This window comes from Culicoides brevitarsis, chromosome 1, assembly GCF_036172545.1.
Source record: "Culicoides brevitarsis isolate CSIRO-B50_1 chromosome 1, AGI_CSIRO_Cbre_v1, whole genome shotgun sequence".
Classification (NCBI taxonomy): Eukaryota; Metazoa; Arthropoda; class Insecta; order Diptera; family Ceratopogonidae; genus Culicoides; species Culicoides brevitarsis.
The window spans coordinates 33092499-33153446 of record NC_087085.1 but is presented as its reverse complement, the minus strand read 5'-3'; the positions used below and the strand labels follow the sequence as shown (position 1 = coordinate 33153446).

The window sequence follows — 60948 nt, the reverse complement described above, 5'->3', positions numbered from 1 at the left end:
CATGAAAAGTTTTTTTTTCAACATTTTTGTAGTTATTAATGTCATTTTTCATGCGACTGACGCCAAAATTAAAATCAAGGCGACGATAGTAGGCATTGTCATTCGGGACAGAGTTCAAGTAAGACGTCATTTTCCCTCATTTACACCACACAAACATTTATTTCGTCAATAAAAAATAACAGGCGGAAAGCAAAAAATTAATTTGTTAAAAATTCACGGTTCAAATTTTCCATTTTATTCGTTAGTTTGATGGCTCGCTGACACAAAAACAAACTAAAATTGTTGCAAAAATTTCGCTAAATTGATATTAAAAACACACATAGAGAGAAATCAATCACGTCACTTTATTTTTGCTTCGACGTACGAAAAAAAAAACAAAATTTTCGTTACAAATGAGTTCATGGTTTTCAGAGTTGTATCTAAACAAGAACCGCAAAAGTTTGAGTAACGATTTGGATTTAAATGGAAACTCATTTCTTAATCAAAACAATAACATCGTCAACAACAATACGGTGAAGAGCATGAAAAATTACTCAAACATCAAGGCGAGTAATCGGAACAACAGGCAAAAAAAGGCAAATAACAAAAATGTCGATAGCAAGGACAGCAGCGGAGGCGATCAGGAAAGTGAAAGTAGCGAGACGGAGGCGAGTAGTGAAGAGTCAGAGGATGAAGAGGAAGACGATGAGGAGACGGGAAGTGATTCTACTCAAAGTTCGAGTTCAAGCGACGAGAGTGACGAGGAAAATTTAAGAAAAAGCAAGAAACCAACCAATAAGTTTAAGGAATGTTGTCAGACTGGATTGTTAAAAGTCAATAATAATACGTATTCGGTGATATTTAATAGTAAAAGTGAAGATAATTGTAAGAGTTATTCGATTCCGAAGACGAAAGGATTACCTTATATCAAGTAAGTAAAATTTTCTTTTTATTATTTTTCGGAAATTTAATGTTTTTGAGATCGATGTTAAAAATTTTTATGAAAATTCAAGAAAAAACCGGATTTTAATTCCCAAATACGAATTTTATTTTAATTTTTTTTAAGTAAAATTGTCAAAAATTGAAATTTATAAAAGTTTTATACAAATTTGAATTTTTTTAGTTTTGTGACAAAAATTTCCGATTTTTACTATTTTTCCTAATTTTATTTTCTATAGAGTTAAGTTAAAATTTTTTATTTAAAAAAAATAATTAAATTTTTTTATTAAAAAAAAAAACAATTAATTTTTTTTATTTTACATATTTAAAATCCAAATAAAATTTTATATTATATTCCAAAAATTTTCTTTCCTTAAGATTTTAAAAATTTATTAAATTTTAATATAAATTTTTATGAAAATTTTTTGATCAACTTTAAAATAATTTTTTATTTTTTTTCATAATTTTATAAAATTTTTAGAATAAGTATATCATTAAATTTTTTGCTCAAACTTAAAAAAGTTCAATCATCACAAATTGAAGAAAATAAAAATTTTCGTTTTTTACATTTTTCATGATTTTGAAATTTTATTAAAAAATTTTCAAAAATATTTTTAAGATTTTTGCAAAACATTCAAGCATCATAAATTTAAAAAAAAAATTTTTTCAAAATTTTAATTATTTATAGAAACAAAAAGCGCAAAGACGGTCAAGAAAAGCATTTTAAAAAGAAGAAAAAGTATCCTTTGTCGATTTGTGTCCTTAATAGTCGTTACGAAATAATTGGAAAAGTTGCCAAGCAATTAGGTTACAAACTAGTCAAAGAACTCGACTTATGGAACGTTTGTTGGACCGATTCCATTCCGCCAGTTGAGTTTTGTCGAGAAATGCGTCGTTTCCAAAAAATCAATCACTTCCCCGGGATGTATGAAATTTCGAGGAAAGACATGTTGGCGCGAAACATGAATCGTATGCTGAAACTTTTCCCAACGGACTATCAAATTTTCCCAAAAACGTGGTGTTTTCCCGCTGAGTGAGTAAAATTTTTATTTTTTTGAGTAAAAATCTTATTTTTTTTTTGAAAAACAGTTTTGGAGACGCCATGAGTTACTCTCGTCGCTTCAAAAACAAGACTTTTATCCTGAAACCGGATCACAGTTCACAAGGCAAGGGAATTTGGTTGACGAAAAACTTAAAGGAAGTCGATCCGGGCGAACGACTAATCTGCCAGCTGTACCTTTGCAAGCCCCTTTTGATCGACAACTTCAAATTTGACTTGCGCGTGTACACGTTAATCACATCGCTCGAGCCGTTACGCATTTTTATCTACAACGAGGGACTTGCACGCTTTGCCACAACGAAATACAGGGAACCGAATGCCGTTAACACGTCAAACGTTTTTATGCATCTCACAAATTACTCCGTGAATCGGCACAGCAGGATGTTTTCGCACGACTACGAGGCAGGAAGTAAGCGAAAATTCACACAACTCAACAAAATCCTTGCGAACGAAGGACACGACATCGAAGCGTTGTGGGCGAACGTGGATGACGTCATCGTCAAGACAATAATTAGTGCATGGCCGATGCTAAAACATAATTATAACGCGAGTTTTCCGAATCATGACGTCGTGCAAGCATGTTTCGAACTACTAGGCATCGACATTTTGATCGATCACAAGCTAAAACCGTTCATTTTGGAAGTCAACCATTCGCCCAGCTTCCAAACGAACCAAGAAATCGATCGAGAAGTCAAAGAAGCGTTGATTCGAGACACACTTTTGCTGCTAAATATCGATAATGACGTGAAAAAACGGGTAATTGACGAGGACAAAAAACGTGTGAGAACGAGACTTTTACAGAAAATCCGCGAACACAAGGATGTGCAAGGCGATAATGCTCATAAAATATCAAAAGAGTAAGAAAATTTATTTTTTTCTCCTTTTTCACATAAATTTTTATTTAAATTTCTTGCAGAAGCAGCACAAATGAACCGAACGAAGATGGTTGCAAGGCGTGGGCGATGCAAATTGAGTGGGAAGAAACAAATCTCGCTGGATTTCGACGCGTAATGCCGCCGCCTGGCGATCCAAATCGTTACGCAAAGTTCTTTTGCGCGCAAAATCAGGTGTCAGTGTATTCGGAAACGGCTGCCAGCAAACGTAGGGAAGAGTGTGCGAAGAAACAACGCCTTGAAATCGAGGAAAAACGCAAAATTCTGCGGAATCAACACTGCAAGGGTGAAGGAGACGATCATACTGTCGGTCGAAACAGGAAGAAATTGTCGCTGAAACAATCACAAATGGCAAAAAGTGATGGATTTGCTGTAGAAAACATCCCAGAAACTGAAGAAAAGGAAAGAATTTCGCTTTTATCTCAACGGGAGTTTCTCATAAGAAGCTGTGGATTAATTCAAATGGTAAAAAAAATTTCTTATCAATCAAAGGAAATTGTAAAAAAATATTTTTTTTGTAGATTTATGTCAGTTTTCATCGAAATCAGTTACTAAGTGAGTCAGATCGCCGCAAATATCGTGATACATTTTCCAAACTCACTGCCCTCGAGACAACAATGCAAAATTTACCGTTGCTGCCATTGTATAAAATGCAAAAGAAAATCCAAATGAAGAACGTGCTCATCGACGATCCATCGAATGTCGCGGTACACGAAACGCAAGGCTGGCCAATACGACATCAAGCGCTTCCCTGCCTCAATGTCGAGCAATCCACATATAAAAACAATCGGACAGCGATGGCGCGTTACCTCACAAATTCCATGAAAAAATCCAGTATTGAGGCGCGACAATTTATCGGCGAAAAAATCAAAATTAATAATTTCGAGAATGCCTACAGATAGAAATAGAGCAATATTTATGCGATTTTTATTTTTATTAGAGTCTGGTTTAGAAATTCTACTCGTGAAAATCAATAAAATTTATTTTTTATTCAAAAATCGATAAAAGGTCTCGTCGTAAATCGATAATTTTTTTTTATCAGCGCACAATAAAACAACTATCGGAAGACGAAAGCGAAAGAAGAAGAACAAGGTGAGGCTCCGATCAACTAGTTATGTAAATAAATAACAACAAACAATGCATAAGCATGACCTTTTAACATTCAATAACGGCAAAAACAACAACAAAAAAGACAATTTCGCACCATAAAACATTCTTTATTCCTCAATTTCGTCTTCGTTAATGCTCCGTTGTTTGTCGTAACAGACATGATTGAGGCCTGACACACTTTCACGTCTATTATGCCCATCCGACATATATCCTGAATGTGAAAAGCTAAACGAAGAAAGTAAGTTTCTCGTCATGTGAGCAGCTCGTCATGTGTTTTGAGTATCGATAAAACGAAGCAACTGCCAAGGATCAACAAGTTGAATTCGATTATTTTTTGTGTTTATGTTGAATGTAAATAATTGGCGAAATTGGAGTTTTTAGTGAAATATGGAGCAGTAAAATTGATCTATGGGACATGAAAATGTGAAAAAAAATATTGACTTGTTTGCTTTTATGTGAAGTTTTTGTTGATTTTTTACTTTCCTTCAAAGTGCAACATAAAAAACTTGAAAGAGCTCATGAAACAAATTATACCTAACACCAAAGTAATTTTAAATTATTGAAAAAAAATTTAAATTATTTTTAAAAAAATTAAAATTATTTAAAAAAAAAATAAAAATTATTAAAAAAAAAATTAAATTATTTAAAAAAAAAATTAAATAATTTTTAAAAAAATTAAAATTTAAAAAAAAAATTAAATTATTTTTTTTTAATTTTTAATCAAAATGAAGTTGAACGATTTGAGATTTTTGTTACAAATATATTTTTAAGATTTTTTTTACTCAAAATGCATTAATTTGTCTCAAAACTTCTTAAATATATATATTTTTTACAAAAAATTATAACTTTTATCAAATATTTTTTATTAAAATTGTTTTGTAATTTTTTCTATTAAACTAAAGTATTAAATTTTTAATTCAAAAAGCTTTTTGTTCATTTAACGATTCAAATTTGTCGAAAATTTTAGAATTTTCTTGTAACATTTTTAAATTGCTTCAATATTTTCTAGAAGACTTTTATTTAAATTTTTTTGCGAAATTTTAATTTTTTTTTGAACAGGTTTTTGCCTAAAAATTGAAATATTTGGCTTTAAATTGCTAAAAATTTTAAATTATTAAATTTAAATTTTTAAAAATATTTTAAATTCATTCATTTTAAATTTATAACCTAAAGTTTAGAATTTTTAATTAATTAATTTAACATTTAAATTTTGAGTTTTTTTCTTCAAATTTGGAAAAAATTCGAATTTATTTCTTGTAAAAACTTAAAAATTTTAAAAATAATTTAAAATTCTTCACTAAAATATAAATTTGATAAAAAATTAATTTTAAAAAAATTATGTAGGTATAAAAAATATTTGTCAAATACTTCATTCCGAGCCCTAAGTTATTCACTGTAAATGTATTGAACATTCTTCTACGATTTGTGTTGTGGTTGTGCTATCAATACACTCGCTTTTGTTTAGTTATTTTCGTTCTTTGTTTTGATACTGACGTAAATTTTTGCTTGTTAAAGTTTTCATAGTGTCTCCCTCAAATTTTTATTTTATTTTTAATTTTTATTGCTAATTGATAAGAAATTTAATCTCTTTAAAAAAGACACCGTTCTCTCTATGAAATTCGTTAAAAGCTAAAATTATGTACAAAAGCTAACAAACCAAAAATTAAAAGGTAAGAAGCCATTTTATGGCAGAAATTCTGAAAAATTCGAAAAAATCGAATTTTATCACGAAATAAAGGCTAAAAATTTCGTAAGGAAATGTTTATGAGTCAACTCAAGTAAACCCCCGAAACAATAACAAATCCAATACATTCAAAAATTTTTTCAAATTTTTTGTTTGCTTGTGGTTGTAAAAGTTGATTCATGCACGTTACCCGCCTCTATGATTTTTTTCAATGCAAAATTGACTTGTATTGGTATAAATTACAGTACTCGTTGATAAAAGAAGTCAGTTTTAGCCTTTTTGCCTTTTAACGAAGGTCGGGAGTCTCTGAGATTTTTATCTTGTTTGACCTACTTCTAATCTTCGTTAAGTCAAGAGATATCACCCGAAAAATTTTAATTTCACGCATTATTAAAAAAAAACTGATAAGAAACTTTCTGTGATTTCGTTTCAAGATAAGGAACGTCAACAAACGTCTAAACTTAGTATGGAATTCGCTCCTGATCGCAACAGAGGTTTCATTCACGCACTCCAAATGGACAAAGACAACACAAAAATCCTCGCAATGCTCACGCTGGGCGGCGGAAGTTTGATTTTCGGCTTGCTGCCTGCCTTTTTTTCGCGCCAAAGTCGTCGCCGGCAACCGTTGATGGTCTCGAATTTGCTGTGTTTCGGTGCTGGCGTCCTTTTGTCGACGTCTCTCATTCACATGTTGCCCGAAGTACGTGAAAAACTGCCGAATTATCCGGAGCTGATCTTCTGCGGAGGCTTTTTCATGGTTTACGTTGCGGATGAACTCATGCATTGTCTTTGTGGCGAAGCAATAAGACACATTCACAATGATCCGCCTCGCGTACAGCAGCATCACGGGCATTCACATTCACATGGAACGGCACCTGGCTACGGATCGCTGTCGGAAACGCAAAGTTTGTTAGAGTAAGTTTTGATTTTTAAATATTTTTTATGAAAAATTAATAAAAATTTATTTTTTTTAGTGACAGCTCCGACAATCGTCAAGCAGATACAATCCGCCAAATCGAAGATCGCGCGGATGCCGAAGCAAATGCCCGAATTTGTCACACAAATCACTCCGAACCGTGCGAACAAAGTCTCGCGGGGCACGCAGGACTTCTTTTAGCGCTTAGTTTGCATTCCATTCTCGAAGGCATCGCTGTTGGCGTTCAAGACACTTCCGCAAAAGTTCTTTTGCTGCTCGGCGCAGTTGCTTGTCACAAATTTGTCGTGGGTTTTTGTCTCGGAGTCGAACTTTCATCGACGCCCGGCTCCCGTTTCCGCAATCATTTACTTGCAATCCTCATTTTTTCCTTCGGATCCATTCTCGGTATCGGAATTGGCATGGCAATCGTTGATCTCAAGACGATTTATGACACGTCGGCGTTGCAAGTTTTGCAAGCAGTGGCGGGAGGGACTTTACTTTATGTGACAGTGTGCGAAGTGTTGCCGCGCGAAAAGGCGAGATGGCATTTGAGTAATAAAAAGTTTGCGGGAATGGGTCAATGTCTCTCTGTGATGGCGGGATTCGGGACAATGACGTTGCTCAGTATTTATATGAGTAAGTATTTGGCCTTGAAGAAAATCTGGAGAATTGATACTTGAAAATTTCTCATTTTAGAAGAAGAATAAACTTGAAAATCATCGAATGACTGAAAAAATGGTGAAATTTATCAAAGAATCTGACCAATTAAGAGAATTTAGAAATAATTAGTGATAGAAATTAATTTTTCGAATAAAGTTGACGAAGTATTATGATACCAAAATATTTTTTTTTCATTAATTTTTTTATATTGATTCTTCGAAATAATAAAAATTTAGTTAAAAATGGTTCAATTTTCATTGAAAGTGCTTTATTTTTTATTTGATATCATAAAAAAACATAATTTTGTGTGAAATTTAATTAATTGAGGTTTTTGATCAATATTTAATGCATATCAGTCAAAAAAGTTTATTTAATTATTTCAACAAATATTATTTTTCGCGCAACCCGTGGAAAAACATTTTTAAAATAATTTAATTTTGGTGTGATTCAATTTTTTAAAACCAAGGAAAATGTTTTAATGAACAAAAAATTGAATAATTCAGGTATGAAAAATATTTTTTAAAGGAAATTTTTAACTAACTTCAATAAACTTTTTAATTTGAAAATCCATACAGACCTCAAAAGGCTTCTAGAAACCAAAAATTACATTTTTAAAATTGATTTTTTAACTAAAATTCAAAATTAAATTAAAAAAAAAATATTTTTAAAAAATTTAAAAAAATAAAAAATATATTTATTTAAAAATTTTTTTAATTAAATTTTAAATAAAAATTCACAAAAAATAAAATTTGAGTAAAAATTTTCAAATAAATTATTTAATTTGACCAATTTTTGTTTTTTTTCCTACTCTAAAATCCGTTATCGAAGCACGTTTTTCATGTAAATTCACAAAGATATCATAAAAACAAACAAATCAAGTGATAATAACCAACATTAATTCTTGAATATGTGACAAGATCTTTCAATTACCATCACATCTCGCTAGACCGGTAATTTCTGTTATTCATAATTTTTTTTTCTTTTGTAATTATTCCACGATGATGACTTAATTTTACCGCTAAACATGAAATTTATGCAAAAACCAAACTTGAATAAATTTCTCCATCCGTAATTCCGCATGAAATCCCCACCAACTCCCCCGTGCAGCTTGTAAAAAAGTTACATTTCTTTAACCAACATTGTCTTTGATCAGTTTTTGATCGACCGTTGAATGAGAAAGTTGCAAGTAAAGCCAAACAAATCATTACCTAAGAGCCGAAAACAAACAAAAATAGAAAATTATTAAATAACTGATTATCGAAAAAAAAACAAATATTTATTATTGAGACACTAAAAAAGTCATGAAAACGCACGTGTGACTTATGTGAGAAATTATTAAAAAAAAATATTGAAAAAAAAAATCAAGAGCAAAAGAAAGTGAAATAGCGTTGATAACGTTGATTTATTTGTAATTAATTGAGTTGTTTGTTTATAAATAATATATTTTTCATTAAAAAAATAAATAAAACTAAAAAGTAAAGTGAAAAACACGAAATGACCTTTTATGGACTTCTAAGAGCATCTCGCTGTGACAAGCGAGTATTTATGTTAGTTACAGCAGCATTTTGTGTGATAAGACTATTGACAGGCGTAGAAGCGATTGGAAATAGTTCGATAGATGATGATTACACGCCGTGGTCTAGTTTGTTAGAGGAAGCGACATTGAGGTAAATTTTGATCTTTTTTCTCAGAAACTTTTTTTTTTTGAGGTTGACATGACAAAATGTTGAAATTCGGTATTTTCCGAAATTGTTAAAGTGAAGGTGTTGCATAATTTTTTGTGAATCAACATTTTTTTTTACTATGAGGGAAATTCCGATGGTCACATTTGAATAAAACAAATAAACTTACATGAATGTTATTGTTTCTTGCAAGAGATGTTGAGTACAAGATTTAACACTTAACGTGTCAAAAGGGTTCAAATTTTATCAGTTTTAATAATTTGTTTAAAATAAATTCTTAAAAAAAATATTTATCAAAATAAACAAAAATTTGTACAAATTTTATTAAATAAAAAATGTTAAAAAAATTTTCATATTTTTTTTTGCTACATAAAATAATAATAAATTTAATATTTTTTTTTATTTTTTTTTATAAATAAAAATATTTTAAATTTTTGAAATTTAAACTTAAAAAAAATAAGCACCTAAATTTATTTAATTTCTTTTTATTTAAAATAAATTATATTTTTATTTTCAATTTATTTAATTTAATTTATTTTTAAAATAAAATGTTTTTTTTCAATTTTTTTTAACAATTTTTTAATTTATTAAATGAAATTATTTTTTATTTAAAATAAATAAAAATTATTCAAAATAAATTAAAATAATTAAAAATTAAATTAACTTACAATTTTTTTTCGTCTGAAATGTATTTTTTTTTAATTGTTTTTTTTTATAAAATATTGTAAATTAATTTAATAAATTTTAAAATAATATTTTTTTTAAAGTCCCATTGATCCATCAAGTGTTAATTTTCAATAAATTTCTTCGTAAAAAATTCTATTAATAAAAAAAAAACGGTAAAAGAAAGCAAAAGTTGTTGACTTCATCACGTGAATTGCAAAAAATGAAACAAGTTTGAACTTCATTGCAATTAAAATGCACTTTTCTCACCAATTACGACTGTCTTAACGTTTTTTCTCATTACTACTTCGTTAAAAATTAAGTGAATGGGACAATTAACTGCAGAAACGCTTCAAAACGACATTTATTGGGCTCCGTTGAAACTTTTATTGATTTTAACCAAAACTTCAAATTCATCTTCGAAAGAAAGTTCCATTTTTTTCTGCATAAAAAACGTATCAATCACTTTTTTCATCAACAAAAGGCGTTCGAGCGAAAAAAAAATCTGTTACTGCCAGACAAAATTTAATATTTTAATAACAATATTTAACAATGACGTCTGTATTTGTTATTCAGTCGTCGTCGTTTATCTGCATCGAGTATAAAATACAAGTGAAAGTGACAAAAATTGTTGTAAAGTTAAGTAGCAAGACAAATATATTACCGTTCATCGTCATCGCGCGTCGTCGCCTATTGTCTCGTTTCATGCAAATTTTTGTTTTTCATCTCATTTCACGGTGAAGGTCAGTTACTTCCGTTTACCTAATTGACTGTTTTTTTCTTCTCACAGGCAATCGACATCACGCAACGGAAGAATTTTGCTCCCTGCCACAAATTATGTGCAACACAACACTTTCAGTCCGTCGCAATATTATGCCGAGTCGCCGAACCAAAATCAATTTATTCCCGCGAACAATTATTACTTCTCGAATCGCTTGGATAACGTCGAAACGATCGAATATGATGCAAAACCTCAAAAATCACCAACAACAACTTCGACAACAACGAATAAGCCAAGTACGCATCCGCCTCCCGTGAATCCGCAACCATACCAAAACTACCAACCGATTCGTCAGAACAACTATCAGCAAAATTTGGTGCCTTCACAGCGCGAAATCTCGGAAACGGATTTATTTTTGCTGTCAGCCATCGAGAAATTAACCTACAAAGTTGATTATATGGAAAAACGGTTGAAAAAAACGGAACAGCTGTTATATTACATCATGGAAGGCAATCAAGCAAGCGATCGAATTGAAGAAAAGCCACGTAAGTGACAAAATTATCATTTTTTTCAAATTTTTAATGAATTTCTTACCTTTTATAGCTTGTCCTCACAATTTCACTCTGATCGGCGACACTTGTTACTTCATCGGCATCGATCGCGGCTTAAATTGGAAGTCTGCAGCAGCAATGTGCAAATCTCTCGGAGGACAACTTGCCGAACTCGATCCAATTTCGCGCCAAAAAGACGTCGTCTTCCGTCTTTTGAACGATTTCGCCTTTCGCGGCAAAGACTTTTGGGTTGGCGGTCTCAATCCGGGACTCTTATGGATCTGGATCAATTCTGGCAAGCCCGTGAATCCAAATATGAAGCTCGAAAAGATGTTGCCGCAACGAAAAGCGAGAATTATCGTGAATGACAAGCATGAAATTGTGCCAAGTACGGAATCAGCACCGATTGGAGGCTCTTTGTACTCCATAGATCGCAAAGATGAACCATTTTCGGAGGAAAATTCAACTGAAGAGTCTGTAGAATCAGAAGGAAAGGTCATTAACGGCGTTTACAGCAAGGGACCAACAACGGTTAATCCGAAAATTATCAATAAACCTCCGACAACGACAACAAATCGCCCGAATTTGCAACAAAACTTCAAGGATGACCAAATCAAAGGCAATGGAAGATGCTTGAGACTTTCTTATAATCCAGCGGCACACACCTACGAATACACAGGCGTTGATTGCGTTCAACGATCGAACTATTTGTGCGAACTCAAGGACCGCACATCGGAAAATGAGATCAGTCGGATCGCAAAATCCCTCAAATTCCATTAAAATTTAATTTATTTCTGATTTTTTTAATAAATTATTTCATTATTTAATAGATTTCGAGATTTGGCTTTTCCGGTTCGTCAATTTCTGCGGAAACTTCAACTTCAGTTAAGGCAGAAGGATCATAAAATTCGTTTTTTGGTCCTCGAATCAGATCTCTGAAGAATTGGAACGACTTGAACAATCCGTAAGCTGTGAGAAAAAAGGTAAAATACACTAAATAAAAGTCTCTTGGGCCTCCTTTCAAGTGAATCGGCAATCCATCCTTTTTCTGAAAGTGGATTTGTTTGCGTTTCAAAGGCGTCATTGGACCGGGCTCGTATTCAAAAGTCTTTTCTGCTGGAGGAGATGATTTTTCAACAACTGGTTCGAACTCTTCGCCGGGACATTTTGGCTCGCGTGCCTTGAACAGGAACTTTAACGAGGAATTCTTGAACTGTCTAATGCTCGAAAGATACGAAATTCGTCGAAAAGCCATTTTTTCCACAGAAAAATCTTTGTTTGTCAAAAATTCTCGACTACTTGGATGACATACCGTAATTACCAGTTGTTCAAACAAACCTATTTTTGCGATACACGAGCTCCATCTTTATTTTAGATCTTATTTTTAGCTTTCTAAAACAAACTCCACACGCAGGTAAAGTCAACAATGGAATATTTTTAGCAGTTGTTCAAACAATTTCGCCAAAAATCGACTAAAAATAGAAATTTTTATCGTAAATTAAATTAAAATTAAGTAAAAATAAAACGCAATTCAATTTATTTTACGTCAATCTTATGATCATGTCGTTTATTCAGTTGTTATTCTCTCACACGTTTTTTTTTCTTTGCTATTTTTGTGTTTTTTGATCCATCTGAGTGTCAAAATTGTTTCATTTTTTTGTATTTATATTTTAAGATTTTTCTTATCAATATTTTTGTTTTTTTTTTCGAAACACTATAGTAGAATAGATATACAATTAATAGACGTACGAATAATATAATAATGATAATTGATTAACTTAATGCAATTAATATTTAATAACAATTATTATCATAACCGGTCATCTGTGCGACGCATTGAATATTTATATAATAATATTAGTAACATATATCTCTAAAATTAACATAAAAACAGAATTTGTAACATTTTATATTATTTTTTATTTTAATTATTTTTGTAGGCGTTTATAAATATTTTTTTTAACACATAATATTTTCATAATTTTTATCTAATTTTTTTATAACAAAAAATTTATTTTTTTTACTAATTTAATTTAATTATTTTTTTTTTAATTTAACTAAATTTAATCTTGTACTAAAAATAATTTTTTGTTTTTGTTTGTATTATAATTAATTTGTATTATATTTGTTTGAATTAATTCTATGACTATTTTTCTTATTTAAATAATTTTTTGAAAAATTTTAATATGTACTATAACATACAGAGCGTTTCAACTATAAAAATATATTTTTTTTTTTTTGAAAAAATAATTATTATTTTAAAAAATTATTATTTTTTAAAATATATTTTGGCCTAATTTTGAATTTCTTTTAAAATTAAATTATTATTAAAAAATTTAAATATTTTTTTTGTATTTAAATTGAAAAAAAATATTAAACGCTCTGAAGTTATTTTTACAGCTCATTTAATTTCATCTATTTTTTTTTGTTTTCTAAGATCATTTTCAAAAATTGTCTTAATATTATCATTATTTATTCTAAGACTTATCAAAAGATTTCATGGCCTCGTGATTTCTTTATTTTTTTTTTTAATAAAAAATGAAGGCTTTCTGAATTTTTTTTTTCATCTATTTAAAATCTATAAAATCTTTTGTGTAGAAAATGATTTTTTTTATTTTTGCAAAAATTTTAGAAGTTTTTTTTTTGGTCTCGAAATTCAATTTGAAAAACCTTAAAGGCGATAGGGAAGAAAGATTTTTTATCCTTATTATTTTTTTATAAATAAAAAGGATTTGACTATAAAATTGACTAATTATTATTTTTTTTTACTCCAAATATTTTTTTTTAATTTAATTTTATACAATTAACAATAATTTTGCATGTCACAAATATATTTATCATCATTTTTTTTCTAAACAATTAATTTGCACTTTTTGTTTGTTTTAAATTTAATTCGTTTTGCCTAATTTCATTTACTTTTTTTAACGTTTCTATTAATAGACATTTATTTATTTTATCAATTTGTTTTTTTTTTGTAAAAAAACATTTTTTTTTCTACACAAGGAACAGGTACAGATTTTTGTTTACGGGGTGATAAGTGAATGAAGAGTATATAGCGGGGCTTTCACAATCATTTTCTATGTTTCATGTTAATTATCGGTATAAATATCCAGAGATTGTGTTGATAATGGTTTGCTAATTAATTTGACTGAAATTTATTTTTAGCAAGACGCGACAAATTTTGAAAAAAAAAAATTAAGAAAAATCATCAATCGCGTGTGTGTGATGTGAAGTATGGAGACGTCTGGCATGTCACTCATGTGCATTCTCTCGAGAGATTTTGTCAAGGTTACTGCAGCTCAGGCTAATACCCCGACGTGTTTTTGTTGTAACATTGTTAACATCGATGCACAAAATGTGAAAACAAACACATTTATTACACATTTTACATTCATCGGCACATTTTCAGATTACATACCGACATAGGGAAAAGTATAGAATAAACACAGATAACTTTTTACATCAGCATTTAACGACTTGCACACGCTTAGTTTTTTTTTTCTAAATGCATTTTGCCGTACGGAACGACAACGATTGCACAATTTGTGCTACAATGTAATCGACGGAATGGCAGTTTTTGCCGGTGTGTGTGTTTGCATTGCCGGCACCTACGAGCAAATGAGCAAGAGAGTGAGATTACATATTTCTTGCCACGTGTGTAACCCTGAACTTGAGTTTGAACGAGAACGGTAAGCGTCACAACTCGAGTGGCACGAAGGCGTTCTTCGACGTTTATGGAAATTTCTTCAAAATGGAGAATTTTATTCCGATGGTCACTTCAAGCGATGATGACTCAATGCAAACACGAACGACAGACATTGTCGAAAAGCGCATTTTACGATCTAATGCACTTTAATTTTCCGTTTAATGACGAGAATGACACTTGTCTGCGTCGTTGTTGTTGTTGACACGTACAAACGAGTGCTTCATGTAATTTATGGAAGAGCAATAAATTTCTAGATGTGACATAAAAATACAATAAAATAACACTTTTGTAAGTTGCAGATTACTTACATCAACGAGCACGATGAAAATAACAGACATAATGCTTAGATATAGATTAAAATCTGATTTCTTGTGAAAGATTAAGGTTAGTAGTTTCATGTAAATATTTTGACATGCTGATGAGATTTGAACTTTTCTTAAAGAAAATTGTTATTTTGAACTTTTTGAGAATAATTTTTAACATGAAATTTAATTTTAATTAATTGACCAAATAATTTTTATAAAATTTTAAATAAAATTTGTAAAATTTAAGTATTAAAACTCTATTAAAAAAATTAAAAAAAAAATAATTAAATAAATAATTTGAAAAATAATTTAATAATATTATTTTGTAAATAAATAATCAATTTAAAAATATTTAATTTTTGGGATTAAAATGTTTCATAAAATTATTTTTTTAATTTAAAATTTTTGAAACTTCAGATTTTATTTATTTACAAAGTATTTTTTTTGCTTTTTTGAAATTTTTCAATTTAATAATTTTTTGAAAAAATATTTTTTAATTATTTTTTTTATATTTATTTAATTAAAATTTTTAAAATACTGAAATTTAATTTAAATATTAAAAATTTATTTATTTTTTTAAAAATTAATTTAATTAATTTTTTTTTTAATAAATATATTTCTTTTAAATTGGCCAAAATTTTTAATTTTTTAGACAATTTTTTTTTGTAAATTTGAAAAATATTTTAATTTAATTTATTTTTGAATTTATTATTCAAAAATATTTTTGAATTTTTTCTCATTGCAGAAAATAAATTTTAAAAATCCTGACCAAAAATGAAATTATTTTTTTCTTCAAAATAAACAATAAAATTTTTTTAAGGGTCTAATTAAATAAACAAAAGACAAAAATCTCATCAATTATCAACAAAAAATCACATTTAAATGTTTTTTCTACTACTTTGTCTTCCATTAAAGTCGTTCGCCTTGCCAAAAAATTCATCTGAGCTCAAAATAACTGATGTAAGAAATTATTACAATTACTCATCATCGTCAAAAACTATTTAAAGTTGATCGAAAAAACAACTTGTCACAAATATTTGTTGTTTTTCAGTTCAATTTCTCTCGGGTTCTTGTCACGAAAAAAAATATTTATAAATAACCCGAAACGGATTTTATCAAATTAATCACCGAGGAAATTTCCACAAATACTCGAGAGTTGAAGTTGTCTTATCTGCTTAGTTTTTTTTTGATGATAATAACAAAAATAAAAACGCTCGATGATAAGGGTTCGTCGGAACGAGTTATAAACGAAAATAGTTTGCCAAACAAAATTTTGTCTACAAATTTCCGATTCCGTGGATCGATCGCTAATTAAATCATTTGCACATCCATTAAATATTTATGGTCATCGTTTGAAGTAGGAACGTTTTGTAATAAAAAAAAATATTACGTATTTAAATGCAACAATGTTGCGGTGTATCGTTGGCTCGCAATGCATTTAGGTATGATTAAGTATTTTTATTGCATTATATCGCAAGAAAAGATACACTTGTTGGTTCTTCAAGGCGAACTGGCGCGTTGTATGGTGCATACGAGAAAAAAGGGCGACACGTGCCATTCGTTCGACTTTTTATCGAAAAGTGACGTAAAACGAGCAATTTTAGCGCAAAATGACCTTTTGCGGATTCAAAATTTCAAAAATTTCACGTGTTTTTGTTGTTTTTTTTTACGTCTCGGATGGCGGCGCGGTGAAAGATAAGCCAATGCTCTTTATCTTGATTAGATTTTTGTTATCGTTGTTTTTGTCACACGGCACACACACACAATTAAATCTAAGCCATCTCATTGAAGATGTCTGATTCGATAATGGGATCGTTCGCCACGGAACTGGGTCGATAATCGAGCGAATTTTGCTCGGTTGTGCCCAAAAACGACGAATTCGCTGACAATGGGGCCTGATCGACCTTTTCCGTCATCTTTGCGTCGCCCAAATGATTGTTATACCCACTTATTAGATAATCGCGCGTCGCTGGCGGCGTATAACGGAATGCATTTCCCACGGGAACGGGCGTCGTTGGCACCGATTGCGCATATTTCGCCATGCCATTCATCAAATTTTGCTGTTCTTTGCCGATGTGATTGTTATTAATGCTATTGTAGGTGCACGGAAGCGGAGTATTAGGAACTGAGCGTGACATGAGTGACATTTTGCTGCTATCGGGCAGCAGTTCTTGCATATCGATTGTCGACGATACCTCGTCCGTGTCTAAAAATTCTGCCGCAAAGTCATTTTCCATCTTGATATTCGGCACAACTCCCGATTCGGACGAAAACATTTCCAGCAAAGTGTTTTGTTGTTCGTCAAAATCGTGAAATTCGGAGGGAACGGGTGTCGGATTCACGCTGTTACAAGCGGAAGAATACGCGGAATAGTCTTCCTGGGCTTGTAGTTGATGCAGTGGGACACTTTGAGATCGCGACGACGATTGATCGTGATAAATTGTTGATGCGGTGTTTGCGGGTTGCCCGCTAAAATAACGAAATGTGCCGCATAACGAGGGACTAGAAGGCGCGGATGCCGGTAACTCTTGTTTAAAGTGATTGGGACGCGTGAAAGCCGTATTGTGCGCGCCGAGAACGATTCCGGCGTTCTTTTGGACCATTTGCAAAGGTGCTAAATTGGGATTTCGTTTGGTTTTGGCGATGGGAGTTGCTCGCGGCGACACAAAAGGACTCGTATCGTGCGGACGATGCATCACATTCGAAACGGGACCTTGCTGAATGGGCACAAAAGTGTTTTTGTGAGTGTTTGAGGGGAAATTTTGACCCATCAGCTTCCGTTGGTAGATCGAATACGAACGGGTATCCTTCGAATGGAGCTGTGACATCATCGATAGCATGTCAGAACAGACATTTTGTGCCGTCGAATTGTTATTTGGCATCATTTGCAAGACACTCCGTAACTCATTGAGTTCCTTTTGCTGCGACGACACAACCGGGTGTCGCATTTGACTACTACTAACACTACTATTTGGTTGCAATTGATAATTTTCTAACACTGGAATGCTACTGTGGTGACTTTTGCCGTTGGTATGGTTCACATTATTGTTATTCATTACATTATTTCCGTTACAAAAATTGTTGTTGCCCATTTGGGCACTATTTGTCTTACCTTCCGCCTGAAAAATTTGCATTAATTCAACTTCCTGATCCTGCGAATTTTCCTCCGCGTCATTTTCTGTCGCACTCAAGTCGGGCAGGTAACATCCAAGCTCGTCCTTATTGATAGTACAAAGGCTAATCATGCGTTCGCGCGACAACGGCATCTGAATTTCGTCATTGGGGCCACTTTCTAAGCTACTTGTCGTTGTTGGCGCTGTCGCATTTGTCGTAGAAATACTTCCAAAATCAGTTCTTGGTGTAAGTCTTATTTTCTTAAGGCCTGTGGTTCCCTGTTGTGTTTGTTGTTGTTGCTGCTGCTGCTGCAGTGGCTGATTCTCTTCGTTTCCGCCACAATCATCGTTTTCCTCATCTTCGTTGTCCATTTGTTTGATGAGATTTGAGGCACGTTTCACTATTGTTGACGATGCGTGCGGTTGCACGAATTTTTTCGGACTTTTGATTGGTCGTTCATCGCTACTTTTCTCGTTTATTTCGCGTTTTATTAGCGGTGACTTGCTACCTTGCGAGTTTTCGGGCTCATTTTTGGAATTTTCATCGAAATTCTCAGACTGCGATGACAGTTTCCTTCGTTTTTTGCGTCGTTTTTTCATTGAATTTTCCTAAAATTCGAAAAAATTATTAATTTTCAACTTAACATACACTTAAAATTTTCAAAAAATTATAATTAAGAATTTTTTTATGAAAAAAAAAAAATAGTAAATAAATTATTAAATTAAATTAATTTTTTTATTTAATTAAAAAAATAAAATATTAAAAAAAAATTATTTAAAAAGTTGGGACTTTTTTTTTGAAAAATAAAATTTTTAAAAAATTAAAAAAAATTGAAATAAAAAAAATAAAAATTTAAAAAAAAGTTTAAAACTTACATTCAATTTCTTCTTCTCCTTCAACTCTTTTTGAAGCAATTTCTTTTGTAACAGCTGCCGAGAACTAATGCTCGCCGGTGAGTTCAAATGCTGTTTGTTAATATGTCCCGCAAGTGTTTCCAGCGAGTCAAATTCCTCACTTAACAAGCCTTCAGCCCAACTTTTCACGGTTCGCCACGAGTTTTCGTGCGTTTGAAAGTCAAAACCTCCTTCGTCTTTCTTCACAGAATTGCTACTTCCGATCTCCGGCAACATCGGGCACTCGAGTTTTGTGGCTTTTCGCATGGCAGCGTAACAATAGCGAGAATTTCCGCGCGTTCCCAGTCGACGAGGTCGGATATTCGGGAACACTTGCTTCATAACTTTACCGAAATCCGCCGTTGAAAGGGGTTTGATATTGACTCGCGTGCAATATGCCCTTAAGAATCATGGAAAACTTTGAAATATTTTTTCGCAAAATAAATAAACAGAGTCAGAAACTTACGTATAATCATCGTAGACATCTTGTTTCGGTATCGACACGTTATCATCGTGCTCCAGATGAGATTTAACCCAGTTTATGGTGTGATTTATTTCAGAACGTTGTCCGAGGGGGTTTTGGCTTTGACGCAGTGGATCTGCAAAAAAGGGAAATTTTTGAAAAATTTTCAAATTAAAAGGAAAGAAAAGGAATTTTACCTGTTTCCGGATATCCTCCTGGCAATCTCAGGTACAAAAGTAGCTTTTCCGTGGGCGATAATTGCGCTATTTTCTCGAGTATATGGAGAATTTGTTGCTTCGCTGCGTCACTGCAATACAAAGTTGTAATTGTTTTATTTATTTTATTGATACGTCGAAATCTAAGCACACGCGTGCCTGTAGTCTAGAAAATGTAGACGTGACGACGTAGATATCGCAGAGAGAGAAACACGAGAGAACGGAAAAAATAATTGCATGTGCTTAAAAAAAATAAAAATATTTGCTCATTACGATTCTTACGACACTTTGTAGTTTGGTTGATAGTAAAAAAAAATTAAAACATAATAAAAACAACATCGTTATCAATGCATGTTAGAGTGTGGACTTAGAAAAAAAAATATTATGATGGTTTTTTTTGTGTCATCTTTAGTTTATATTTTGTTTATTTGCGTATTTTGTTCTTGACGAAATTTGTTTATCGGTCATTTTTAAAATAAACTAAGGTCTAAAAGTCTTTCGAAATTTTTTAAAACACGAAAGTGCATTTTATTATAATTTTTTAAATCTAAATTAAATAAATTTTAATAAAATAATTTATTTTTTTAACAAAAAATTGTCAAATTTTTAAATTAAAAAAAATATTTTTTTTTGAAAATTTTTATTAATATTTCTTTGATAAATATTTTTGTAAATTTTTCAAGAATTTTATTAAAAATTTAAATATATTAAATTAAATAAAAATTTTCATGTTATTCTTTTTTTAGTTTTAAAATTTTAATTAAACAATTTTTTTTAATTAATAAATTTTTAAATAAAATTAAAAGTTATTTAATTATTTTTGATATATTAATTTTTTTTATTGTTTCATATTATTTATTTTTTTTTTTTGATATTTTAACCGACTTAAAAAACTTAAAAATATTTTTTAATAAATTTTTTAATTGAAAAATTTCTTATATTAAATTTTTAAATATTTTTTTTACAAATTATAGAAAAGAAAAAACTTTGAAATTTGCTCAAAAAATGAATAAATTTCACAAAATCTACCAAAAAATTGCAATGCAATTAATTCGTCACAAACATTTAATCAGAATAATTTGTTTTTACAAAAATAAATAAATACAAAAAAATTGTCTGAATATTTCTCTATCTCCTCTGACTGATAATAATAATTAACCATCGTTGTCTGCACACCAAATTTAATCATATTCAAAAGTGTGACCGAATATGCTGAAACGCATACGGGAGACAGTGCAGCTACTACCGAAATTAATAAGAAAAGTAACGCGAAGGAGACGTCTGGTCCCCTTAATATTTCCAAAAAATCTTCGCCTTGAGATTAGCTTTTGTGGTGGTTTGAGTAAATAAATAACAAATACACATAACAGAACGACGAACGATTATACAAAAAAAAATTTTTTTTTGGTATTCACTTTTTTTTTATGTATACGAAAATAATAAAATAAAATATAGAAAAAAATCGTCGCGATGCAGATTTCATTATAAGGAAGAACTTTTGATGGATTCAAGCAAAAAAAAAAAGAAAATTAGAACTGACCTTATATTTTTCTCGGCAAATTGCCTCCATTTATTATTCCGCTCCTCTCTCGTCATGCCGTTCGTCGATGAGGAATTATCAAGTTGTTCATCCACCAAATTGTCAAGGCCGACCATTTTATCTATGCTATTTATTTTGTGATAATTTGGTGCTCCTTTATTACTTGACGTGCTGCTGTTGCTTCCGCTGCCGAAATTTGTCGATGTTGCGCCGGCAACTGACGACGATGACGACGACGAGATGGAAGGAGTCGATGTCGACACTTGATCTAATCCGATTTGCGTTCCGCCAAGTTGCAGGGCAGCAGCGGAGTAATTTTGCGACGAGGGCGACGGCATCGCATGATGATGATGGAATTGCATAAAATTCCCACTGGTTGAGTTGAACAAATTCGGAGGATGCGGTTTCCACGGTTGAAATGGATTTGAATGTGACATTTTTTTTCGATTTTTTTTTTAAATTTTTTTTTTGTAATATTTTTTTTCGTCTATTTACACATATACACTCTGTAGTTGAAGGTCGTACTTATGGCAAACGAAAAATTTTGTGGTTTTGACGAGTTTTCAGCTGATTTTCATCATTTTTAGTCGCGCGTTCACGTTCCGAGCAAGAAAGAATTTTCTGCAGTAGCTAAATGGAAAATTATTGTGAGTCAAACGAAATGCGACGTGTTGCTCCGATCAACGTTGAACTCAAACTCAAGAAATCATCGCAGTTAGCTGAGGTTTGACAAACAGCTGATAACGGACTATGCAGCAATTTTCGTGGAAGTGTCAAAGAAAATCACAATGGGCGAGAATTCTCATTTTTTAATCAAAAAATTTTAAAAAAATATTTAATTCTTATTTTTTTATAATTTAAATTCTATCGAAATTTTTAACTAAATTAATTTAATTTCAAATTATTAATTATATTTATTTAAAAATTTTAATTAAAATAATTTTTATTTCAAATTATTTTTTAAATCAATAAATTTGAAAATTTTAAATAAATTAATTAAAGATTAAATTAATAATTGAATTCAAAAATTTTAATTAATTTTTTTTTTCAAATTATTTTTTAAATAAATTAAATTTGAAATTATTGATTTAAATAATTTTATTTGAAATTAATAATTAAATAAATTTAATTAGAAATTATTATTTTAATCCAACATTTTTAATTAAATAGTTTCATTTTTTTTATATTTAATTTAATTCAATATTTTAATAAAAAAATTTAATTAAATTAATTTAATTATAAATTATTAAAAATTAATTTAATTCAATTAAAATAATTTGAAATTATTAATTTTATTTCAAATTATTTTTTAAATTAATTTAATTGAAAATTTTTAATTAAGTAATTTAAAATAATTTTTTAATTAATTTAATTTTAAATTATTTATTTCATTAATTTTACTTGAACATTTTAATTAAATTAATTTAATTCCAAACTGTTAATTCATTTAACTTAATTCGAAAAAAAAACTCAATTTAAAGTTAAATTCAATTATTTTTTTTAATCTTTATTTTTTGATTGAACAAGAGCTTCTAACAGTCCAATTTTCTTTCTTTTCAGTTCCATCTTCTCTTCATGCCGTCTTTGGTTCGCCTCTTCTTGTTCCTTCAAGAAGTTCAATAATCGCTCTTCGAACGTCATATTTTCGTCGATTATCTCCGTAGTTGTTTGTCTCGGTTGTTCCGAATCCATCGACAAATTATCATCAGAATACTCCTGTTTATATTGCGACTCATATTCCTGCTCGACCAACGGAAATGCCGTAACATTATCCGTTGAAGCTCTCAAAAGTGTCAAAATGCCCGTTCCTGCCTTAGAAGTCGTTAATGTATGATATGTATTTCCTTCAGTCCCATCTTCAGCAACATTATCGTCACTTTCACGCGTCGTTACTTCATCAATTTCCGGTAATTCTGTCTCGTACGACATCCCGAGTTTGTATAATTTCTCAACTCGCAAGTCTGTGACAGTTTTTTTCTGTTTTTGAGAATTCCGTCGTCGAAGTGCCCGCAAAAGTCCCTTCCATTTGTGCTCGATATTCAAAGCATTGACGATCATTCCGTTCATTCGAAGGATTTCAGCGACTTTTTCGTACACAGACTTCTTGCTCATTGTTGAAAGTGTCGCGATATTTGCTTCCCAGACATCCAACAAGGCATCAACTTCATCAGGACGCCACGATTTGCAGACATTTTGCGTGCGATCGTCATCCGTTTCAAAGTTTTCATCTAATTTTTGCTTTTTTGAAGGAGGTTCCTTGTCAATGCCGAATAAGGGACTCTCGGTATTGTTCAAACTGAGAATTCTTTCGATTATTTCGCGATATTGGAAGCTCTTGTATTGATTTCGGTACGCGCGACAAAGAGCCTTCCATTTATTCTCGCATTGAACGGCATCTACGGGAACTCCGTGCTCTTGTAGTTGCTTCGAAAGAGTGATCCACAAAAGCTTTCTCTTTGAAAAAACTGAATTTCGAACGAAATCTTCATAATACTAAAAAAAAATTTGAAATTCTTTATAAAAAATTCAAAATTTTGTAAAAAAAAATAATTTACGTTCAATAAAATTGTGATATCATCCTTGTTCCATTTGTAAAACTTTTCTTTTGCCGAGCCATGACCAAGTTCCGACTAAAAATCAAAAAAATTATTAGTTTAAATACTTTTTTAGCATTAATTATCTTACCTCGTCCTCGCAATATTCCATTTTTGCTTTGAAATAACAGAATTTTCACGAAAAACTTCAAATTTTGAGTGAAAAGTTCATTGATTTTCTCTTTTGCGTTGATTTATTTTTACTGCATCGTAAAATAAAAACAAAAACAAAACATTCCGACAGTGTTTGAGTCTCCATCAAAGCGCATTTTGCCGTAAATTGTCAATTCAGAGACTTGAGTCCTCCGAAAATAGCCAAATTTCATCTGAATGTCTCTCATAAAATGTGTTCTGGACTGATATCAACCCAATACGACATTCGAAAGACGAAACGAAGTAAATAAACCATCGGAGAAATCGTGTAATTTTAAAAGATTTCTCTATAATTGCCGATTCAGACGTCGACATCAAGTCTAAAAAGCCTAAAAATCAAGAAATTAAGAGATGGCACTACGACAATTAATAAATCTCAGGGAAGCGCTATTTTCGAGGTTACTTACTTCCGTATTTTGTTAAATAATTTCGGTTCGCTAAGTTGAAATTTCTTTTTTTAGGAGCGGAAATCAATATTTGCAACAATTTAGGGCCCAAACAAAGTCATTTCGTAATCGATCGAGGCAAACTGAGACGAAACAGCTTTTGCCGTTTGAGAGTCATGACTCGGGAAACATCGATCCAAGCAAAGTGTGGAAGGCTTTTGTCTTTACAGGAGCTGTAAGTTGATTTTTCATTGAATTTTTCGAATTTTGAGTCTCAAAATTATTGAAAATTATCAAAAATTTTCAAAAAATTGCAATTTTAGACAATTTTTGTCAAAAAATTATGATAAAAATTTTTCAAAAATGATGAAATTCTATTTTTTCTTGTAGTTCAGCGTTACCACATTCGCCACAGTCTCGATTTTGCAATATGAAAGACTCCGATCGCGGATGGAATCGCACATTTTACAAACAGCACCGAATTTCAAGTGGATCAAAGACAAGATGAGCGGCAAAAAAGAGGAAGTGAGTGAACTTAAGCGGGAAATAACTGCCTTATGGAATAAATTATCGTCTGGCGAGAAGGTTTTCGTTCCGTTATGCGCTCTAAACGTCATTGTGTTCGGTTTGTGGCGTGTTCCGAGGTTACAACCCTTCATGCTTAAATATTTTACTTCGAATCCAGCAGCAAGTAAGTCCATTTTTATCTAAAAAAATGATTTTTTTTAACGAAATTTTCTTCAAAATAGGAGCCGTTTGTTGGCCCATGCTGCTTTCGACCTTCAGTCACTACTCTGCGTTCCATATATTCGCCAACATGTACGTCCTACATAGTTTCAGTAACGGAGCTGTTGCCTCATTAGGCGCCGAACAATTTCTCGGCGTGTATCTGACGGGCGGCGTAATTTCCTCTCTCGCCAGTTACATGTACAAAGCAGCTGTGATGCAGCCAGGCCTTTCGTTGGGCGCTTCCGGAGCAATTCTCACCATTTTGGCGTACATTTGTGCGAAATATCCCGATACGCAGTTGAGTATCATGTTTTTGCCGATGTTTACGTTTTCCGCGGGGTCTGCCATCAAAGTCATCATGGGTCTCGATCTTGCTGGCGTCATCTTGGGATGGAAATTTTTCGATCATGCGGCTCATTTGGGCGGTGCTGCCTTTGGATTGTTTTGGTGTTACTTTGGAACGCAATATGTTTGGCCTAAGGGGCAGTTGGTTGTACAGCAGTGGCATAAACTGAGAGGACCTGTATCGAAAAATTAGGATTTTTGTATAAGAAAAGAATTTTATTTGACGATGAATAGAACTTTTTGTTGAACAAAACTTTAAGCGCCGAGTTTTTTGAGCGTTTCATCGACTTCGACGAGCCATTTGTTGTGATGCTCGAAATGATCGCTGATGAACGAGGCGATGTAGTAATAAGAGTGATCGTATCCTTCACGCATCTTGACGTTCAACGAGACTTTTTCATTGACATCGCTGGCTTTGACCAAATTTTCGGGCAATAATTGGCCTTGTTTGTAAAAGTCATCAGCATCTCCCTAAAAAAAATTCAAATTTTTTAATGAATTTCGATTTTTAACCAATTTTTATTTAAAAAATTACTTACTTGATCGACTAAAATTTCAACATCGTGTCCTTTATAGACTTTTACTAACTCAGAAGCGTCATATTGCTTCCATGCCTCTTTATCCTTGTCGCCCAAATATCCCGCGAAAGCTTTTTGACCCCAAGGACAATTGATGGGATTGCAAATTGGAGCAAAAGCCGAGACACTTTTGAATTTTTCGGGATTTTTGAAGAAGCAGGTCAATGCTCCATGACCTCCCATGCTGTGTCCGAAAATTCCCCATTTCTCGGGCAACGTTGGGAAACTCGCATTTACCAAATCAAACAATTCCTTCGTCACGTACGAATACATGCGATAATTTTTCTTCCACGGATCGACAGTGGCATCCACGTAAAATCCCGCTCCTTGTCCAAAATCCCACGAATCACTTTCCCCAGGTAGATTCAAATTACGTGGCGACGTATCCGGAGCAACAACAATAAATCCAAATTCCGCTGCACTCTCTTGAAAGCCGGATTTCGAGATGAAATTCTGCTCGGTGCACGTCAATCCGCTCAACCACAAGAGAACGGGACATTTTTTCTGTTCCTCCAGCACTTGCGGCGGCAAATAGACACCAAAGCGCATCTCACATCCCACTTCTTTGGAATTATGCGTGAAAACTTTCTGGAAGCCGCCTTGACATTTGTTCGACGAGACTTCTTTTAAGGCCACGGATGACATTGTGCGAACGAATTTTACTGCGAGTGAAAAAATGATAACGTAATTTGGCTAAATTATGTTGATTTGATGTGAACGAGCGAACGAACGAACGGAGAGTGTTGATCACAAACACACAAATTCAATAAAAATTGTTTTTTAGGAGATAAACATATGAAGTGAGTACTACACCGGCAGTGTGATAACCTATGTAAACTTCTATGGGGGGATTAATATTAGATGACGATGTCCAGAGAGGTCATTGAATTTAACAGGGCGTTGGTCAGAGATGATGTGATACTTGAAAAGCCTGAAAAAAGATTAATTCATAAGCTAATTAATGAAAATAAGCATTTTATTTTATTTAAATTATATACAAAAAAAACCAGTCGTTTTCATACAAAAAATTTTGTGAGACGAATTAAATTGATAATTTGAAAATTGCCTCACACTCATTCATTTCCGGTTGTCGATAGCATGTTTGGCGCCGCCAATCCAGAAATGCAGTTGAAATTGGAACTAATTTTGAGTCCTATGAAATTGATAAATTTTAATTTTTAATTAAATAATTTAAAATAATAATAATTATTTTTTTAAATTTAATTTATTATTTAATTATTTTTATTTTTTTTTAAATTTTTTGTTATTATTAATTTTTTTTAATTTTATACATTTTAGACCAAAGCTGCAAAAATTAGTTTAAAAGTTAACATTTTTGTAACATTTTTAATAAAAAAATGATAAGTTTCGTAAATATTCAGAATAATGTCCTCAGAAAAAAATTACAAATTGTTCAATTTCTTGCTTGGTTTGGATTAATTAGATTAGATTTAAGGATTTTTTGCAGAATAAAAATTGTAAAATTTTTAGTAAATATTTTTTATTTAATTCAAATAATAATTAAATTTAAAATAAATAATTTAATTAATGAATAATTTAAATTTAATTTAAAATAAAATTAAAATTTCTATGAAAATAAATAATTTTTAAAAATCAAAGAAAAATTTGTGAAGTTTTTCATATTTTCACACATTTTAAACTATTCAAAAGCCGCAATTAAGTTTTTAAATTAAAACTCTCTTCACACCCTTCAAAAAAAAATATTAATTTTCGATCCATTTTTTAAAAAAGTCCTTGTGAACTTTCGCTTCTGCTCTCAAACTAGAAGCAAAAAAATTAATATATTTTATTATTGCTGAAAAAAGAAGCAAAAAATTAATATATATATCACTCGAGTGTTGATATGTGGTGCGATACTCCGTCATCGTCGTCATATATATTTAATATCATCTAAAAGAGGAGAAAATCAAAAATTCCTCACTAATTGCGATAAAATTTAAATTTTCCAAAAGTCATGTGTGCTTATGTGTGCGAGGATGCATTTAAGTTTGTATGTTAACGAGATATATTATAAAATATTGTGAATGTGAGAGAATGTTGCTACCGCTGCTACGAGAGATGAGAGATGATGACGAACATTTTGCAATTATTATCATTTATGCTAAATTAAATTTGATAAATGTTTTTGAGCAAATATTTTCGGCAATTATAAAAGTTTCTCCTCCTTTTTCGGGGCCACACACGAAATTATTTTATCAAATATTTTTGGCATAGGAATGCAATCGGAATATAAATTTTTGATTGAGCTTTGTTTAAATTTTAAAAAACTTTTTTTTTTCTCTCCGCATGAAAAATTTAACAAAATTTCCTCAAATATCGATGAAATTTTAAACACGGTCTCCATTGCCAACTTGACAGTAATTAAGATTTTTAACAACTCCTTGAACACCTTTTTTTTTGTAAAGATCTGCAAAAAGTTTTTTTTTATCTGACTTGTGGCGCCTACAAAAAAATAATAATAAATAACGGGATGAATAAATGAATGAATGAAAGTTGGAGTGGAATTTGTTGTACTTATAGCGACAAGATGTTACTTTTTTTCGTGTTTTTTGTTCTAATTAACGTTCTTGGTCGGTTGAAGAAGAGAGAAAAAATTTCTTTTTAAAGTTCTCGACAAAAAGTTAAAAGAATGAATGAAAACATTTTTATTTATAATTGTAATAAAATATGGAATGCGGAGAAAAAAGTGAAATTTTTGAACAAATTAAACTAATTAGAGCGCATTTCGTAAAATTAAAACTAAAATTAAAATTAAAATTAAAATTAAAATTAAAATTAAAATTAAAATTAAAATTAAAATTAAAATTAAAATTAAAATTAAAATTAAAATTAAAATTAAAATTAAAATTAAAATTAAAATTAAAATTAAAATTAAAATTAAAATTAAAATTAAAATTAAAATTAAAATTAAAATTAAAATTAAAATTAAAATTAAAATTAAAATTAAAATTAAAATTAAAATTAAAATTAAAATTAAAATTAAAATTAAAATTAAAATTAAAATTAAAATTAAAATTAAAATTAAAATTAAAATTAAAATTAAAATTAAAATTAAAATTAAAATTAAAATTAAAATTAAAATTAAAATTAAAATTAAAATTAAAATTAAAATTAAAATTAAAATTAAAATTAAAATTAAAATTAAAATTAAAATTAAAATTAAAATTAAAATTAAAATTAAAATTAAAATCAAAATTAAAATTAAAATTAAAATTTAAAATTAAAATTAAATTTGCTTCAGAAAAAAAAATTTTAAATAAAAATCAAGAGACACAAATTTCTCACTAAAAAACAAAATTTTTCTGCAAAAAAACAAATTTAAAAACTTTCTTCACGAAAAAAAGTGTCGCTGAGTGTAAAATAAAACCATTATAAACAATATTCACAGTAAGTAGATACAAACATACCAAGAACGCAAAAAAAACCTTGTTGCCTTGTTGTTATTTATTTTTGCATTGTTAGTTAGTCATTTCCATACAATTTAGCGAGCATAAAGGAGATCAGAGATGCCGGAATATTTTAACGTAAATGGACAAAGTTTTTACTTTCTTACACCTGTTTTGGGCTTCGTCTAAATATTTTACTTGAAACAAAGTTTTCCTTTTGTTTTGACCTGTCCCAAAAGATGATTTTGCTGTTGCCGAAGAAAATTTTAAAACAACAAAAGTTGCTTTGTTGTTGCTACTTCTTCGTCGTCTATTTTGTTCATTCACAGCAGTCATAATAACAATGTTAAGTAATTTTCTTCTGTTTTTTTCTATCTTTCGCACGAAAAATCGTATTTTAGAGAGAGAAAATTGTTGACACGTGTGTGATTCTTTCTAAAGACGTCAAAAACCTTGAAAGTAAAAAAGTTTTGTTTTTAACGAAAAATTATCAAAACAAAAATTGACTTTGCAACTAATTTTAAATTAATGAGTTCAATGCGACACGAAAGTTTACATGTGTCACCTGATAAATTGTTGATTATCGTGACTTTTTAGATAGTGTCTTTCAAATTTTTGACTTGAAAAAAATAATTTTGTATAAAAAGCTTGACTTGCAGCTAAAATTTCTTTAGTTTCATTTAAAATCTTGCGAAGATGAGACTTTTTATCACATTTTCCTGCATATTTTTATCACTTTTTGAGGTTTTCTTGCTCATCAAAGCCGAATCTTTGATAGTTGAGACATCAACAGGTCCCGTTGAAGGCATTCGCACCCCGGGCAAATGCAAAGAAGCGAACGCTTGGTACGGAATTCCTTATGCGAAGCCTCCCGTGGGTGAATTACGCTACAAACGACCTGTGCCCGTCGAACCTTGGAGCGACATTTTAAAAACGAAGAAAAAACCGAATGCCTGTCATCAGCAATTGGCGAACGATGATCCTGTGGATCCGGGACTTTTTACGTTGCATCGCGAACACCTGTCGGAAGATTGTTTGTACTTGAATGTCGTGTCTCCCGTGGAACGTGAGGGAAAATTACCTGTGATGGTTTGGATTCATGGCGGCAGTTTCACGAGTGGCGGTACCCGAATGCATCTTTACGACACGGAATGTCTCTCGAATTACGGCGAAGTTGTTACTGTTTCCATCGGATATCGTGTCGCAAATTTGGGATTTTTATATTTGGGCGAAGATACGGCACCCGGAAATTTGGCGCTGCTGGACCAACAACTCGCTCTGAAATGGATAAAAGAAAATATTGAGAATTTTGGCGGAGATCCCGATCAAATTACAATCCATGGTCAAAGTGCGGGCGGATCAAGTATCAGTTTTCATCTGTTGTCTGAAGGTTCAAAGGATTTATTTAAACACGCGATTGTCCAAAGCGGTGCTGCTTATTGCCCATGGAGTTGGATAAGTAATGAACGTGCACGAGAAAATACGAAAAAATTCGCTGCCAGAGTTGGATGCACTGACACAAGTAGCGATGAAGTACTTTTGAAGTGTTTGCAAGAAGTTGACGCCCAAAAACTCGTTGAAAGCGAAGAACATCCAGATGTACCGGAATTTCCTCCAACGATTGATGGATTGTTCATCAAAAAAGATCCGTGGACCGTGCAAAGGGAGACTGATTTTACGGGACGAAGTGTGATGATTGGTACGACATCCGAGGAGGGAGACGTCTATGGGTTTAGTTTCCTCATGAAAGTCGGCGTCGATGAGAAAAACATCCCGCAAAACGTCACCGAACAAAATGCGAAAGATGTTCTTGATGTTGTTGTTGACGCTTTATCGCATGACATCCCCGAAGGCACGGCACAAAAAGTTCTGGACTTTTACGCGGAAAAAACCAACAAAAATTACTTCAACGTAGTGTCACAAGGCGCCATCGGAGACCCGTTACTCGACTGTCCCGTGAACGATTTCGCTGATGGCTTGGCGAAAAACGGCGCTAAAGTCTATAAATACGTTTTTGCGCATCACGCGAAATATTCGCCGTGGGCACAGCGCGGTTTAGGAGCAGCTCATTGCGAAGAACTTCTTTTTATGTTCGGCGAACCTCTGCGAAAAGATGCCAAACTCGAATTTTCGCTCTTTGAAAAATTATTGGCGAAACGAACGATCGGTTATTGGACAGATTTTGCTAAAACGGGGGAAGTGCGACGAAATATGCTGCAAAAATGGCCATTGTACGACGAAAAGGACAAAAAGTATGTTCAAATAAATTTACTGGGTACTTCAGTCGAGGAAAATTTCCGAGGCGAATACTGTGAATTCTTCAAAAATGAGTTGTGAAGGGACATTTTTTTCGTCGCTAAAAAGAAAAAAAAAGAAATTTGTTAAAAGGATGAATAAATTGATAAGTAAAGTAATTTGATCAGCTTTTTTGTCAACATTATAGGCATTGAAAGATTATTTGAAGTGGTTTTCTTCCTCATTTTTTTCCTTTTTATATTTTTCTCTCGAAGGGTGAACGATGGCAAATATTTGTATAGAGACGGGAGAGAGAAGGAAAAATATGAAAAGTTAATAAATAATGAAAAAGAGGAGTTTTTAAAAAAGTTTGTGACAAAATTGAAAAATTGGATGTCAATTGACAGTCTGTTGATTTTTTTTGGACTAAAATTTAAGAAAAATTACTCAAAAAATTTAATTTTTAAAACTAAAAAAAAAAAAAAAATCATTTTGAAATATTATAAAATTTATCAAACATTTTCTTTTAATTGGTAAAATTGATCAAAAACTCAATTTTCAAAACTCAAAGAGAGAAAAAAATACTCCTTGGAAGGTAAAAAATATTTTGATACAAAATTCATTAAAAAATTTTAATTTTTAACAAAATTTTATAAAAATGTGAAATATTTCTTAAAATTAAAATTAATTAATTAGTTTTTAACTTCGGTAAAAAAATTAAAATTGTGGATTTTACTTAAATTATGAAACATTTTTTAAAATGTGAAAAAAAATAAAATTGGGAAAAATTTTAAATTATTTATTTATTTTTATTCATTTATTTTTTTTTAAATTTATTTAATTATTTTATTTTATTTTATTTATTAAATTATTTATTTTAAATTATTAAAAAATTTTGAATTTAAAATTTTGAAAAATAATCAAACACTTTCTTCTAAAACTTAAAATTTGATACAAAATTAACTAAATAAATTAAAAATTAAAATCACTAAGAAAATATGAGATAAATTAATGAATTTTTATCTCATTCCATTGAAAATTAACAAAAAAGATCATCAAACCACAAAATTTGACTAAAAAAAAAATCATTTCCAAATTAATTTTCTTTCAGTCTGTTCATCTTTTAACTTACCCATTCCTCCAAATCCAAGATAAAAAGCGATTTTGCTCATCTCCCATCATTTACCGTTACTTTTTCCGCACGTCTCGCTCGTTTGACGACATCACAGGACACTGATTTCTTTAGATTTTTACCTTCCATTTCATATTTTTATTTTTTTATGAAATCTTATATATATTTTTTTTTAGCAAAGTTGTGCCTTGTAATAAATAGAAACCCTCACAATACCGAGAAGCGATACGAAGAGTGGAGAAAAAGACGATAATCATTACATTTAGCCTTTGACATTTGATGCATAAAATTCAAGAAGCTACTCTTCGTTGACATCGTTGAATCTCGACTTTTTTTTCTGTTTGATGTTTCAATTGAAAACATTTAATTTGCATCATCTTCTTACTTTTAGCAGGACGACTTTTGAGATTTCTTTGATGCTCTAAGAAACTCTTTTTTCGCCTAGTTAGAGAATTATCGATGAATCGCGCGTGAAAAAGTAATCATTTAAATGCAAAGACGGCGCTTGATACATTTTTAATGAGCACACATGCAGACACGATCACCAGCAGAGACCGAAATAACAATAAAAACTGTAATGGGAAACAAAAATCCATGTTATTTACTGTTACAGAACATTAACTCAACCAAACAACAACAAAATAAATGTTTGTAAGTTTTTGCCGCCACCCTTTTTTTCCGGATTTTTTTATGTTCCATGTAAATGTGTATTAATATCGACATTAAAATAATAATTTTTTTTTCGGGTTCTTCCTAGATTTTCGGGGGATTACGATTAGTTAACCTCTAAGTAAGTTGGAAATTCGCAAATTTATCTCAATTTCAAGCCGACACGTGTCTTGTTTTCCATTTTTTTTTATTCAAAGACACAAAAGCGAGGTACCTGAATGCATAAAAAATTCTAATTCAATCATTGGAGATCGTCTCGAGGGCATCATAAAACAACCTTTGGTCCGAGAAAACATTTCAATCTCAAAAACAAACCGAATAACGAGCAATTTTTCGGTAAAAAATGTATTTTCTAATAACCCACGAGCAAGTATGGGATGACCATATGTGAGAACAGACAAGACAAGAAATGGAAAAAATTCGAAAATCGAAGAGGGAGGAAAAAAATATTGATATAAAATTTATTATTTAGTTATGCACACACGTCTTTTGCATTACTGTTGCGCAAAAATGAAGAGTTTTTTCGTTTAAAAAAAGGGACCCTCTGTCACTTTGCGTCATTTGAGCATGAGAGTACATATGTCGGAACGGAAAAGGGGGATGGTATTGAACATTTCATAAAAATTACAAAGGAAACGTATTAGAAATTGATGAAGATTTACTGTAATTTTATGGTGCTTTGTATCCATGAAGCATCTTGTACACGAGAGTTTATTATTTTTTTTTTGCATTTTCCTCCTGCATCTCCCTTTCTCCGGTAATTTTCTTGCAAGTCATTTTTTTATTACATTATATAATAATAAAAACGTAAAAAGAAAAATAAAAAATGGAAAATCATCTCGCGAAGTCCTCTCATTATGTCACTCACTCCGTTTAATTTACGGAGGATTATGGGTACTTTGTTCAAGTAGCTGTGCATAATATAAATGGATTTTTTGTACATCACCTCTTGAAAGTGTCCCATAAATCATTTTTCTCTTTTTTTCCCTAAATGCAAAGACTTGTTTAGCAAATATTTGAGAAATTTCGAAAAAGTGATCAAAGCAAGTATTTTCTTGACGTTTGTTATAAATGAAGTAAAATTGCATTTTGTCAATAAACGTACCTGACTACAAAGGAAATTGAATGAAAAAGGCTTTAAGATATGCTCCATTAGCATTGAATGTTTTCTCACTGCGTTGTTATTTTGGAAAAGTTGTAAATCGTATCGTAAATCGAGTGAATTTGAGAATTGTTTGCCTTTTTTCGACGCACCCAAGAGAGCATTTACCTTTTGTTTTTGGAGAAAATGAAAAATTTGGAAGAATTTGTATTGCGGTTGGTTAAGAAATGACGTCTTTTATTCAAAAAAGAGAAAGGCTAGAAAAGTTAAATTTATATTTAAAAAATCTTTTATTAAAGTGTTAAAAGGCCGTTCCAATATTTTTTTAATGTTTTTGTTAAAAAAGATTTTTTTCAAAATGGGGCAAAATAAAAAAAAGTTTACAAATACTTTTTCATACAAAACGACAAAATTTAAAAAATTTTTGGTCAATTTATGAATATTTTAGATGATTTTATGGCAAAAATATTGAGATTTGATAATTTAAAACTGATCTCAGAGTATTTCAAGTTAAAAAATTGAACTAAAAACATTTTATAAAAGTAACTGTCAAAAAATTTTGAAAAATAATTTTTTTGAAAATATTTTTAGAGAAAAAAATTCATGTTAAATTTCGTTTTTCTATACAAAAATTCTTGAAAATTAAAAAAAAATAAATTAAAAATATTTCAAAAAATACAGAAAAATAAAAAAAATGTCAATTTCGATGAGATTTTTAATTTATTTTAATTTTGACTCAATGGATTTTTGACTTTTAAAAAGAGGCATGGATCAAAAAAATAGAAAAAAAATTTGAAATGGCCTAAATAATTAATGAAAGATTAATTTTTTCAGACAAATATTTTGAATTTTTCTTAAAATTTCTTAATTTATGTTCAAAAGGGCTAAATATTTACTTTTAGCTTTAAAATTGATCAAAAATTATTTTGAAATTTAACTTAGAAAAGTTTATTTTTTGAAATTTTTCAATTCTTCTTATTTTTTTTAAAAATTAATTATTATTTATTTTTTTTAATTAAAATTTGTAATTAAAATCAAATTATTTTTTAAATTTAATTTTTAAAATTTAAAGTTTTTACTAAATATTCATAATTTTTCATTTTTATTTGATTTCTGATCAAAAAATGTGCTTTTGTCTAAATTTTCCTTTCCCCAAACTTTTAAATCCCAATTTCTTCCGTTAATTTGATCCCATTTCTGCCCATAAGCCATCCCTTTTAAATTCCCATTTGACTACTTAACAAAACAAAAAAGAAACGAAAAATAACCCACTAAATATTTAAAAGTCTCGTCTCCTTCTTAATAAAAAGAAGACAGAAATAATAATAAATACACATCAACTTAAGTCTTTAAACAGATTCACCGAGCTCCAATTTATTTGCATAACAAATTCATCGTAAGCGCAACGACAAGCAGCTACCCAATAATGATAATAAATAAATAAATTTCGTGCTCGTCAATGTCGTTGTGTCTCGACTGCAGTCAGTGAGGCAAAGTGAGTCAACAATTTATCCATTTACAACTCGGTCGCTCGCTCAACGACTTAAAATAATAGAAAAATAAATAAAATAATCATCATACACAAACATGATCTCCTCTCATCTCACAAAATGTATAAAATAAAATATGGAACGATGCACAGAGACAACGTTTCTGGCAACGACACAAAAAAAACGAAGTTTTGTGTTTTCAGGGATTTGTTGGACGTCAAGAATATAAGCAAGAATGATTTATTACCATTTAATATTATTGGAGTGCTTGTTTGTGTGTTGGGGAATTATCATGCACAAAGACATCTTTAAAGCTCATTTATTTATTTATTTCACAGAATTTTTTTAAAAAATTTTCATTTTCAGGTCGAAATTTCCCTAAAATGCATAAAATTGCATAAAAAATGAAACAACTAGAAAAAAAGTGGCAACACAATGGCTTGTAATTAAAGTGTCAACAAGTTGCTTGCTGCATTGTGTCGTACTTCGAGTGTCATGCTACCGAACACGAATTTATGTAAAATTTAATTAATGACCAAAGAGAGAAAATTTTGTAACAAAATGTTGTTTATTTATTTGTTGTAAGCAAACAATTTAAAAGTTTTTCACAGAAAAGTTTCAATTGAGCGACCAAAGTGTGCAAGAAGGCGTACGAGGAGGAGGTTGAGAAGGAGAAACATGTTGAATCAAACTCGAATTGAAAACTTTTAATTTTATTTTTTTTTGCAGTTTATTTTTCCATGGCATGCATTCAATGAGTGAAAAAGTGACTGAATGAATAAATGAAATGAATGGAGGTTTATCAAACAAACAAGTTTAGTTAAACAATTTTTATTGCTCTACACACGTATTTTCAAAGCACTTTTGAACAAATACTACATTGAGGCAGATGAAGAGAGAGAGAGAAATATGGGTTCAGCAGGTCAGTCATTGACCACGACGAGTTTATTAGGATGTTTGTGGTGAATGATGAGGCAGCTATGACGAAACTTTTGCCATGGAGAATTGGTGCACTTCGGGGAAATGGACCAAAAACTGGGATTAGATAAGAAAAAGTTAATCTATCACTGTCGGTAGTGGACAACAACTGAGAAGGAACATTGCAAAATGTCAAAAAGTCAGGATGAGTTTTTATAGAGAAAAGTGAGTGACAGTTAATTTTACTAAAAAATTATGAGTTTTTTTAATTTTTTTTTTAATTCTTAAAATTATCTGGAAAAATATTTACAAAAAAAAAATATTTTTATTTATTTTTAATATTTTTTATTTGATTTTCACAAAAAAAAAATATATTTTAAATTTTCAATTTCATTTAATATTATTTTTTTTTAAAACTAAAATAAATAAAATTAAGTTAAATATAAATTTAAAAAAAATTAAATTTAAATTAATTTTTTAAATAAATTTAATTTTAAATAATTTAATTTTTTTTTTAATTTTTTAAAATTAAAATTAATTAAAAAAAATAAAAAATTAAAAAAAAATTAAAAAAAAAAATTAAAAAAAAATTAAAAAATTAATTAATTTAATTATTTAAAAAATTATTTTTTTTTTATTTTTTTATTTTTATAAAATTTTATAAATTTATTTAAATTTTTATAAATTTTATTTTTTTTTTTTATTATTAAAAAAATTCTTGAAATTTTTAAATTTAAATTTTATATTAAAAAAAAATAATACTTTCGGATTTTTTACAAATATTTTTCTATTTTTCAACTCTTCTACATTTTCTCCCCGTAAAATCCGACTCTTCAATCACTCAAAATCCATTTAAACCTTTCCTGTTTTTAAACATTTCACATCAAAAAGAACGCAAATCCGATGAAAATTGGATAAAAATCACGCAAAACATCAAAAATACGTTTTCCGATACATGCCGATAAGACATCATCATCTCTCGTCTGATTGGCATCAAATTATGTGCAACGAAAATTTAAATCAATTTCACTCGAATAATTTTAATAGCTTTTGATGATCGCATTAAATATGAATAATAAATAATTCTTCATCACAACATTATTACTCACACTCTCGAATGCTCGGTTCTTTGCACCCTCTCTCGTTAGCAAAAAGCAGCACAACATGCTTCAATTTTCAAACGAAAATTCTTGATGAGAAAATTTTGTGCTGATAAACATCGCACACTCTTCCACGGATGATTAATGAATTTTCAAAATATTTATCTAAAGAACTTGAAAGAAAAGGAAAAAAAAATAAAATACGGAGCGAAAAATAGCGCAAAATTAATGAAACACAAAAATTATTTGTCTGTAAAATTTTTGTTTCTTGCCGAACTTGCGACGTGACCCCTTTTAGCAACTTTTTCCTTTTTTGAATTAAAGCGCAAAATAAATTTGACTTTAAATTAAGGACTTCCTACACTTTCAAGTAATTTTCTTCGTGAAAACCCAATAATTGGTTTTTGCTCGAATTTCTTCCGTTATCGATAACATTAATAACGAAAGTTTTGCGCGCCGCAATTTCATTTTGAAGCAAACAAACAAAAGCCAACAAGTAAAATTATTTCATAAAAGGTACTTGCAGCAACTTTTCCCAAACTAAATCATTGCTCCGTTGCCGTTACCTGCGATATCCCAAAAATTAACTTGTATCGCTCGATTGCCTTTCATAAATATTCCTCGTGGAAAGAAAAAAAAATCAGTTAAATATCTTCTTGAAAGTTTGCCGTTTCGGTTTTTATTACATTTTCCATCGACGAAAATGAGCAACCGCAAAATTTCTCCGAAGATAGATTAAAATTGTATCATTGCACTTTATCATCGAACTTGGCTCGAAACAAAATTTTCCATCGATACGCCGTCGCCGCATGTCGATGATTGGAGAAATATGATGAAAACCGAAAGTCTTTGAGCAACATTAAAGATATATTGTTTATTTTGCGTCGATATCGGAGGAAGGTGTAGAATATTATTTTAATTAACAAATTCCTTTTTAGAAGATATTTCCTCGTTTCATACCACTTCCTTGCGAATTCCTGCTTTCGTTTCGTCGTCTTGTCTATCAAAGTGTTTTCTATAAATAAATTTATTATTACTTCTGGATTTAGTTTCTTCTTCCAGAGATGAGTTTGTAGATGAGGAACAATATTGACTTCGTCTCATTGAAAATGTTTAAATTTCCGGTTGGATCGTTCACGTTGATGATGGCATTCGTTTCATTTAGCTCGCTCTGTTTCGTTTCAGTAAAATATCGAAGCAAATTGATTTTCTTCAAGAGTTTTCTGGCAATTCGAATGGAAAGAAAATTTTCTTTGATTATGTTTTCTTGTAAACTTAAATGAAGATTTCTGGGAATATTTTTGATTGATGAAAGAGTTATTGGAGAATTTATTTGAAAAATGACAACTTTTCATTTGACGTAAAAAATATGAAAAAAAAATAAAAAAATTCTTGAAAAATTTTAAAAATAATTTTTAGATAATTTGTCCGATCTTGAATTGAAGCAAAAAAATTTAATTGCTCAAATTGTAATTTTAACATTTAGTTAATAATTTTTTTAATTCAAATTTTGACAATTATTTTTAATTGTTACAAAACTACGCACAAATATTTCTGAATTGATGCCAAAATTTTTTAGTTTTCTAATAAAATTCAAAATGAAAGTACGACAAATAATTTTGTTCGTGATTTTCTGTACAATTATTTTTCTTGGAAATGCTGTAAGGAACAAATCAATTTAGTTAAAAGTGTTTTCGATTTTCTCCTACTTAATTTTTTTTAAAGTGTTCAAATTTTATTAAAATTATGATAAAACAAAAGATATCAAAATTTATGTAAAAATAACTTTAAAATTAATTTTTTCTTATTTTCATGAATTTTTAAAAAATTATCAAATTTTTAATTTTTTTTTTTTGTTTTAAATTTTCGAAAAAATTTAAATTCAAAATTTTTTTATTTATTTTAAATTTTAAAATTGATTTTAGATGATCAAAAGTATGTAAACTTTATGAAAGAAAATTTATCGAAATTTTAATTTTATGAAAATTTTTTTTTTGAAATTCAGAAGGTTTATGAAATCGAAAACATTTTTGGATCTTTTATCAAAATTAACTTAAAAACCAATTTTCTTACCTTTTTTTTTATTTAAACAGGCAAAATTCGACGTCTTCCTTCGATCCCTCAAGTGTTTCGATGTCAATCCCAACCTCATTCAGAACTACACTTGCCGCCTTCGTCCTGTTCGTGACAAAAGTAGTCTTTTATTCCTGAGTTTTCGTCCTGTTCGTATTCCAAAACCCTATGGACATTACATACTTTATTATCGCTACACTGGCGGATGGCGCAAATACATCCTCGATTATGAATTTTACGTATGTGACGTGTTCCAACAATCAACCGTTCTGAGACAAAATAAGGGATTTTGGTTTCTTTCGAGTGCATTTCAAGAACTTTATCCGTCTTTGCTTAGCGGTTGTCCTTACGAAGGGCTTTACGAGACAAAATGGGTCGATGTGAACAAGACTTTCTCAACTTTATTGCCTCCGATTATTCCAACGGGACTTTATCGATTGGCATTTCATTTTCGAACACATGAAAATGAGACGATTCTTAGGATGCAATGTGATGCGGAGCTAAAAGCACAAAAGGAATATCGGGCGATGGATTTTTCGTTTCTTAATATGGGTTAAAAATTATTTTTTTAAATTAAAATAAAATAAAAACTTAAAATTGATTTTTTACTTGAAAAATTTTTGGATGGTTAAAACTTGATTAGCGGACTTTCCGTTCTTGAATTTGATTTTACAAAAGTTTAACGTACACGTAAATAACTCTAAAAATGTAATTGCTTGTAATAATAACTTTATTATGATAATTTTTTTAATGACAAAATAAACGCTTATAATAGATAAATATCATAAATTTGCTTAGTTACAAAGCAAAAATAGACATGAAAGTACCACAAATATTTTCGCTCTTGATTTTTGGAACAACAATTTTCATTGGAAATACTGTAAGAAACAAAATTTCTTTTAAAAATCCGTTTTTTTCAATATTTTTAATTTAAATAGGCCAAATTTGATGTCTTGCTTCGAGCCCTCAAATGTTTTGAAGTCAATCCTAACCTCATTCAGAACCATACGTGTCGCCTTCGTCCCGTGCGAGACAAAAGTAGTCTCCTTTTCCTGAGTTTTCGTCCTGTTCTCATTCCGAAACCCTATGGACATGTAACACTTTTTTATCGGTACACCGGAGGATGGCGCAAATACCTTTTCGACTTTGATTTTTACGTGTGTGATCTTTTCAATCAAACCTCTTTACTAAGAGAGAACAAGGGACTTTGGTTATTTATTCGAGCATTTGGTGAAATTTATCCCTCACTCATAACAGGCTGTCCTTACGAAGGGCTTTACGAGACAAAATGGGTTGATGTGAACAAAACATTTTCAGCTTTGCTGCCTCCGATCATTCCAACAGGCATCTTCAGATTGGAATTTCAGTTTCGAACACATGACAACGAGACAATTTTTAGGATGCAAACTGATGCGGAATTAAAAGCGCAAAAAGAGTTTCGAACGATGGATTTTTCTTTCCTCAATATGGGATAATTTTCATCATTAAACTTAAGAAAAACATGAAGCTAAATTAAATTAAGTTGAAATGTCTGAATATTCAAAGTTAACTGACATCCGACATTTCCCGCGGCTACTTTGCAAGTCATCTGTGTTGTTTTCCCGTTTTTCGCTCGCAGCAAAATAAAAACCGCAAAATATTATTTTAATAATTTCACCAAACTTTCTTCTTTTTTATGAATGTTTCTTTACAAAAGCATTAAAAATTAACAAAAAAAAAACATCATTGTTCATTATTCCAATTTTTTCTTTACTTTTTATCCTTAGGCATTCTTAAAATTTTATTTAAAAAAATCAACAGTGACTTGCTATAAAAATGCACTTTTATCGTTGAAACGACGATTTGTTGACTTGAAAATCGCACAAAGACAAAAAAAAACGCACATGAATCTTTAATCTCGCTTCATATTCATTTCAAAGGAAATTTTCATCAAAGAAAGTGTTTCTACCGTAACACCTCAACAACAACGATTCTCGACAAAACACAAGCCAATTATTATTAAAGTGGGATTACGTTTCTCTTTTTGCATTTTGTTTTGCTTTGAAACGTATTGCGCGGAAACAATGATGAACAACCTGTTGGAGCATCCATTACAAATTTTTTTTTCGGGATTTACTTCATTGTTCATATTTTACTTGATATCACAAAAGAATTTGTTACTTTTTTCATGATACTTTTTGTGGGATAAAAAATGCATTTCATTTAAAAATTTAATATAATAAAATCATCTCAACTTGCTATTATCCTTCAAGGTAGTAACGTCTTGCTCAGGGCTTGACAATAGCGAGTAACGTTTAATTATCCAACAAAGACTTGCTACTTCTATTATCCGTGATATTCTGGTAATTTTTATTGTCGGCGTTGAATAGAAAAGGAGACTGCATATTTTATTCTGAATATTTTATATGTTTGACGACGACGTTGGTGAAAATGCGAGAAGAAAAGAAAAGTAGTTGAATGGCATCTTTTTCATCAATGTTCGCTTGTCTGGATGGAGTTTGTGTATCTACGCACGACATAATAAATGTTGCTTTCTTCAAACTGAGACTTTCTTTTTAACAGCGAAGTCTGCGAAGAAACGTCTATTGTTACGAGGAACTGAATAAACTTATAACAATGTTGCGTTTTTGTGCTATTGTTCGAGAAGAAGGATTGTAACTGAAGTGAAATCTGACGTTCTTTTGATTAAGTCGTTGATGATCTGTTAAATGTCGTCAATAGTTGTCATAAATCAATTCTAAGACTTTTTATTACAGGATCATTAGATATTATAGGGCTTTGAATAGATCTGTTAAAAGTCGCCTATCGAAATTTTGTCTCCAATTGTTACACTTTGTCGCTCATGATCTCTCGATTGTCGCACATTATTGTCAAAAATCGATTTAATATCAAGCTTTGGTCTCCAATCGATTAAGTTTTATTATGAAATTCGCTTATAACCTCTTGATTGTCTCCATTATCTGTCAAAAGCTTCAAATCAGTTGATCTAACGATTGTCGCCAATCCTTATTATGTCTCCAATAAAGAAAATTTTTTATCATAAGTTATTTAAAATTCTTTCTTAATATAAAAAATTGTTTATCAAAAAGCCGTTTTCACGTCACTCGCAGATCTGACAGAATTCGAAAGTTTTTTTTCAACTTTCGTCTATATTCCCTTAGGCTGTTGTTTTTCTATTTATTTACCGTTGTAAAAACAAAACTTTTTAATTTTATTCATCTTTGTACCTTGGCGAAATTGCTCAAAAGTCTTAACATTCCTTTGAAAAATTAAAATTAGTTTGGAATGCGGCTAAGTTTAGATTAAAGCAAAATAAACAACCAATCAATATATATTTAATAGGTCGTCATATGAAGAGGGAAACCTCATCATCATCATCCAATTCCCCTTTTTATCCAAAATCAACAACGAATTATTTTTGGAATATCCCTCTTTTTATCTCATGCGTTTTAAAATATATTTTCATGCAAGAATAAATAAATTTCAAGTCAATTTCTTGTGTGTATGTGCCAACAGCAAAAAAAAATTTAAATTGCGTCTCTAGATCTCTCAATTATTTTGCGAATCCTTTTCTTCAAATGCTGGCACAAAATCGCATCAAACGAAAAAATTTGATATTGTCATCGTTTTAAGAACAATTTCTCTTGTTAACATTTGTATTAATTTGCGTGCATCTCTAATTTCACAGTGTGGCATTTTCACGGCAAGATGATTTCCTCATCAGTTTTTCCCCGAAAAATATGTCTCTTTAATGTAATTCGCTTTTCAATTCCCTCATGCGACTCCTTTTCCTGCAATATCATCGTCATCATTATTATTATCTTCTTCATCTTTCAATCCAGCATCTCATTTAAAAATATTTTTCCCTCATCTCTTGTATGTCTGTAACGTAACTCGTCTCTGCTATTCGTCAAAAGTAGCGAAGGTAAAATAGTTGTCATATTAGTATAGCATTGCGGTTAGCGGTTGTTAAATATCTCAGTAATTCATGTCATATTATGGTTTTTGACACGTGTTGTTATAATAATATCATTTTGATACTAAATGCGAAATTTGAAACTGTTTCGTGCGATATTTGAGATGTCTAGTCATCATTCACGCAAAAACATCAAAGATTGTAATTGCAGATTAAACTTTTTTTTTAACAATAATTAGGGGTGCACTCGAGATGCTAGTTAGGGGAATGAAAGTGTGAACAAGTTCAACAGTTGTGTAAACATATTTAAAGGGCCTTTGGGTGATAAAATGACGCAAAAATGACAGATTATGATTGAAAAGAGTCGGAAAAGTGCAGTTTATCGCATTTTGACGTTTTTATGGCTTCCGGGAACTCTAATCAAGTATTTTGTAAAAGATAATAATGAAAGAAAATACTGAAATTTGAGTCACATAACGAGATTAATAATTTCTATGGAAACAAAATTCATTCTAAAAGCACGTTTTTTTACATTATTGAGCGTTTATCACCTGATGATCATTAAAATTGTTTATCATCATGTAATTATTTGAATACTCAGTTGTAATTTTCTCTCCGGATGTCAGAATGAAGCGATTGATGGCTTGAAATTTTTAAAAGTAACATTAGTTCATTCAGTCGATTTTTGTTAGCTTCGTTCAGAGAATTTTAAGGATACTTCAAGCCTAAGCCAACAATACTTGTCTAATCATTTCAAGTTAATTTAAGCGGATTCCACATAACAATTACATGTGCAATCCAATATCAGATTGGCAATGCATACAATATGAAGAAATAAACACATCTCTTCACGTTTCTATAAATAAAAAAATTTATTAACTTTCATGTTGTTGAAAATCGGTCTGTTTTCATCAAAACAAAATTAGCTTACCGGTTAAATATTCATAAGCTGCAGCAGGTTCTGTGAGAAACCAGGGCTGAAAAACTTATTAAGTCAAAAGTCAAAACCATTTAACTTATCACTTAAGCTTGAGTAAAAGTCACAAAAGTTTGACTTAAGTTAAATTATTTGACTTAATTTACCAAATTTTTCAAAAAATTAAAAAAAAAAAAATAGAGAAAGTAGTCGTCTAAAGAACGACATACTATAACGCATTTCGATGTTATATATCTACGCTTTTTTGTACTCCTCAATTCACATTTTCGTACTCCTCATGGCCCTTTCGCAATTTCATACACATTCAAAACAAAACTATGTCAAAGAAATTTTTTTTTCAGTTTCATTTTTTTGGCAGTTTTGAGTTATAAAATGATTAAAAATGATAAATTAGAGCCCTCTGACAAATTTTTATCCATTTGGAGCAATATTTGACAAAAATGGCTTTGACACAGTTTTTGATTTAGTTTTCAAAACAAAACTATGTCAAAGAAAATTTTTTTTTTCAGTTTCAATTTTTTGGCAGTTTTGAGTTATAAAATGATTAAAAATGATAAATTAGAGCCCTTTGACAAATTTTTATCCATTTGGAGCAATATTTGACAAAAATGGCTTTGACACAGTTTTTGATTTAGTTTTCAAAACAAAACTATGTCAAAGAAAAATTTTTTTTTTCAGTTTCAATTTTTTGGCAGTTTTGAGTTATAAAATGATTAAAAATGATAAATTAGAGCCCTCTGAAAAATTTTTATCCATTTGGAGCAATATTTGACAAAAATGGCTTTGACACAGTTTTAAGAAAAAAACTAAATCAAGAATTGCCCAGAAACTTTTAGGGTACTCAAATAACTAAGAATTACTTACAAAAATTTTGGGGCACACCGGAACACACACACACTCGACAAGTCGAGTTTAATACCGCATTTTTCTTCGAAATGCGGTAAAAAATAAATAATTTTTTTTCCAATTTCAAAAAACATTTGATAAATTAAAGTCCTCTGACAAATTTTTATCCATTTGGAGCAATATTTGACAAAAATGGCTTTGAGACAGTTTTAAGAAATGGCTTTGAGACAGAAAATCTTAACTAAAGCTTAAGTTTAAGTCACATAAGTTTTTGCAGCCCTGTGAGAAACTTACCAGATTGATATTCTACAACAAGTTCACTGTGTAGAACTTTTGTTGATTCATTCGTTGCACATTCGTCAAACTAGAAAGTTCATCAACATGAGACCTGATAATAATAAAAAAGTGAACTTTTCCAAAATTCGGAAAATTCTTGTTCAAGGTGATACGGCAATCGGTTCTTTTATTCTGCGTGATACAACCAAAAAGAAGACATTCATCGAAAAGTTATTAACCTTTGTGTTGCCATCTTACATCATAATTGCAGTAATTTTCATTGTTACAACAGTTCTTGTTAATAACTTTGAGTTGATGTATGCCATTATCAGCATTTCAACACTTTTATCAGTTTTTGGTCTAACAATTACCATTCGGAAATTTCATCAAAATAAGCTTTTGTTACGGAGTTTATTTAAATGGTGCGAGAATTTGTATGACGTGAAGACGCATTTTCATGAAACTCTTCAAGGTACAGCAAAGCAACACCTCAACAAAATTGAAGAGAAAACTTATAAAACTCTAAAGTGGCTGAGAATGATTTTGTACTTTGATGCAACAGCTGTCTCACTTGGATATGCAATTATTGGTTGTTTCTTACCGGATCACATTTACCCGAAGTACAGTGCACCATTGCCATTTTACTTGCCTTTTACGCATCAAAATACGCCTTTATCTTGCATTGTGACTTTGACAATGCAATTCATTGTCTCAATTCAAGCAGCTACAGCAACTTTTTACATCTTTAGTGCTTTCTTTTGTATTGTGAATCACGTTCTTGGACTCTTTGACATAATCATCAGTAGCATTAAACTTCTGAAAATCGAAATACTTTCACAAGCGACACATTTGAAAAAGAAAGATTCAACTTTACCAATTGCAGAATGGATCAAAATCCTCAGTGACATGATAAATGATGGAAACTCGATTGTAACATCATTCAACGGAATCTATTCGTTAACTTTTTTCATTCTTGAGATCGCAGCAATTGGAGCATTGTTCATCAGTGGACTACTATTCACGATTGTTCATCAACAGTATTGTTTTGCATTTGGATTTACTGCAGTAGCGTTTTTCTTGTTTGTCGTTTGTCATATCAATGAGAAAATTTTGAACAAGATCGACGTGATTAGTTATGCCTTATACGATATTCCATGGTACATGTTGAACATCAAAGATCAAAAGATGATCCTTATCCTAATTAATTGTGATAAAATTCAACCTGGATTTACAGCCCTTGGAGTTCATTCATTGAACATGAGAAGCTTTGCAGTGGTTTTGAAAGCTGCTTACTCTAACTTGATCATTTTGAAGGATTTGGTTCAAAATTAAAGTGATCTTTTCAAAACATAACCTAAAACTTAAACATTCCTCACAAAAAAACTTCAAATCAAATATTCATGAATCACATTTCAAATAAAAAAAAGGTTCAACTTTTATGAATTTCTTGGGACACAAATTTTCATCGACTACTTACCACAAAAAAAAAAAATAAATATCCTTCCATTCCCAAATATTCCTGCAATATTTTTTCTTCATGCTCCATCTCTCTCTCTCGTTATTCCTACAAATCCCTTATCTTCGAATGATAATTTTCAATTTACATGAAAGAAGATTCAATTATTATTACGATAACGCCGGTTACGTGTCGGATTTCTTTTTTTTTTTTTTGCTAAAGATTTGCATTCAAAAGCATTCGTAGCGTCATTCAATGATGATGCAAGAACGAAAGAAAGAAAGGAAAAAAGGTGCAAATCAATTTTACTCGTTACCGTAAATCTTCATTACCTTTGGGTTGGTTATCATTTACTTTTATTTGATTTGAGTTTTTTTTTCGGCGATAATGTGCTTTGATCATCGAAGTAGCTTTGGAACTTTATGCAAATTTTATGTACGACTGTCTAAGAGATAAATCTCAATTTTATCTCCTTTTTAAGTAAATTGATTTGAATTCCATTTATTATCATAATTTTCAATGAGAATTAAAGTGCATTTCTTGCGTAACCCAAAAATTGTAATTATCATGAATTTTCATATGAAAAAAGGGGAAAAGTTATTTTTTTTGTATTTCCGTCATTTCTCCCTTATTTGAAGAAAAAACTAATATTATCGTAGAAATGTATGAAAAAGGCACAAAAATTGCTCTCCCTTGAATTGAGGTTGAAAATTATGATACTGCCTTTTATTTTCAATGCCTTATTATTATTACCTCTACTACTTGCCGAGTTGGCAGAGATAGCTTTAGTGTATTAAGATGTTTATGAAATGTGAATGAATTGAATACAAAAGAAACGTACATCAGGAAGAATATTTGCCTAGCAATACTTTTTCGGATAATAGAAAGCGAAGATGATGTTTTGAACAAAAATAGACCAAAAAAAAGGAAAAACCATAAAACTGCTGGTAATGTCTTTGGAGCTTTGGATGAATGGAAAAAGGGATACTTTTTGTTACTCTTTCAGACAAGACACTTCTTTGAGCTACGTGCAAATTTTGTGCTTTATCATATTTTGGATCCTAAAAATATATATCAATAAACAATCATCTCTGAGAGAGAAAAAGAGAAATCTTCCACGAGCCACGACGAAGACAATGGAACAAAAAATCGTTTTTCACATCATAAAAATGATATGGTTATGAAAAGCGGGGGTCTGCCAATGATAAAGATTGTTGTCGGCGATGCATTATAAAGATTCCATGTCTCGCAAGTCAAAATATCTTCGAAACATTAAAGTTAACTAAAAAAGATTTTACATTGGGGCAAGATTTTCAAATGTTCTTTATGCCAAAAATTTCGAATGTGCATTGGGCTAAACTTAAGAATGAGCATTGGGACAAAATTAAAGAATGTGCATTGGGACAAAATCTTCGAATGCGCATTGGGACTGCTGTTTCAAGAATGTGCATTGGGACAAAATTTTAAAATGCGCATTGGGACATTTTTTCTAAAATTTTGCCCCATTGCACATTATCAAATTCTAACCGAATTCACATTCTAAAATTTCATCCCAGTGCAAATTTAGAAATAGCCTTGTCCCAATGCTTATTTTGAAATTTTGCCCCAATGCAAAATCTTTTTGTTGGTTCGTTTTAATTTTCATTTCTCGGATATTTTATCTTGCGAGACATAAATTTTTCATAGTGTTCTTACCATAAAAATCAGATGCGAGAAAAATGAATTGATGACATAAGGATATGAAAAATGGGACATTAAACCTTAACCCACATATATTTTAGTTGGTGTCGGGCGCTTTTGTGTGTCTTTCTTACTGCCGTTATTATTTATGATATTTTCCAATTCTCCAAGGAAACGGAAAAAAATGCAAAGAAAATCTGTGAAGTGAAATGGAAAATTTTTCGCCACAAAACCAATTTTTGTTCGGCGGTCGTTTTATGTCGAGAAAATTAAAGCCATTACAAAGGAAATTTTCGCATCACCCCGCGCGGAACAATTAATATTTTTATCATGTAAATTATGTTATTTCCTTGCTTTGAACGAGTTGTTTCTCGTAACCGCTTAGATTTTTGCGCCAACAAACACACACACACACAGAAACATAAATCTTTATTAATATCCCCAATTATTGATTTTGCTTCGATGTTTATGTTATAAACACACTTTGCAAATAACCACCGAATAAATGCTAACCGCTTCCTGTGTTGCTCGTTGCTCGCTTTCACACAACATAATTGTTTGCCAAAAGGCATAAAATACGCGCGTTGTTCTAATGTTGGTTTGTGTGTTGTGCGTGTTGCAAAAAAATAAAACAATTTATAAGGCTTTACGTCTAACACTCCATAAAATTGTTTTTTTTTTGTTTATTGGGAGAAATTCGGCAAATTCAGTTATTCCCGTGAAGTAATAATTTATTGTGGATTTCAGTCACTTTTCCAATTCAAATCAATTTAACGTCATTTTTTTCCTGCGAACAACAACCACAAAATACAACACATCATTGCGGAGGTGCGTCGCGTGTCATAAAAAGAGAGATTTATTCATTCATTCATTTTTTTTTCGGGGAACGAATGGATGGAATGACTGAGTGAAGTAAGTAGTTATGATGCTGGTTTGCCTCCAGTTATTACAGATACATCCTGTTATTTATGAGTTGGTGAATCATTTACACGTCGTTTATGCAGCGCATCGCAAAATTTCTGGGGAAAAAGTACAAATTGGGACTAACGTGTAAAGCGCTGCAGGATTTTTGTGTCAATCAAGTGATTTTATTTAACGCGTTTTCAGGGATTTGGGAAAAATCGTTTTTTAAGAATTTTATTTTTTTTTGGTTTGATACTTTAATATAGATAATTTTTCAAAAAATTAAGAAACATTTATTTTAAAAAATTAAAGGATTTATGAAAATTTATTTACTGAATATTTTTCAAAATCTAAAAAAAATTAAAATGCGCTCATATTTGAACAGAAAATTTTTTTTTAGATTTTTTTTTGTCAGTAAAATAATAAAGTTAATTTTAATTATGCAAAAGATAAATATTTTGAAAAATTTTGTATCAAAATTTTGAAGTAATTTAGTTCTTTTTGAGGTAAGTTATATCAAAAAACATAAAATGACCTTTATTTGACCTTCAAGTCTCTCTTGAGACAATTTTAAAAGCTCAGATGTCACTTCCTTTGTCTAAAACAGCTTAAAATGAAGTCAAACGCAAAATTTATCTTGCACTAAACCACTTGAACTCACGTTAACAGTTTTTCAACAGTCGTCTTAGAAGATCATCTGTCACCAAAATCATCCCTTTCCTCAAAAAAATAAAAAAAAAATACCTACGTCAACCTTTTTTTTTGTTGCCTTGATTAGATTTTATTAGTTTATGGCCTGCGAAAAATTATGAAAAACATCCCAAAGCGCCCAACTTGACTTTTAAAAGACGGTTGTTGCTGTCGACATCTCTTCATCATCATCATTCTCATCATCTCAAGTGCGTTGAAATAAAATATTTTAATTTTATCCCCAAAAATGTCAGGCACTCACTCACTTTGGGCTGCACTTGGGAGTCATTCAATAATAATCAATTATCTTTTTTATTTTATTTTATTATAGCTCTCGTGACAAATTCAACAAAATATACTAAATTATGGTAACTTGACAACGTGAAATTCTCGCGCGTGTTTATCAAACTTTTTAATCAAAACATTTTCGGGGAATTTTACTTTGATCTCAATTTTTTTTATTTTCTTGAAAATTATTCAAACAATGAGTTTACCTTTCAAAAGTCTTAATTTAATCAAGAATGTAAAGTTTTTAGTAAACGAAAAAAAGTATCGATGTCAAACCACTTCAGTCAAGTAAGTGCGAAACAACCGATAAATTGTTTAAATTTTTCATCTTCAAGACGAACGATATCGCATCGTGTTCGAAAGTCAAGACAACAAAAGAAGTCACGTCGTCAGAAGAAGAAGAAACAAAAGAAACTTTTTGTGTATTTATTTAAATAGAGTAAATTGAATAAAATTGACACTCGACTCCGACGTAGAAGGATTCAATTTTTCGTCATGTTTACGATCTCTGAGGTCGATATAAAATTCAGAAATATTTTCTATTTTACAGATTTTTAAAATAATAAAAAATTAATTTATTAAAAATAGATGAATAAATTTAAAGAAAATCAATTTTTCTAAACATTTTTTATCCATAAATGATTTAAAAAAAAAAGTAAAAAAAAATATTTAAAAAAATATTTAAAAAATTTAAAAAAATTAAAAAAAAATAAAATTAAAAAAAAATTAAAATTAAAAAAAAATTGAAATTAAAAAAAAAATTAAATTAAAAAAAAAATTATAAAAATTTCTTAATTTATAAAAATTTAATAATTTTTTATTTAATTTAATTTTTTTACTAAAAATCTTCACTTATAAAAATATGAGAATTTTTACTCGTTTAAAAAAATAATTTGGTTCATAAAATTTTTTATTTTTAATATAAAATTTAATTTTATCTTGATTTTTTTTTTCAAAATTTCCATAAAAATTAGGTAGGAGAAAAAATAAAATATTTCTGAAAATTGTTCTGTCCTAAATTTGTGAAATGTTTCGCCAATGCTCTCTAAATAGCAGATATAATTTTTCACCCATGAGGATCGTAAATAAATTGTCTAACAAAAGGCACATGAATGTTGATGTCTTACTTCTACATTCCGCAAGAATTATTGTGTGCGACGCAAAATTAAGGAATTATGCATTTAAAGTTTCAGAAAGCCATAAATATTAGATGGCCTATAAATTTAAACAATAACTAACACCTGCTGCTACTACTGTTTGGAGAAAAGTAATCAGGTGATTATTATAATATTTAATGTAAAATATTTCACACGCACACGCAGACAACACATAATTAAGCTGAATAATAAACAGCAGTCAACACAAAATTTTGATTGATCGCATATTTGTGTGGAAAGGTGCTAAATATTGCTACATGTTGTCTCAAAAGTGGTTGCAAACAATTTTCAGCTTCATTTCATCAACATCATCATCATTGCTGTGACGCGTCGTGATACATATATTATGAATAAATATAATTGATGGATGTCCGAGAAACATCGACGAGAAGGACGTCGGAATTAGTGATTGAATTATTTATCGGAAGTGATTGATTTTGCAATTAAATAATGGAGGTAATTGATGTGTTTCAATTGTTTTTGTTGTCGTCACAAACATTTCAGCGAACGTAATGCGTGTGTAAAAATAGGCAGGAAATCAATTACTTTGTTTATTTTGTGAAACGTGCGTGTGTTTGTGAGACCAGCGATCGGTTAAGTAAATGACGATGATGACATTAAATAAATTGAATTGACATTTTATGTATTTTTATTTGATGGATTTGGATTTTATTGATTTGTTTACCTGAGTGGCACGTGGACATTATTTGCATTATGATTTTTTTTTTTGAAAAATGAGAAAAAAATATAATATTTAAAATTTTTGTTTTGAAAATTATAAAATAATAATTAAATTTAGGAATTTTTAAAATTTCACTAAAAATAATTTTTTAAATTTTTTTTTTAAATTAAATACTTAAAAAAATAGATTTTTTTAAAATTCTATTATAAATTATTTTTTAAAGATGAAAATAAAAAAATAAAGTAAATAAATAATTAATTAAAAACAAAAAAAAAAAATAAAATAAAATAAAAAATACTCAAAAATTAAAAATATGATGAAATTTTGCATTTCTAATCAATTACAAAATAATTAAATTTATTTTTTATTATTTCACAAAATTATTGGATTTATTTAAACAAAAAAAATATTGTGTGGATTATTCAAATAAAATTGATTTTTAATAAATGATTATTTTTATTAAAATTTTAAATATACTTTAGCTCATGAAATATTTTATTTATCAAACAGAAAAAAGGTTTTTTTTAGTTTTTGATTTTAAAAAAAAATTATAAATAAAAGCTCTTAAACTATTATAATGTGCAAAATAATAAACAAATTCAATAATAAATTTATTTATAAATAATAAATAAATTTTTTTTATTAATTTAAATTGTTTTTAAACTACTCTAAGTTTAATTTTTAGTTAATTTCACGAAAATAATTTTTTTATATTGACTTTCATTAAAATTTCCTATTTTTTTTTATTTCAAATCAACTCATTATTACACAAAAAAGGATAAAACGACAAATAGCAACGTGGCTTTTCGCAGATAATGATTTTTTCTCCCAAATTTTGTCCTTTTCCCAAATAACGAAGAAAAAAAAACATGAAATATTGCTGAGAACAAGGGTTTATTTCTTGTTCATTTTGCAATTCGCATTCCAAACGGATGTCTCGAAGACATTTTCAACCCAACATCTACCAAAGCAAAAAAAAAATTGTTAAATGAAAATCAAACAAATGAGGGAGAAGCGAACGAGAAGCATTTGGACATACATTCCTAAGAGAAAATAATAATAATAAAGCGAACTCAAAATTGAAATTGCCCTTAAAAATAATAATAATAAAGATATAAATAATATTTTTTGCTCCGTATCGAGCGATTCCGAAAAAAAAAATGAAGCGAGACACGATAAAAAGGAAATCTGTTTCCCATTTTTTTCCTCTCTTCTTCTTCTTCAATGCTTATCTTTCTAACTCAACACGCCATTCATTCGACAGAGCCACGCGGCAACAACTTAATCAAATTGTACGAAAAAAAAATCTGAATTTATTTTTGTTTTCCTCAGGCACAAATATTCCATCGTTTATGTTTCGTTCATTGCCTCAACCATTTCCTCTCACTTCTCTTTGCACATAAAAATATTACAACAACAAGATTTTTTTTTCGACTGCGAGTTAACTGAGGACTCGTCGTTGATGTCGACAGTCGTAAGAAAAAATGGCATAGCTTTTGTTATTTTTTGTGATAACTAAATTAAATTTAAGTGTTCTTTTTTTTTGTCTTTGCTTTCTTCGATTTACTTTCGTTTCGTTCGGCATCCTATAAAAACATTTACAAATCTGAAACAAATCAGAAATTGATTGAAAATTGAATTGTCGCTTTAGGTCATCACTCACTCGTCGCACCATCATTCAATGTAGTTATCGTAAAAAATATCAAGATGAGCGGAAGAGACATTTTGGGGAAGTGATTTTCGTGGTTCGTTGAACTTTTTTGTTTTTATATCAAAGATTTTATTTGAGATATTGGTGACTGATGATCTAAATTAATTGATTTAAAGCTTTTTTGTTCGTTTTTTTGATAATTTTAGAAGCAAACAATTACATTTTTAAAAAATAAATGTATTTAAAGCCAAAAAATTTCCATTAATTGCTTAAAAAGTTTAATAAAAAAAATAATTTTTTAACATTTTCAGCATTTTAGAATTATTTGAAAGCCCAAAGTTAAAAAATACCTTAAAAATTGTTTTTAAAAAATTAATTTCTAAGCATTTTTACGACTTTAAAGTCAAAAAATAAGAATTTCTTTTAAAATGCTTCAGAAAAAAATATTTCTTAACTCATAATATCTTTAATTTTCCAAAACTAACTGAAACGACGACAACGGATGTCCTGTAAATGCCCTTTTCATTCACTTTGAGCCCCTTGTTCGATCGAAATTCTTCGATAACGTCGCGAATCCGATAAAATGTGCGTGAACGTGTCCCTTCGAAATCGTTATCATGGCGCATTGCTTGTCGTCATTTGTCTCTCTCACAGTACAGAGCATCCCATACGACACAATGATTTATGAACCAGGTTGTTTGTACCAATTTAAATTATTAAGATCGTGCAAAACAAAATTATTTCTTCCATTTTTTTTCTTCTGCTAGTCGCTGCCGAAAAGCTGAAAAAAATAAAATAAAACAGAATTACTCAAAGAATGGTTAAAAATGAAATTTAGCGTAGAAATTTTTCATCGGCATGTTTTTTGTACGTGGGGATTTTTCATTTCTGGAACAATTTCTGCTACATGTGACGCGACTACAATTTTTTTCTTCTTTCCTTCACAACAGTCGAGAGTTGTTTGTGCATGCACTGACTTGTGAAAAAGAGCAATTTTTTACATCAAAAGTGTTAGCAAGGCGATGATGATGAGTATAAATTTTCTTCGCTCGTCTTCGCATCCGTATCGTAAGTGAGTTACTGTGCCGCTGAACGTCGAAGCAGGGACAAAACAAGAACCAACATCAACAGTCGTTGTAGTAATCTATCAAATTTTTAATGTTTAGTCATAATAAAAACTTGAAGGATACAAATTGGCTGACCTTTTAGTCTATTTTTCCGTGTCTGTGCCTTTGTCTTCATTTTTGTAGCTGGAAAAAAAAATATTACACAAAATAAAACTGTAATGAAAAAAACGCAAAACAAGCATTTGATATAAGAGATGATTTAAGATTAACTCATCAACTTCACTCGGCAATTGCCTCTTCTTCCTCTCTGCATTGAATTAACTTTTTCAAAACACTTGTCTATTCATTCGTTTGCTCTTTAAGTACATGTTAGATAAGGGGTTGCATGCAAATTTCGATCCCTTTTGTAAAAATATGTATAGCGGAATTTTTATTCGTTGCATCCATCTCCCAATTTAGGTGTCGAGAAACACAAATTTTTTCATCCATTACATGATTACGGGCACATGGTGTGTATTTGATATATATGTTAATATAAATCAAGAATGTAATTTGTATGCAATGTGGAAGTTTGTAGAGCAAGGCAACATAAAGTCAAAAAATTTCCCATGAGATAGTTGAAAAGAAGAAAAAACTGTTCGAAGAAACGGCGGCAGAGCATATGTCGGTATGTTTGAGAATATATTTATTTAAATATTTTGTGAGTTACTTTATTCTTCTTTTTTTTTATTGTAAAACACACAAAAATGTGTTCCGTAGAGTTTAACGAGATAGAAAAAAATTTCAGTGGCGAAGATTTGATGTACAAAAGATCATTTTTGTTCCATTTCCCATTTTTTGATCAGAAGATCGAGTGTTTCATTATCAAAAAGATCTGCTTATTTTATTTAAAATTTATGAATTGAAAATTGAAAAAGATAATTTCAAAAGTTTTTGTTCGTAATCTGTTTAAGATTTTTTATAATCTGATCTATTTATTTTTTAGATCTTGATTTTGTTCCGTTTTCCATTTTCTGATCAGAAGATCATTTGAAAATTTTTAGATAAATAGTGTTCCTTTGGCTTATAGGTGAATATTGTTATGTGAAAAACTTAAATTAAAGAATTTTTATCTCAAGAAGTTTCAAAAATTAAAAAAAAAAATTAAAATTTGAACATTTAGGTTATTCCATTTTCCATTTGTTCCATTTTTCACTTTTTTGAAGTATAACGGATAATATTTACAATTTTTTTTAAAGTTGATCTTTCATAAAAACTTTTGAACCAATTTTCACATCCATATTTCATACAATTTTTCTCTTTACCTCTAACGATGAGCAACACAAAAGCTCAGAGATAACCATGAAAATTTAACATGTCTAATTTTTCTTCTTTTGTGAGTGAGCTTGCCTCGTCAGGAGGAACAAAAATAAAAAACGAAGTAAACTTCTTTAAATGCAGTCAATAATGCAATAAATGTAAAACACGTAAGAGGTTTGAATACACACAAACGTAATATCTCAAATTTGTTGCTTACCCTCAGCTGGCGTCGCATCTGCTGCGGTGAAAATCCTTCCGAGTCACTCCGCCAGATGATTTTCATGTTTTATTCATTTCTATTTATTATAACACAGAAATTCTTCTGGCGTGGCTTGTACGGTAATCTCTGTTACTTCTTCGCCATGATGCCTTTCGCAGAGATAGAAGAAAAAAAAATGCCAGAAAGAGATCTTGTTACATGAAAGCAGGGCACTAAAGAAGTAGAAAGCAAAACGGATTGAGTGCATGCATATTATAATGCAGACATGTATGTAAAACATTTTTCCAATAAATCAGTCACTTCTGCAGGCGAAAATAGAAAAAGATATGAAATAATAATGTTGTGTAAGGCGCAAAAAAAAAAAACTAAAAATAGGAGCGAATTGTTACAAAGTTGAGTATGCAAAAGGAAGATTGCTGGTTCACCGTCGTATATTTTTAAATTGAGTGATCTATTGTGTTGGCAAAATTGAAAAAGTTTTTGATACGAGAATATTCGTTCAATTTTTTTTTCGTTTAGATTAGTCGCGTTTCCGTCCCGACAAAAAAAAATAACGAATTAAAGATTAAAACAGCATAAAATTGAAAACAACATTTCCTCCCCTTCCATTAAAATCTAATTTAACAAGAACTTGTTGTTGGCACACGTTCTTCATGTCCATTTCCATCACTCGATTGTCGCACTTTTTCACACGAAATCGATTACCTTTTAAATTGGATGTATAGCATTTTTAAAAACAAAATAAATAACATTTATGTGTTCATTCAACAACGGAACTTTTCTTGTTTTTAAAGATGAACAACGAACAAGGTGTAAGAAGTCAGGGATGGGCTTCAGGATTTCTTTTGTTTTTTTTAAATTAAAATTAAATTTTAAAATTTTTTCAAAAGATAATTGAAATTTAATTTATTTAATTATTAAATTAAATGAAATTAAATTATTCAAATTAAATTTAATTATTATTTTTTTAAATATTGATTTTAATTTAAAACTAAATTTTAATAAATCAAATTTATTTTAAATAATAATTGAATTTAATAAATTTTAATAACTAAGAAAAATTAAATTAAAATTATTTAATTTATTTTAAAAAAAATATCATAGTTGGCCTAAAAATTTAACGGATTTATAAAATATACATAATTCAGATTTTAAGTTTCAAAAGTTGTTTGAAAAATAAATATTTTACATATAAAAAATTATTATGTAAAAAAATTCTAAAATTTTTTTTAATAATTTTTATTCATGAAGTGAATAAAATATTTGTGGAATGAAATTAAAAATTAAAATTAAATTAAATAAAAAATATTCAAAATTAATTAAACAAAAAATATGTAAAATAAAAAAAAAATAAATAAAATAGAATTAATTAAAAAATAAATATCAAATGGGCCTCAAGAATTTTTTAAGAGCCCTTTTTAATTTCCATACCTTCCGTAACCGATGATCTTCAATTCGATGTCATCTGTCTTTCCCTTGCACTGCCAATGTTCCACAATATGTATTAGTCTACACTCCAATTCACACAAATTCAAGTGTCAATTTTTGTTCCTTCGTCTTCGTCGAGCATGTGTCGAACGTTGCAAAAACATGAAATGGCACTTCACCAGAATTTCAATTACCTCGGCAAATTGTAAACGTTGTAAAGTAAATTGTTTTGGGTGTTTCGAGCACTTACTTTCGCTCACTCGTCACTCGATAAGTGTGTGTTTATCTACTCTCCTTCTCCTATATTCATTGGGTAACTTCATCACATGCATCGCCATAAAAATGTCTTCGGGCCGAAAGTGAATTGCAATTGAACTTTAATTGCATTGCTGAAATGCCTTTTGACGCGACGCACTCGTCATCGTCTTGTTGAATTTTCATTCCATTCTCGCAATTCGCAAGAAAGGGCGACAAATTCCGAAGAAAACATTCATATTCAAATTCCAGTCTATAAAAATGTCATCAATGGTCGGGCTTGTATATTTTTTTACGATATTGTTATTATCATTATTATGATTCACCAGCAAAATTGCAAAATAACAAGCCATTATGCTATTAACAAGTGTATGAAGAAAGAAGTCCCATGAATATATTAAGAGAGGCATAGAAGAATGTTGAACGACAAAAAAAACTACCCTCATCTTATTTTTTTTTGCTCATTCGACGAATAATGCCAACTCGATATCCATGCGAGATTACAATGTCTTCAAATTTGGGGATCGAATATTTTTTTGTAATGTAATTTTTTTCGTCTTATTAAAAAAGAGAGAAAAATAAATAACAAATATGAACTGTCGATGATGATGATGTTGTTGAAGTCGATGCACTTCTAGACACACGGAGAAAGGGATCTCGTAGAAATTTTCCTTATTATTTCCTGTCTGAGTCAAGTGAAGGAAAAAAAGCAAGAGGGCACTCAGATGTGATGAAAAAGGAGGCGTACATTTGATGTCGAGTATTACTGACATTTATTACCCTAATTTATTGAGTAGTTATTTTTATTTTTATGTCTAACGGGGCGGATAGACTTCTGCCATGGCGTGCCGGCTTTTTTTCTTTTGTTTTGATTTCGGATTTTGCTCTTTATGAGATTTAAGACGCAGCTTTGTTGCGATATTGCAGTGATTTTTGGGGGATTTTCTTAAGCTCATACCAAAAAACGTAATTTTTTGGTTACATATTTTCTTTCATGTTTCGTTTAATAAGAAAAAATTAATTATTTTTTTTGCTTTGAAAAATTATAAAAAAATATAAAAATTTTTAATGAAAAAACAAAATATATAGGTATAATAAAAAAAATTAAATATTTATTAACATTTGGAATCTATTTAAGAAATAAAAAGATTTGAAAATTAATTTAAATTAAATTAAATATTCTAAAATTAAATTTTTAATATTTTTCTAAACTTTTTAAAGCTCATAATTTTTTAATTGAAAGAAAATAAATTTTTACAAGCATTTATTTTTTTTTCTAATTTTTTAAGCAATAAAAATATTCAAAAACTAATGAAAAAAACTAAATAAAAAAATTATATTCAATTTAATATAAAATAATTTTCAATATATTTTATATTTTAAAATATTTATACCAAAATATTTATAAATATTTATTTTTTTAATTTAATTTACTCCAAATGGATAAAAATTTGTCAGAGGGCTCTAAATTATCATTTTTAATCATTTTATAACTCAAAACTGCTAAAAAATTGAAACTGAAAAAAAAAATTTCTTTGACATAGTTTTGTTTTGAAAACTATATCAAGAGAAAAACTATGTCAAAAACTGTGTCAAAGCAAATTTTGTCAAATCTTACTTCAAATGGATAAAAATTTGTCAGAGGTATATCATTTTTAATCATTTTATAACTCAAAACTGCCAAAAAAATTGAAACTAAGAAAAATTTTTTTCTTTGACATAGTTTTGTTTTGAAAACTACATCAAGAGCAAAACTAAATCAAAAACTGTGTCAAAGCAAATTTTGTCAAATCTTACACCAAATGGATAAAAATTTTCTAAATCATTTTTAATCATTTTATAACTCAAAACTGCCAAAAAATTGAAACTAAAAAAAAAAATTTTTTTCTTTGACATAGTTTTGTTTTGAAAACTACATCAAGAGCAAAACTAAATCAAAAACTGTGTCAAAGCAAATTTTGTCAAATCTTACACCAAATGGATAAAAATTTGTCAGGGGGCTCTAATTTATCATTTTTAATCATTTTGCAACTTAAAACTGCTAAAAAATTAAAACTGAAAAAAATTTTTTTCTTTGACATAGTTTTGTTTTTGAAAACTATATCAAGAGAAAAACTATGTCAAAAACTGTGTCAAAAACTGTGTCAAAACTGTGTCAAAGCAAATTTTGTCAAATATTGCTCCGAATGGAT

General features: G+C 29.8%; 9 protein-coding genes across 11 annotated transcripts; 6 read left to right on the top strand and 3 right to left on the bottom strand.

The window, feature by feature from the left end:
- The first annotated feature begins 392 nt into the window (after nucleotides 1–392).
- On the top strand, nucleotides 393–3773 carry LOC134837666 (tubulin polyglutamylase ttll6-like). Its single transcript, XM_063853050.1, has 5 exons — nucleotides 393–910; nucleotides 1607–1951; nucleotides 2008–2835; nucleotides 2895–3336; nucleotides 3393–3773. Exons 1-5 carry the CDS (start codon nucleotides 393–395, stop codon nucleotides 3771–3773), a joined length of 2514 nt encoding a protein of 837 aa, XP_063709120.1.
- A 1690-nt stretch (nucleotides 3774–5463) lies between these two features.
- LOC134836361 (zinc transporter ZIP1) lies at nucleotides 5464–7423 on the top strand. Of its 3 annotated transcripts, none has more exons than XM_063851600.1 (4): nucleotides 5464–5651; nucleotides 6100–6580; nucleotides 6640–7217; nucleotides 7281–7423. In XM_063851600.1, the coding sequence occupies exons 2-4, from the start codon at nucleotides 6132–6134 to the stop codon at nucleotides 7286–7288; spliced, it is 1035 nt and encodes a 344-aa protein (XP_063707670.1). In that variant the 5' UTR covers nucleotides 5464–5651; nucleotides 6100–6131; the 3' UTR covers nucleotides 7289–7423. The 3 variants fall into 3 exon arrangements, with proteins under 3 accessions (XP_063707670.1, XP_063707654.1, XP_063707662.1); XM_063851584.1 differs by having other exon boundaries at nucleotides 7278–7423; XM_063851592.1 differs by lacking the exon at nucleotides 5464–5651 and having other exon boundaries at nucleotides 5898–6580; nucleotides 7278–7423.
- An 879-nt stretch (nucleotides 7424–8302) lies between these two features.
- On the top strand, nucleotides 8303–11672 carry LOC134836769 (uncharacterized). Its single transcript, XM_063851983.1, has 3 exons — nucleotides 8303–8908; nucleotides 10377–10852; nucleotides 10911–11672. The coding sequence occupies exons 1-3, from the start codon at nucleotides 8736–8738 to the stop codon at nucleotides 11636–11638; spliced, it is 1377 nt and encodes a 458-aa protein (XP_063708053.1). The 5' UTR covers nucleotides 8303–8735; the 3' UTR covers nucleotides 11639–11672.
- A 3967-nt stretch (nucleotides 11673–15639) lies between these two features.
- On the bottom strand, nucleotides 15640–21784 carry LOC134836674 (uncharacterized). The gene is made up of 5 exons (XM_063851855.1): nucleotides 21095–21784; nucleotides 19537–19646; nucleotides 19343–19475; nucleotides 18859–19276; nucleotides 15640–18591 (listed from the first exon to the last, which is right to left on the bottom strand). Exons 1-5 carry the CDS (start codon nucleotides 21529–21531, stop codon nucleotides 16642–16644), a joined length of 3048 nt encoding a protein of 1015 aa, XP_063707925.1. The 5' UTR covers nucleotides 21532–21784; the 3' UTR covers nucleotides 15640–16641.
- Nucleotides 21785–22539: 755 nt separating this feature from the next.
- LOC134838369 (uncharacterized) lies at nucleotides 22540–23920 on the bottom strand. Its single transcript, XM_063853884.1, has 3 exons — nucleotides 23780–23920; nucleotides 23650–23724; nucleotides 22540–23587 (listed from the first exon to the last, which is right to left on the bottom strand). The coding sequence occupies exons 1-3, from the start codon at nucleotides 23798–23800 to the stop codon at nucleotides 22595–22597; spliced, it is 1089 nt and encodes a 362-aa protein (XP_063709954.1). The 5' UTR covers nucleotides 23801–23920; the 3' UTR covers nucleotides 22540–22594.
- Nucleotides 23921–24056: 136 nt separating this feature from the next.
- On the top strand, nucleotides 24057–25554 carry LOC134831098 (presenilins-associated rhomboid-like protein, mitochondrial). Its single transcript, XM_063844748.1, has 4 exons — nucleotides 24057–24239; nucleotides 24303–24462; nucleotides 24618–24918; nucleotides 24977–25554. Exons 1-4 carry the CDS (start codon nucleotides 24193–24195, stop codon nucleotides 25492–25494), a joined length of 1026 nt encoding a protein of 341 aa, XP_063700818.1. The 5' UTR covers nucleotides 24057–24192; the 3' UTR covers nucleotides 25495–25554.
- Nucleotides 25497–26725, bottom strand: LOC134831106 (S-formylglutathione hydrolase). Its single transcript, XM_063844761.1, has 2 exons — nucleotides 25841–26725; nucleotides 25497–25772 (listed from the first exon to the last, which is right to left on the bottom strand). Exons 1-2 carry the CDS (start codon nucleotides 26522–26524, stop codon nucleotides 25557–25559), a joined length of 900 nt encoding a protein of 299 aa, XP_063700831.1. The 5' UTR covers nucleotides 26525–26725; the 3' UTR covers nucleotides 25497–25556.
- A 3247-nt stretch (nucleotides 26726–29972) lies between these two features.
- On the top strand, nucleotides 29973–31955 carry LOC134837148 (cholinesterase 1-like). Its single transcript, XM_063852488.1, has one exon. It carries the CDS (start codon nucleotides 29983–29985, stop codon nucleotides 31621–31623), a length of 1641 nt encoding a protein of 546 aa, XP_063708558.1. The 5' UTR covers nucleotides 29973–29982; the 3' UTR covers nucleotides 31624–31955.
- A 14130-nt stretch (nucleotides 31956–46085) lies between these two features.
- Nucleotides 46086–47312, top strand: LOC134837665 (uncharacterized). Its single transcript, XM_063853049.1, has one exon. It carries the CDS (start codon nucleotides 46086–46088, stop codon nucleotides 47310–47312), a length of 1227 nt encoding a protein of 408 aa, XP_063709119.1.
- The last annotated feature ends 13636 nt before the right edge of the window (nucleotides 47313–60948 follow it).

Excerpts from the sequence above, each read along its gene's own strand:
- LOC134836674 (XM_063851855.1), bottom strand. The coding sequence starts at position 21,531 with ATGTCACATTCAAATCCATTTCAACCGTGGAAACCGCATCCTCCGAAT. Across the intron at positions 19,647-21,094 it reads TTTGCCGAGAAAAATATAAG|TGACGCAGCGAAGCAACAAA; the intron begins GTCAGTTCTAAT and ends TTTGTATTGCAG. Across the intron at positions 19,277-19,342 it reads GATGTCTACGATGATTATAC|GGCATATTGCACGCGAGTCA; the intron begins GTAAGTTTCTGA and ends ATGATTCTTAAG.
- LOC134837148 (XM_063852488.1), top strand. The coding sequence starts at position 29,983 with ATGAGACTTTTTATCACATTTTCCTGCATATTTTTATCACTTTTTGAG.
- LOC134836769 (XM_063851983.1), top strand. The coding sequence starts at position 8,736 with ATGACCTTTTATGGACTTCTAAGAGCATCTCGCTGTGACAAGCGAGTA. Across the intron at positions 8,909-10,376 it reads TTAGAGGAAGCGACATTGAG|GCAATCGACATCACGCAACG; the intron begins GTAAATTTTGAT and ends TTCTTCTCACAG. Across the intron at positions 10,853-10,910 it reads TCGAATTGAAGAAAAGCCAC|CTTGTCCTCACAATTTCACT; the intron begins GTAAGTGACAAA and ends TACCTTTTATAG.
- LOC134837666 (XM_063853050.1), top strand. The coding sequence starts at position 393 with ATGAGTTCATGGTTTTCAGAGTTGTATCTAAACAAGAACCGCAAAAGT. Across the intron at positions 911-1,606 it reads AAAGGATTACCTTATATCAA|AAACAAAAAGCGCAAAGACG; the intron begins GTAAGTAAAATT and ends AATTATTTATAG. Across the intron at positions 2,836-2,894 it reads GCTCATAAAATATCAAAAGA|AAGCAGCACAAATGAACCGA; the intron begins GTAAGAAAATTT and ends AATTTCTTGCAG.
- LOC134836361 (XM_063851584.1), top strand. The coding sequence starts at position 6,132 with ATGGAATTCGCTCCTGATCGCAACAGAGGTTTCATTCACGCACTCCAA. Across the intron at positions 6,581-6,639 it reads GAAACGCAAAGTTTGTTAGA|TGACAGCTCCGACAATCGTC; the intron begins GTAAGTTTTGAT and ends TATTTTTTTTAG.
- LOC134838369 (XM_063853884.1), bottom strand. The coding sequence starts at position 23,800 with ATGGAATATTGCGAGGACGAG. Across the intron at positions 23,725-23,779 it reads TGGAATATTGCGAGGACGAG|TCGGAACTTGGTCATGGCTC; the intron begins GTAAGATAATTA and ends TTTGATTTTTAG. Across the intron at positions 23,588-23,649 it reads ATATCACAATTTTATTGAAC|TATTATGAAGATTTCGTTCG; the intron begins GTAAATTATTTT and ends ATTTTTTTTTAG.
- LOC134831098 (XM_063844748.1), top strand. The coding sequence starts at position 24,193 with ATGGCACTACGACAATTAATAAATCTCAGGGAAGCGCTATTTTCGAG. Across the intron at positions 24,240-24,302 it reads AGGGAAGCGCTATTTTCGAG|GAGCGGAAATCAATATTTGC; the intron begins GTTACTTACTTC and ends TTCTTTTTTTAG. Across the intron at positions 24,919-24,976 it reads TACTTCGAATCCAGCAGCAA|GAGCCGTTTGTTGGCCCATG; the intron begins GTAAGTCCATTT and ends TCTTCAAAATAG.
- LOC134831106 (XM_063844761.1), bottom strand. The coding sequence starts at position 26,524 with ATGTCATCCGTGGCCTTAAAAGAAGTCTCGTCGAACAAATGTCAAGGC. Across the intron at positions 25,773-25,840 it reads TTGAAATTTTAGTCGATCAA|GGAGATGCTGATGACTTTTA; the intron begins GTAAGTAATTTT and ends AATTTTTTTTAG.
- LOC134837665 (XM_063853049.1), top strand. The coding sequence starts at position 46,086 with ATGAGACCTGATAATAATAAAAAAGTGAACTTTTCCAAAATTCGGAAA.